This window comes from Cygnus olor, chromosome Z (genome assembly GCF_009769625.2).
Source record: "Cygnus olor isolate bCygOlo1 chromosome Z, bCygOlo1.pri.v2, whole genome shotgun sequence".
Taxonomy (NCBI): Eukaryota; Metazoa; Chordata; class Aves; order Anseriformes; family Anatidae; genus Cygnus; species Cygnus olor.
The window spans coordinates 30,501,029-30,573,117 of NC_049198.1; the positions used below are offsets into that span (position 1 = coordinate 30,501,029).

Here is a 72,089-nt window from a genome sequence, read left to right on the forward strand (position 1 = left end):
TGCTTAAACTTGAAGGAAGCAGAAAGTTCACCTAAGTCATTTGCTGGCAGCTGAAATTCTTTCTGTTTCTTAATGGTGGCAAGAATAGCTCCCAGGATCCAGCACTAGGTGTCTTGAGGCATTCTTGGTTAGTAAACAGAGATTGCAAGACTGGAATATATTATATCCGCTGCTGTCTCCTGGGCGTCATTTATAGATTCTCTGTCAACGCACAGGATCCTCTGTTACAATGAACAGTGTAATTAGTTTATAATTAGAAGTTAATCAGAGATCTATAAAAGAAGTTTCCAAATATTGACAATGATTAAGAAAGTGAAATTACCATATATAGCTTACTAATTTTTAATTTGAAATTTGTGGAAGTGCATTCTTAAACCATATTATAATACCTGTAGCAGAGATTACTCCTTCTTGCCTTCAGATTCAGCAGTTGTTTGTATATCTGTTATGTCCTAAAGGAGATAAATGGGTCAAAATATAAAACTAGTGTTTTCAGTCATGTGCAGATCTGTTCTGAAAAGTGGCTATGCTAAAATGGCAGCTTTTGATAAAAATTATCATTTCCCTCTAGGCATTCCAAGTTATCTTTCCACACTACCTTCAGCCTTCTGGGGTTGCAGGGAACACAACAGAAAGGAAGAGCAATGAAACATACACTATCCACCATAAAAACAGAAGAAAAAAAAATCAATTTTGACATTTCTCTCTCTCTCTCTCTGACACTCTTTCTTCTTGTGTTACCCATAGAACAGTAGAGCACGTACAACCACATGACAAAGTGATTTACACATCTCTTAAATCGTCATTATTTATTTGCTTCATTATGTTATCCTACTGTCACTGACTAAAGCCCAACTATTTCAGACACTGTACAAGCAAAACCAAAAGGATAGTTTCTGCCTCAAAAAAAAAAAAAAATATTCTGGATAAATATAAAAAGATAAGAGGAACACAAGGAACTAATAAAACAATGAAGATGAGTGGCAATGGTCACAGCAGATCTGCAGTGCAAAATGCTTTTTTTAATATTGTGTTGTTGCTGTTGTTCTGATGGGTGGGAAAAGACAATGAAGTTTCAAGGCCATGTGGCTGAGCATGGCTGAAATGTGATGAGGAAACAACGTTATGAATGTTTATGGAAAAAGTCCTCCTGAATGTGAGGAACAGCCTGAAAAAAAAAGCCTGCAAATGTTTATTTCAAAATGTAGTACCTGTAAAGTAAGGGTGAGATGTGGACAAGGCTGGATGAGATATGATCTACTGATACACATACCTCCTATCAGTAAGGTAGTACAAGACTGAGAATTACTGAGCAGGAAGTGGACAATGCATGTTTGATACTGTGAAAAGAAGAGCCTGTGGAGCTATTAAAAGAAAGAGAAGACGTCAGTCCATTCCTGGGCATATTGTTTCCCTCTGAGAAAAAAAAAATAAAAAAGAAAAAAAAAAGAAAAGCTGTTAAATAGCAAAGTCTGCCAAGGGATTGTGGTGTTTTTGTACTTGCCTGTACTTGCCTGCTTCCTTCCTTTGATTCATGAATGGATCATGAAGTGGGCAGCAGCTTGGAGTCCATTATTGGGTCTGAAGGCAAAAAATAACCATTTACAGGAGGTGAAAAATAAGCAATGCCACCTTTTTTTTTTTTTTTTTTTCCCTTCTCTGCATATGTATGTGAGTGTGTGCATGTCAATATTTTTTGTGTTTAGGTGTGTGTGTGTGGGGATGGGTGTGTATGTGTACATGTGGATTTTTAACAAAGAAGCTTCTATTTATATGCAGGACTATCTGGATACACGAAAAATGCATGGCACAAAGAATTTCAAAGATGCCAACCAGGAAGACAAATGAGTAACTCACGTGGAATTATACACAATGTTATATACACTAATACAAGTGAGCTTCTCATGATTAGTTCTACAATAGTGATAGACCACACGTACTCAAGTGCCAAACCGTGTTATGGCCTGGCATACAACTATTTAGAGACCTTTGCAGGAAGCTGGTCAAAATGAGGAAACAAATCACAGGATGATTTAGGTTGGCAGGGTGCCTCTGGAGGTCATCTTGTCCATCCCCCAACTCAAGCAGGAACACCCAGAGCAGGTTGCCCAGGATCATGTCCAGATGGCTTTTGACGGTCTCCAAGGAGGGAGACTCGAAATCTACCATGGCAACCTGTGCCAGTGCTCGGTCACCCTCACAGCAAACAAGTGCTGCCTGATGATCAGATGGAACCTGAACCTCTTCTAATTTGTTCCCATTGCCTCTTTTCCTGGCACTGGATAACACTGAAACTGTCTCCATCTTCTTTGTACCCTCCCTTCAGGTATTTATACACATTGATGAGATCGCCCTGTACTGCATGTGGCTGGGATGGAGTCACCTTTCCCCAAGCAGTCCTTATGGTGTTGTGCTCTGCACCTGTAGCTAGAACAGCCCTGATATCACACTGATGTTTTGTCTATTGCTGAGCAGTGCTGGCACAGCATCAAGACGCTCTTTAAACTCCCCCAGGGCCAGTAGGCTGGAGGTGGGCAAGAAGTGGGGAGGGGTCATTGCCAGGGCAGTGACCTGGCACATCCCATCCCATATGATGTCACACTGAGTAATAAAAGCTGGGAAAGGGGAAGGTGGGGGGGGGCTCCTGTTATGAAAACCTCTGTCCTCCTGAACAACTGCTATGCATACACTGAGGCCGTGCTTCATAAGAAATGGCAATGACAAGTAGAAAATAAATGTCTTTACTCTCTTTGCTTCCACACACCTTTTGATCGTTTGTCTCTATATTTTTCCTTTAATTAGGTTATCCTTATCTCAACATGTTAGCCTGTATTTATTTATTTTCCATCTTAGTTTCTCCCCTCTCTTTTCCTTTGAGGAAGGGAAGTGAGAGAGTGCTGTGGCAGAGCTTGGCTGGCCATCGGTGTGAAAACACCATGCCCCCTGAGCCCCCTCTTCTCCACAGTGAACAGTCCCCTCTCTATCAACGTTTTCTCATAGGAGAGTTGCTCTAGTCCCTTGGTCCTCTGAGTGGCCCCTTGTATGTCCGTGTCTCTCATGTCCTAGGGAGCCCAGACCTGGGCAGAGAACTCCAGGTGTGGCCTCATCCGTGCTGAACAGAGAGGAGAAGGTTCATCTCTCTTGTCCGATGGCAATACTTTTCCTAAATCAGGCAAGAATATCATTAGCTTTCTTAGTGGCAAGGGCACACTGCTGGTTTGTGTTCGACTGAGTGTCCACCAGAACCCTCAAGTCATTTTCTGCCAGGCTGCTCTCCAGCTGGGTGGCCCCCAGCCTGCACTGGTGCCTGGGGTTGTTCCCAACCTTGTGCAGAACTTGTACAATCACTGATGTACTTGTAGAGACTCTTCTTGTTTCCCTTGATGTTCCTGGCAAGATTCTATTTTTTTTTTTTTTTCCTGAGCTTTAGCTTTCCTATCTTGATCCCTGGCTGCTCAGACACTGTCTCTGAATTCTTCCCAGTTGTCTGTCCTTTCTACACCATCTGCAGGCTTCCTTTTTGTGTTTGACTTTGCCCAGGAGCACCTTGTTAATTCATGCAGGCCTCCTGTCATTTTTTCCTAACTTCCTCTTTTTGTGGTGCATTGCTCCTGAGCTTGGAAGATGTGGTCATTGAATGTTAAACAGCTTTCTTGGGTGCTTCTTCCCTCCAGAGTTTTATCTCATGGCACTCTACCAGGCAGATCCTTGAAAAGACCAAATCTGCTTTCCTGAAATCCAGGGTTGTGAGCTTGCCCGTGTGCCCTCCTAGCTGCCCCAAGGATCTTTAATCCCACAGTTGCATGGTCACTGCAGCCAAGGCTGCCTTTAATATTCCCATTCTTCACAAGCCCCTTCTGGCTGTAGAGAATGAGGTCCAGCGTAGTACCTCTCCTCATTGACTCCTCTATCTTTTGAATAAGGAATGTATCATCAACACATTCCAGAAATCTCGTGGATTGCCTGTGCTCTGCTGTGCTGTCCCTCAACAGGTATTAGGGTGGTTGAAGTTGTTCATGAGGACCAGGGCATGTGAAGTTGAGACTGCTACTATACGTAGCAGTATACTACTGCTATACTGCTACTATACATAGCAGACCCTTTGTAAAGGGTCTCATCTCCTTTTTCTACTTAGGCTTTCCTCCTCTAGCAGATACCCGCTACAATGTCACCTTTTCCTGTACTCCCTTTAATCCCTAACCCATAAACTCTCAGTTGGCTCCTGATGCATTCCCAGTTAGAGCTCCACGTATTCCAGATGCTCTCTTACACAATGGGAATATTCCCTTCCTCGTCTTCCCACCCTGTCCTTCCTATTGAGTCCGTTCCATTGTAACACATGAGTGAGGGCATACCAGATGACACCCGTACCTGAAAAATTGCTGAGAAACTAGGCAGAGGATAATATTCTAAGAAGGCTCCTACACTTTTCTGTGGGGATAGGTCTGCACTACCTGTTATCACTTCTGTTCTCAAAATGTCCTGCTGAATGGTTGTATTCTTCAAGGAAGGACATAATGTGGTGGCTCCATCTTCTGCAGTCCACTGAAGACCCATGAGACCTGCCTGAACATGACTACAATTTCTTCCACAAGCACTAGACTAGAACTGTTACCCTTCATTCATTCATTCATTCATTCATTCATTCATTCTCCCAGGCTTCCAAAAAAAAAAAAAAAAAAAATTGGGGCAAAAAAAAAGGTTGGGATTTGTCCTGTTTGCTCATCTAAAGAGAAGTAGGTATGCCATCAATTTTAATCTTTCTATCTTCACTGATGCGACTTTCATAAAGATGTTTGTAGCAACAAAAACAATAAAAATGGTCAATACCATTATTTGGAGTTCATTAATTTCTTCTCTAATGGTAATTCTCAGACTGCTGAGCTCCTCAGAAGTACTTTGAGTAATTTACTTGGTTGTTTGGCATAATAGGAAATATCTACTATCTTACAGCTGGGCCACCTTCCCAGCAGTGTCCTTTCAGCCAGTGGGTAGAAATATTCATAGAATCATAGATTGGTTTGGGTTGGATGAGACCTTAAAAATTCATCTGTCCATGTTATTATTCCAGGGTTCTTTGCCCGTTTTTCCTATAATAATAAATAAATAAATAAATAAATAAATAAATAAATGAAATAAGAAAAAAAATCTGGAGACAGTGTTGCATTTCTCCTTCTTTGATCCTGATGAATGCATACATATGCATAATGTCAAGTTATATGCACAGTACAGATACTATTTATCCATCCGTCTCTCCATCTATCTATTGCATATATCCATGTATAGCTTATATTTATATTTGCTACTACTGTATAAATGTTTATTTTGATGCATCACTGAAGTGCAAGATCACTCCAGTAAGGCTCTGTTGACCATTATAATATGTGAGTTGCCTCCTATCAAGACTTCTATTAACTTCACGTTTTGCAGAGTAATCTCTGAGCCCAAAGTAAAACAGGTTACTGAGTAGCTTTGCTCTAATGTATTAGGTGCCCAAGATTTAGGACATCAGTCTAAGCATGCTGTACAATGTATTTTTTCCTCACTGGTGCCCTTTTCTTCTTCCCATTTCAACTCTTTTCCTTTTCTTCTGGGACTTACTGTGGGGACTCAGTTGATCAACATACATGTGTTTACTCTTCATTTGCTCTTTAAAGTCTAAAATAAGTAACACATCTTCTTACTCTCCTTGCTTTTGGGAGGCTAAGAGGATGCCAGGGAGCTGAATATCTACGTGCCTATCATAATGGATCTAATGTACACGAGCAAGGAGGTGCCTTTTTGATAGATCAGACAAAATGTTTGAACTAAACTGGACTAATTTGTTCCTTCCTGCCTATCTTTACTCAGTGAAGTTGCCATCTCCTGACTCCTGAGAAAAATCTGTTCAACAATTATCCCTCACTACACATTCCCATTTCCTTCAAGTTATGATCAAAGAGTTTCTTTTCCCACATTGGCAGATGAAGGCCGGCTGCCTCTTCAATCACTCATGCAGCTATATAGCTAAGTTAAGAAGTGCCAACAATCACTTTTGTTTCCACCTCCCCAATCCCTTTACTCAAAGGTAATGGCATGGAACTAGGCTGATTTTGAAACTGACTTAGTTTAATATATTTTAAAACCAGATGAAAATGTTTTCCATCCCTTCACCAATACCACACAGGTTTAGCAATGGACACCCCAAAATCCAGATCTCTCTCTATGGTTAGCAGCAGAGGTGAAGTTGGGTGTTAACTATGAGTTGACCTCCATTCCTACTAGAAAGAAAGAACTGGCCAAAAATGGAGGTTTTAATAAACGACTTTGTGAGTGAAGTAGGTGGGAAGCTTGAGGAAAGGGAGGAGAATTTTCTCTCTACTTGTACTTCCCCAGAAGGTGTCCTGAATTTGCCCTTGCTTTGATTGATAATGTATTCCTCCAGCAGTACAACCCACCCTTCTGTTTCCCTTCATCTTACAGCTGCACATTGTGCTGATGACTTGGGGGCCTTTCCTCGTAGTACTGCAAAAGGGCTCTTGTTCAGTATGCTGAAGATCCTCTCCATTTGACAAATATTTCCTCTTTTTATTCTTTGCCCTAAGATATGCTGTGCTATTTGTTAACATTAAACTGCATGTGCTTTCTTGTTTCTGCTCTGCCTGACTGCACTGTTACTTTGTTTATGCTACTACTGATTAGCCAAACTGGAAGTCGAGACCTTTTTTTATTTTATTTTTATTTTTATTTTTATTTTTATTTTTATTTTTATTTTTATTTTTATTTTTATTTTTATTTTTATTTTTTAATCTTGCTAATAATGTTTTCTCAGTCTGAAAGGAATGTTTAGATAGTTGTTAAAGGCAGTGAAATCACCAACTTGTACTTTTTCTGCATACAGATATGCAGGGCTGCTGCCATTAGATCTCGTACACAGAGATACATATATGGCTACACCTCGTAATGACTTGGAAAGGAAATGGCATCATGCATATAAATTCAGGAAGTGAAGGTAGTGTTAGAAACAGATGACATGCTTGTTCACCTGAGCCTTTACTGAACAGGTGCTTCAGCATTGTCTCAGGGTCCTGAGGGAAGTGTTTAAATTTAATTCAGGAATAAAACCAAGCTCCCAACCGCTTGAGATGATTAAACATCCCAAGACTCTTTTTTGTAAGGATAAGAGCATGACCTGATATCTTGGCCAAATTCCAGAGTGAAATTACATTTTGCCATTGTGAAATATACCTGTCATTTGAATTGCAAAGCTATTCTGAATTCCCACTGAGAACTCCTGTTGAGTTTGCATGCTTTAAATGGTTGCCATGTCCACCACTTAGATACAGCATTTCTGGATTTGGATCTGTAAGTAAATCTATCTCCAGTGAGCAATGGAGGAGAAGGAATACTTTAAAGATGAAATACTCTCATTATTTCCTGAGGTAGCAATATTATTTTCTCAAAGTCTACCAATCCAACAATTACCTTTTTCTTATTCTTCTTAGTAATGTTGGTTTCAAACTCCTCACAGGAAAGAAGGTAATTGAAAGATAGATTACAAAAGCAAGAAAACAGTATAGAACTAAGCCAAAAAATAGTGTGCATGTTAGGTATGGCATATTGGCACTTTACACACTTGCTCTCAGGAGAAGAATGGCTATTGTGTAAGAATTTTCATTTCTTACACAATATGTACAATGTGTAATTTATACAATAATGGGAAAAGAAGCAACACTCGTGTTACTCTTTTTAGTAATCAACTGACCCCTTTCCAGAGATTCAGAGCTTAGGGCATTTCTATTGTATTGCTAGAAATAATAAAATAATTTGCCTTCACCGAATTGGACACAAGATAATATTCAATGGCTTTAACTAAGGAGGATTTCCATATACCAGAGTCAATATAATACTGAAAGTGTGTAGCTGGGTAGACATCATTAAAACCATAGCCAAAAGAACCTTGGTCAGAAGTTTATTAGGAGCACACACAGTAGCTGTTAAGCCTCAAAAAAAAAAAAAAGAAGAAAAAGAAAAAAAAGCATATGTTCTCTCCTTCCAGCAGTGTTTTTGGTCACTACCTTCTGTCACTAGCAGACCTTCTGCCTTTGGGCTCAGTTCTCGCAGCTGCTTTCTTTGCCCTCATCTTCTCCTTCAAACTCATTCAAACTTCTCATTTTCTGCTAAGGGCTGAAAAGGCTCCCTGTACTGTGAAGAACTGCTGTAGGGGCAATGTGCTTAATCTGCTGCCCCCCATCCTTCCCTAGAAATTGTGAACATGAGCAGATCCCCAGGGTTTTGGAAAACATCCCCATCTGACCTTACACCACTTCTTTCTGCTTGTAGCTTCAAAGCCAAAGACAGCATTAGGCTTAGGTATCTAACTGTTACTTTTCATGCCTTACAGACAGCCCAGCTAGTATGGGTACAGGAAGTAGCAGAGATGTGCTAGATATATTGCAGCTAACCTATCTTTCTCCTTTACATCCTGAATAATCTGGCTGCCTCTGAAACTGGAATTGATGTAAGGGGGACACAGCTCATTAATGAATGTACTACATTAAACTGTACATACGTTCCCTTAGACAAGAGCTGGTACCATTCTGAGAGTCTTTTCTGAGCTGTAGAATCTTAGAACAGCTCAGTTAGCTTTCTGAAATATCATCAGTTCCAACCTTCCATGGGTAAAGAATCTAGATGATATCTAGCACCTGTCCAATCACATCTTGAAAATTTCCAGTGATGGGTACTCCACTACATCCCTGATGAGGTTGATACAAGAATCAATTTTTCTCACTGTAAAAACTTTGTTTCTTATATCAAGACGAAACCTCTCCCAGTTCAACTTGTACCCATTGCCCATTGGCTTCTCCATGTGGCTTCTTTTAAGGAGACAGCCTGTGTCTTCTTTGTTGCCATCTTCTAAGTATTGGTATATAGGAATAAGGAGCCCTCTGAGCCAGGGTGAAAAGTTCCAGCTCCTCCATTCTTTCATCACAGAGGAGGTTCTCCAGCCCTCTGATCTCCTTGGTCCTCTTTTGAACCCTCTCCAGTCTGTCCGCATTTTTTTGTGGAGGACCAGCTGTGAGGACCAGAACTGGACACAGCACTCCAGATGTATCCTGACAAGCACTGAGCAGAGTGGGATGATCACATATCTATCTTTGTTAGTAATAACCCTGTGGATGCAGTCCAAGATCTGATTAACCTTCATTGCTGTAGTGGTGCGTTGCTGACTCAAGTTCAGATTGTTGTCCTTCACGACCCCCAGGTCCCTTTCAGCAAGGCAGTTCCCTTGCCACACAGATCCTAGCCCATACAGGGCTTTTTGCTTCTGTCATTCTAGGTGCATGACCTTCCATTTGTCTTGGTTAAACTTCATGCTGTTCTTGCTTGCTCACTCTTCCAGTTTGTCCAAGATTCTCTATAAGATAGCTCTAGCACCTGACATGTCCACCTCACCATCCAGTTGAGTGTCAACAGCAAACTTGGCAAGGGTGCTTTCGATCCCATTATCCAAATCACTTATGAAGGCATTGAACAGTGTAGGGCCCCATATCAATATGTGGAGGACACCACTTGTGACAGGCTGCCAACCTGAGTAAAATTAATTGATGCACCCTTTGAGGGTTAGCCAATTTCCTACCCATCTCACAGACCACCCACCCACTATGCCACATTAGATGTTCCCCTCTCTCCTGGATATGCTTTTTTAAGGTCCCTTATAACCATTCCTTAAAATGGCCTCTGTGAACTCTCAAGGTTCTTGCTGAGATTGGGAGAAAAGGAGTGTCTTCCTTGATGTGAGTACAATTTTGATGGGCCAACTGGAAGAGCTATTGTGGTGCAGAATAAATATTTCTGATTTGCAGTATTGCACTGCTGTGTGGAATCTCCAGATGTTACTTATTCTAGACCATGACATGCAAATAGGTGTATTTTTTCTGAGGTTTACAAATTATTAATTTTAAATGGAATCATAACATTTCTTTGCAAACAAGACTTTCTCAGTTGTTATATGTCTTCCTTTCTTGGTCTCTCCCTATTCTTTTTCAAATGTTAGGGTACCATATTAATTATAAAATGTAATATCAAATATACAAAGGATTAGATAGAATAAAATCATGTATGTTCATAATTTATTCTGGATGATGTATTGTGTGTAGTTAGAATCATACCTCAAAGGTATAATACAATTTTTGTCTTCTGACTTTATAGTTTGGGAAGGGCAATATAAGTGATAGCAAACATTTAGGCCTTATGAATTCTCCACTGCAAGTTCATTTCTGTATTTCTTTCTAGTGTGACATTTATACTCAGTGCAGTATGTGCTGTTTGTGAATGTATATTCCTTCTGCATTATGCAGCTATTTAAACTTGGAGGACTCTTGGTGTGTTTTAAATTGCCTTGAAATTAAACTCTTCTCTCAGTTAAGAAAACTGCTTCACTATTATATGGTAAAGAGATGGTATCAGTAGTTTTGCTATGTTGATTTTCCATTTCAGAAGATACATCTTTTTCCCACCCCAAAGATGAGAAACTAAAAGGAAGCAATGTAAAACACAATGCAAGATACAAGGAATATAAGAGCAGGACCAGAATTCATATGTAACTCAAACCCTCATGGACAATTAGTCATGGAAAAGTAGATGAGGGCTTCTTCACACAACTGGAAGAAAAATCATGTTCATGGGCCCTGCATTTCATGGGGAATTTGATCCACCCCAATACATGCTGGAAAGATATTATAAAAGTACATGAACAATCCAAGAGATATGGTAAATACCCTTTGAAAGAATTTCCCAACACAAGAAAAATAAAAAGGTGACTGGGAGTAGTCATCGGGGATTTGAGAAGTGGAAATCATACCTGATCAACCTTATAGCCTTCTACAATGAGGTGACTCTTGGTGGATAAGAGTAGAGCACTGGATACTGTTGATCTTGTCTTTAGCAAGGCTTTAAGTCTTTCTTTCATTTCATTCTCACCAATAAACTGATGAAACATGAGCTAGATACATGGACAACAAGTTTTATTCTCTAAGTATGAATTCCATTAAGATCAGAAAGGATGAAAAGTTTTTCAGTGTTTCTTATTGGTGGTAGGCAGACAGAAAGGAGACAGCAGGTGGATACCCACATCAGTTGGGGCTGGAAACAGATGGACTTTAAGGTCACTTCCAACCCAAATAATTCTGTGATCCTGTGATTCTAATATTGTCAATGAGGTGGACTGAAAACTGGCAGAACTGCCATTCTCAAATTGTGATCAGTGATAAAAATTTCATCTAGGGCCCAATTGCTAGTTATGCAACCCAGGAATCAATACGGGGATCAATACTGTTTAATATCTTCATTAATGACTTGAATGGGACGGTTTGTTCCTTCAGCAAGTTTGTGGGGGATTCAAAACTGACAAGAGTAATTGATAGGCCAGAAGGTTGTGCTACCACTCTAAGGCACCTGTATAAACTGCAGAAATGTGCTGACAGCAAGCTCATGAACTTTAACCAAGGCAAGTATAAAGCCCTATACCTTGGAAAGAATAATGCCACACTTCAGGAGACAATAGGGTCAACCAGCTGGAAAGCAGCTTGTCAGAAAAGCATGTAGTCTTGGTGGATACCTAGTTGACAATGACCCAGTAAAGAGCCTTTGTGGCTCAAAAGGCCAAGGGTATCACAGGCTGCATTAAGCACAGCAGTGTGAGCAGGTTGAAGAAGGTGATTCTTCCCCTGTACTCAGGGGAAAACTCTAAAACTCTATAATGCCCTCTCTATAAACAAACAAACAAACAAAACAAACAAAAACTGCAGGATTTTGTGTCAAAATATTTAACATATAAAAAAAAAAGGTTAGGCAGGGATGGTGTCTGTTTGAGGTCTGGCAGCTATGTTCTAAATGAAATGCAGAAAATACAGCTGACCTCATAAAGCCTTGGAAATCAAATTACTTTCAATAATTAGTCTGTGAAATAAACATAAGTGTCAGGATTTCCATATCTCATCTTCTCACCCTCTTCACTTTTACCTGCCTCCTACCCTTTGGGATGTTTAATCAACGGAAATTTTTAACATGCCAAGAATTTGTAAATGACAAAATGAAACTTTGTCAAAAATAATGTCAGGTGGCAGGCCTACTCTGACATTCAGAGTGCATTAAAATGGAATGAAAGTAACATCAAATGATAGTGTCTGCAGGGAAGAGAGTGGATACGTAACAATGTAACATAGAAAAGGACCTTTGATTTAATGAGGTTCAATTTCATAGAAGTGCAGGTCATGAAATTGGAATTTCATTGAAGCACTCAGACAGTTCTGCTCTTCCATCTTGCTGTTAAATCAGACATCTAATTAAGCATGGATACCATCACGAATAACAACTGAAAGCACAACCTAGCATTGTTGAGATCAAAACTGGGCCCAGAAGTGAGCCAAGAGTCTATTACTCTGCTTGCTGCTGATCACATGCAACACATGCTTGTGTGGCCATACTGAACAGAGGTTATCTTGAACTTTGCTTGATGTTAAAATTGTGCAGCAAAACTTTTTATTGATGGTTGTTTTGAAGTGTAGATGATTCTACTAACATAGATAAGGTCTTTTACTGGAGTAAGAATGAGGCAATTAATATACACCATCCATATAACGTCACATAGGAAATAAAAATTTCTGCCTTTCCTCGTGTTTTCAAAGGTTACAAAGATTTGTAGTTCTCCAAAGTTCATTTTAATTGCTTCAGCTGCATTATCAACAATAAACATACATAAAAAAAAAAGAAGCCCATTTTGTTCCTACATTACAAAAGGGAGAGTGAGATGAAGAAAATGAGTAAAGGGGTAAGAATCATTTGCAGAAGGCTTTTTTTTTTTTTTTTTTTTTTTTTTTTTTTTCCCCACAGTAACAGGAGGGAAACTGACTGCAAGGGAACTTGGAAGTCTTGTAAGTTTCATAATGGGGAATACAGTGTAGAAGATGAGGTGTTTCAGGCAAATTGAGAAAACTGAGAAGCTACTACTGTGCTGATTGAGTGGCTAGCACTAAGGGTTTTATCATATACTGAAACTTCTACCTGACATACAGTTGCCTGAAGCAACTTTGTTTGTTAGTATCCTCTTGGAGTAAAGAGTATTTCTGGAAAGTGCTGTTAGTGTGGCCTCTCCTCAATTTTCTGCCCTGCTTGTGGTTTCCAAAATTATGTTAGAGCTTTTAGAAGACAGTTCTTCCACAGTTTTTCCACAGCCTTTTCAGTCAAGAGCATGTTTATTAAATGTTTAGTTTCTTGGAACATTATCTAAATCAAACATCTAAGAAGTTTCCTGTTCCTCAGTAAACTTTTTCTCTACATAAATTAATTTCAGACCCAATTTCAGGCAAATCCCAGAAGACAGAACTTCCTAGAACTCCAGAGCAAGTAGTTATCAACAAATATATGAACATCTCCTTAAAATTTGGTTAAATAGAGCAAAATATTCCTTGGAAGAAAGTATGCTTGTCTTTCTTGACTTCTACAGCAGTTATGTAGATATTCTCACTCATGATAATGGAGTCTCCCTTAAGTGTTTTAGTTTAGGTTAAACAGCTTTTCAAAACAGGGGTGTCTGTTTCAGAGGAAGAATTTGTTTTAAAATTCACACAAATGACCTTACTATCTTTGCAGTGATCCCTGGGACCAATCAGGACAAAAAGACTGTGAGAACCACCTGTAGGAATCACCACTATGTTTTCTCTTGGCCAAATCTAAGCACAGGTAAAACAAACCACACAGGAAAAACAGTTAACCAAGTATTAGTTAAAAAGATCAGACTTTACTGAGAAATAAAAGTATATAAAATCATCCAGTCATGGCCTGTTCAATAAACTTCAATTTACTTATGTAGTGTAAATTCATAGAACCATAGAATGAATTGGATTTGAAGAGACCTTAAAGATCATCTCATGCCAACCCCGCTGTCATGGGCAGGGACACCTCGCACTAGACCAGATTGCTCACAGTCCCATCCAACCTGGCCTTAAACACTTTGAGGGATGGGGCACCCAGAGCTTCTCTGTGAAACCTGTTCCAGCGCCTCAACACCCTTTGTGTAAATAATTTCTTCTGAATATCTAATCCAAATCTCCCTTCTTTTAGGTTAAAGCCATTACTCCTTGTCCTATCACTACGCTCCCTGATAAAGAGTCCCTCTCCATCTTTCCTGTAGGTATCAGAAAGTTGTTACAAGGTCTCCTTGGAGTCTGCTCTTCTCCAGGCTGAAAAACCCTACCCAGCTCTCTCAGCCTGTCTTTGTATGAGGGGTGCTCCAGCCCCTTGCTCATCTTTGTGTCCCTCCTCTGGACTGTAGGCCTCAGAGCTGAATGTAGGACTCCAGGTGGGGTCTCACGAGAGAAGAGTAGAGGAGGAGAATCACCTCCCTCCACACGCTGGCCATGCTTCTTTTGATGCAACCCAGAATACGGTTGGCTTTCTGGACTGCAAGTGCACATGGCCGGCTCGTGTTGAGCTTCTCATCAACCAACACCCCCAGGTGTTTCTCATCATGGCTGATTTCAATCCATTCTCTGCCCAGCCTGTAGTTGTCCTTGGGACTGTCCCAGCCCAGATGCAGGACCTTGCACTTGGCCACATTGAACTTCATGAAGTCTGCACAGGCCCACCTCTCCAACCTGTCCATGTCCCTCTGGATGGCATCCCTTCCATCCAGCATGTCAACTGCACCACACAGCTTGGTGTCACTGGCAAACTTGCTGAGGGTGCATTCGATCTCATTCTCCACGTCACTGACGAAGATGTTAAATAGTACTGGTACTGATTCCTGAGGAACACCCCTCATTACTGAACTCCGTCTGTATATTGAGCCATTGACCACAACTCCTTGAGTGCAGCCATCCAGCCAATTCCTTACCCACTGAGTGGTCCATCTGTCAAATCCATATCTCTCCAATTTAGAGACAAGGATGTAATGGAGGACGGTGTCAAATGATTTGCACAAGTCCAGGTAGATGACGTCAGTTGCTCATCTCCTATCCATCAATGCTGTAACCCCATTGTAGAAGGCCATAAGATTTGTCAGGCACAATCTGCCTTTAGTGAAGCAATGTTGGCTATCACCAATCACCTCCTTATTTTCCACATGCCTTAGCATAATTTCTGGGAGGATCTGCTACAAGATCTTGCCATATCTGTTCATGACAAGACAGGCAAAAGATTTGGGTGAATTCATTGCATTGAACTAAGTCTTCGTGGGGTTCAGCTGGGCACACAGTGCAGTCACCTTATAATTTTACACCATGCCACAACACTGTGCCAGCACCCTATGCTGTGGTAACACACCTGCTTGCTTTAATTATATTGTCCTTATTGTCCTTATCTCAATTGGTGAATCTTTTTTTTTTCTTTTTTTTTTTTTTTTTTCTTTATTATACTTTCTTCTCCTCCTCTTCTTTGGAAGAAGGGGATTGAGAGAGCTGTTGTGGTGGAGTTTAGCTGCCTATCACGGTAAAGCCAACACACTCTTCAGCCTGGAGAACAGGAACAGTTTAAACGCCTGAAGTGAGAGTGCAAAGAAAATGGCCTATTTCAGTGCCAAGTGTCAGGACAAGCGGCAATAAGCACAAAATGAAACACAAGAGGCTCTGTCTAAACATCATAAAGCACTTTTTTACTGTGTGAGTGACAGAACACTGGAAAAGTTTGTGGAGTCTCCTTCCTTGGAGATCTTCAGAAGTCATCTGGTCATGGTTCTGGGCAATCTGCTTTAGGTGTCCCTGCATGAGCAGTGGATTTGGACCAAATGACCACCAAAGGTCTTTCCCAGCCTCAACCCTTCTACGATTCTGTGTAATTCCCTCTCAATTGATTGGTGCAACTGTTACAGATTATGATGGTTTAACACAAATTGGTAGCTAAGCAAGACCATACTGCTCTCAAACTCCTCCTCCTCAATGGGACAGGGGGACAAAATACAAAGAAAAAAATGTTTGCAGGTTGAGATAAGAGCAGGAAGATCACTAACTAATTACTGTCATAGGCAAAATATACTCTATGTAAGGGAGATTAAGGTAGTTTATTGCCTATTGATAGCAGACTAGATCAGTGCAAACTAAAAGCAAATTGAAAAAGCCTTCCCCTCATCTACCTTCTTCTAATTCTTCCCCCGAAGTGGTGGAAGGGAATGGGGAATGGCAGCTGCAGTCAGTCCTTAATGTTTTATCTCTGCTGCTCCTTCCTTGAAACTTTCTTCCTATGCTCCAGTGTGGGGTCCCTCCTACAGAATACAGTCCTACACAAACTGATCCTAGGTGGGCTTTCCATAGGGTGCAATTGTTCAAGAACTGCTCCAACTTTGGTCCATAGCATGGGTTGCAGTCATTCAGGAAAGAACTGCTTCAGCATGGGTCCCCCAGAGGTGGTAGCTCCCACCAGACCTCCTGCTCCAACAAGGGCTACTCTCCATGGGCTGCAGTTCCAGCCTGGTGTCAGCTCACCCCCACTTCAGGGGCTCTCCATGGGCTGCAGCCTCCTTCAGGCCATATCCACTTGCTCCACTGTAGCCTCCACATTGGAGGTCATCTCTAATCTTGTGGAGGATAAGTAGGTAATCGGGAGTAATCAGCATTGATTCACCAAGGGGAAATCATGCTTAACCAATCTGAAAGCCTTTTATGATAAGATGACTAGCTGGGTGGATGAAGGGAGAGCAGTGAATGTGGTCTACCTTGACTTCAGCAGGGCTTTTAACTCTGTCTCCCATAACATCCTCATAGACAAGCTCAGAAAGTATGGCCTAGGTGAGTGGACAGTGAGGTGGATTGGCAGTTGGCTGGACGGCAGAGCTCAGAGGGTTGTGCTCGGTGGTGCAGAATCTAGTTGGAAGCCTGTAGTGATGTCCCCCAGGGGTCTGTACTGGGTCCAGTGTTCAACTTATTCGTCAACGACAGAATGAAACAGAGTGCACCCTCAGCAAGTTTGCTGACGACACAAAACTTGGAGGAGTGGCTGATACCCCAGAGGGCTGTGCTGCCATTCAGAGGGACCTCAACAGGTTGGAGGGTTGTGCCGAGAGGAACCTCATCAAGTTCAACAAGGGAAAGTGCAGGGTCCTGCACGTAGGGAAGAGTAACCCCAAGCATTAGTACAGGCTGGGGGCTGACCTGCTGGAAAGCAGCTCTGCAGGGAGGGACCTGGGAGTCCTGGTGGACAGCAGGTTAAACATGATCCAGCAATGTGCCTTTGTGGCCAAGAAGGCCAATGCTATCCTGGGGTGCATTAGGAAGAGTGTTGCCAGCAGGTCAAGGAAGGTGATCTTCCCCTCTACTCAGCCCTGGTACAACCACACCTGGAGTATTGTGTCCAGTTCTGGGCTCCCCAGTACAAGAGGGACATGGAGCTACTGGAGCAAGTCCAGAGGAGGGCTATGAAGATGATTAGAGAACTGGAGCACTTGTTGTATGAGGACAGGCTGAGAGAGCTGGGCCTGATTAGCCTGGAAAAGAGAAGATGAGGGGAGACGTCAATGTATATAAGTATCTGAGGGGAGGGTGTCAAGAGGATGGAGCTAGTCTGTTTTCAGTTGTGCCCAGTGACAGGGTGACAGGCAACGGGCACAAACTGAAGCACAGGAAGTTCCGGCTGAATATGAGTGGGCACTTTACTGTGGGGGTGACAGAGCACTGTCACAGGTTGCCCAGAGAGCTTGTAGAGTCTCCTCTGGAGATACTCAAAACCCACCTGGCTGCCATCCTGTACAACGTGCTGTAAGTGATCCTGCCTAGCAGTGGGGTTAGACTAGGTGATCTTCAGAGGTCCCTTCCAACCTCAGCCATTCTGTGATTTTGTGGGATCCTCTTAGTGCTGCGGTGTGGAAATCTGTTCTGCTGTGGTACACCACAGGCTTCAGGTGAAGGACAGCCTGTTCCACCATGGTCCTCACTATGGGCTGTTGGTGAACTTCTGCTCTTGTGCCTGGAACATCTTGAAAAAATCTGAGGTTACTATTGCATTAAGAATTCAGTAAAAGTGTATGAGAAGAACTTGTGCACTACAGCTGATCATAGTGGGAGAGCATATTTTTTGACAAAACAAACGAACGAGATTTGGTAAGATGGAGTGGGTGCCCAAGCGATTGGAGGCAGTAGATACTGGTGTAGTGGGATAGTAGTAACAAGTCTTACAGCAAAGGTAGGAGGATTGAAAAAAATAAATCTAAAAAGGGACGGAGGAAACAGTGAAGCATGTTTCAGAACATCTCTTACTTAAATTAAAGGAGAGTATAGAAGAGGGTGAATAAAGCAAATTTAAACTAGTATGAAAGGAGGTACGGAAAAACAACATGTAAAAAATATTAATAAGAGTCTTTGTATTGAAATATAGCCCACCTTACTCCAATGATACCAAGACAGATTCTTCTTTCAGTTCAACTGATTTAAAGCCTGACTTATTCCATCCATCCCTGAGACTGCTGCAAGTCTAAAAGAACTTGTAGAAAACACTGGAATTAATTTGGACTTAGTTTGATCTATCTAAAAAACAAGATTTTACCCTGCCTTATATCTGGCAAGCTCTTTTCTTATATTGTCAGTTTTAGAACAGTAACTGGTTTGCTCCATTCTTTTTCATTTCTTTATACTGTTTTAAATCTATTGTTTTTTATTGTTTTTAATTGTTTTTATTGTTTTTAATTGTTTTTAATTGCTTTTATTTTTATTTAATTTAATTTAATTTTAATTTAATTTAATTTAATTTAATTTTTATTTTATTTTTCATTTATTTTATTTTATTTTATTTTATTTTATTTTATTTTATTTTATTTTATTTTATTTTATCTCATCTTTTATTTTATTTCTCTGTTTGGGAGTGGCAACCTACTGGAGTTCAAGCAAAGCAAAGCAGTCTCTTCCCCTATCTAGACTGCCTCTTTAGTGTGTCACATGAGATGTTCCTGCAACGCTTCCCTAAGGCCCTGATAGCTGCTGTTTATGGCAATATGATCCACTCTATAATAGGAGCTTAATATAAGTGTGGCCTTATGTTATACTTCTAATCACAGAGTCTCAATTCACACTCTCACAAAAAGAGAAAAAGAGAAAAAAATGTTTTAGGTTTCTTTTTACTCTGTATCTTGGTCATTTCCCAGAAAATAAGCTCTCGGTTGAAAGCACTGTCTGGCCTTGCACAGTTGTATTAAGAGATGAAAAAAGGGAGAAATTTAGCCTTATTTAATTAGTATTATTAATTTCAATGAGTATGTGACTTCATCTAGAAAGTCTCAGCTCAGTGTAAGTGAGGATGCAAGAGCTACCACTGCACCATCTTTCCCTTATTGGAAATGAAGGTAAAAAGCATTCCTTGGACAGTCACTGTTTCTGTGGTTCGTGGTAGTCCCCCCACCACACTTTTCAGAGCTTCAGAAATAGTTTGGGCATTCAGATGTACTTACTTTGGGCACACTACTGCTGTAGGGATCTGTCTGACACAGAGGTGATGAGCAGCTTAAATAAAGGTAAACTCTCTTCAGATGCTGTGGTTTAACCTGGCGAGTAACTATGCACCATGCAGCCGTTCGCTCACTCCCCCTCAGTAGCATGGTGGGGGGAGTTGGAAAAAGGTAATACTCATGGGTTGATATAAAGACTGCTTAATAGGATAGAACAAGAAGGGATAATAATAATAGTAGTAATGATAATAATGACAAACAGAATATACAAAACAAATGTTGCACAATGCAATTGGTCACCACCTGCCAACCAAAGCCCAGACAGTTCCTGGGCAGTGGCAGCCATCCTCTCCCCTGGCCGACTTCTTGCCCAGTTTTACTGTTCAGTATGACATCATATGGTATGGAATACCCCTTGGTTCAGTTTGCATCAGCTGTCCTGGTTCTGTCCCCTTCCAGATTCCTGTGCACCCTCAGCCTCCTTGCTTGCAGGGCAGTATGAGAAACTGAAAAATCCTTGACTTAATGTAAGCACTGCTCAGCAAGAACTAAAACGTAGGTGTGTTATTAACACTATTTTTCTCCTAAATCCCAAACATGGCACCATACTAGCCACTATGAAGAAAATTAACTCTGTCCCAGCTGGAACCAGGACACTAGATATTGTTTTATGTCTTTAGTTTTCCACCAGTTTCCATGTGTATTCCTAAAACAGTGTTCAGTGTGAAGCGGAAGGAAAAAACATAAAAAATTAACCGTTTACTCCCCTCACACCCCATGTGTTTCCAGCCTGCTTTTCACATGCTTACTGTTGATAAGAAGTTAAGAGATCTGAGTGACACATTCCCCTTCCTTTCTTTTTACTTTCAGTGTACAGAACAGACATGAGGTTTGCCACAGACTTGCAGTGGCAGTACATTTTCCCCTAAGGAGCTCCTCAAATGGTCCTCACAACCTGCAAAACTGGGGAGTCTGTTACAATACATGGGAGAAACTCATAAAATGAAACAACAAAAAATGACCCCAAAATGAATGAAAATAAAAAGTGATGAAAGGAAATGAATTTGGGATGAGGAATTGTAATGGAATCATCACTTTATATATATATATATATATATATATATATATATATACATATGTAATTTTGAGCACAGGCACTGAATGGTGGAAATCTGAGCATTGCATAGTAATTCATTCTGACACTAATGGAACTATTTAAAATGTACTCCAATATCTTTCTGAGGAATAGTGCATGGTACTTGAAAGCAAACTTGGCATGATGAGGAGGAAGAGAGGACATACTTTGCTGTGGTCTCCCCCTCACATATTTCTAAATGAGATCAGACTGGGCACTTCAAAGACAATTGCTTGTTTCACTCATGACAAATAGCTGTTGTGTCACTGGAAGGGCAAGAGGTATTTGTGTGACATTGACCTTCATAACAACACAGCAAAATACAAGCAGAATGTTCAGGAAAAGAGTGTGTAAATGTCTTTTGCTTCTATTGATGCAAAAAAGCAAGTAACCCAACCCTCTAAACTCTTGAAAGACGTCATTTCAGCCACCTGCGCTACCTTGCCCAATCATCATCCAGACAAATTCACAGAAATTTCCACTATGTATCACTTTAACAGAAATTAGTAAAATAAAGCAATAAGGAATTGCCCCAAGGAATATATAAAACTGCTGTTATCAGGTTTAGTTACTGTTATCAGTTTAAACCATCAGACTGACCAAAACAATCTGGGGAGTCTGATCACACCGTCCTTAGTTAAAACATCAAGATAAACTTTTATAGAAATGTTACAATGAGGCTGAAGTTTGAGTTCCCATGGGCTGCAACTGGATAAGGAGCAAACGCTATTTCTATTCTAGTAACAATAGATGAGATTTCCATAATGATGTGCATTTATAAGACTTAAATGTACCATGGCTGTACATGGTGCTGTTACTCTGCCACTGGAAATGGTGGTTGTAACCTGCTCACAAGGAGTTCCAGTCACAGTATCCACCTGGCAGAAAGCTGGACCCTCTGTGTCTGCTGTGGCCTCTCCAGCCATGAGAACCAGCACAGCCAGCCAAACAGAACTCCCAAGTGAACACGTGGTCATCCATGTCTCAGGCTGCAGGATGTGCCTTAGTTTTCTGCCAGTGTCTGATGGCAGCAGTGAATACATGTGTGGGAGGTGTGCCCAAGTAGAACGTCTCAGGCTGGTGAAAGAGCTTTAGTAGGAGGGGGGCAGGCTGAGGAACTGGAGAAGCAGATTGACTGGTGGAATCATACTCTTCCATCTATGAGACAAATGCATCAGCCAGCCACAACCCAAGAAATGAAGAGTCCCTACGCTCTTGCCACCAGGCAGAAGGAGGGGACCTAAGAGACAGGGGGAATGGAAGCAGGTTTCTGCTGGTGGCAGCAGGTGAATTCCCTCTCTGTCTACCTCATCTTCCCAGGTACCCCTACACAACAGGTATGAGGCTCTGAAACTTGATAGAAAGGCAAACAATGATGTGGATGAAGATCCATCGAGGTTGGAGGGGTCATACGGGGCAAGTCAGCCTGCCCTCTGTAGTGCCACTACCTCTGTCACAAAAAACAGAAGGGTTCTCATCATAGGTGGCTCACTTCTGAGGGGAACAGAGGGCCCAATATGCCATCCAGACTGAAACTATAGGGCAATCTGCTACCTTGGTGGGTTCTGGGTAAGAGATGTTACTAGAAAACTTACTAGCCTGGTACAGCCCTGTAATTATTATCTCTTACTTTTTTTTTTTTTTTTTTTTTTTTGATGTTGGAAGAAATGAAACGGCAAAGAGAAGTCCACAGGCAATCAAAAGGGACTTCAGGGCCTTGGGGCAATTGGTTAAAGGATCAGGGGCATGGGCAGTTCTTTCCTCTATCCCCCCAGTAGCAGGAAACAATATTGAAAGGAACAAGCAGAACTAGCTGATCAATACATGGCTCCAAGGCTGGTGTCAAAGGTAGAATTTTGGGTTTCTTGATCATGGGATGGTATACGCAACACGGGGCCTGCTGGTGCCAGTGGAGTGTACCTTTCACAGAGAGGAGAAAGGATTTTGGCATGGGAGTTAGCAGGAATGGTTGATAGAGTTTTAAACTAGATTTGAAGGGGGGAGGGGATAAAAACAGGCTAATCAGTGATAATCTATGAGATAGCACAACAGAATTTGAGGGACTGTGTGCTAAAGAGATCCTTCATTCTGGTCCTCAGGGTGCTGGGTATAATGAAGCACGTTTGAAATGTTTCTACACCAATGAACGCAGCATGAGGAATAAGCATGAGGATGGTCCTTTGCCATCCAAAGGGACCTGGACAAACTTGAGAAGTGGGCCCATGTGAAGCTGATAAGGTTCAACAAGTCCAAGTGCAAGGTGCTGCACTTGGGTTGAGGCAATCCCAGAGAGGACTACAGACTGGGAGAAGAACTCACTGAGAGCAGCCTTGCAGAGAAGGACTTGGGGGTTCTGGTGGACAAACAGCTTGCATTTTAGGAAGCTGATTGCATCCTGGGCTGCAGTAACAAAGGCATGGCCAGCAGGTCAAGGGATGGGATTGTTCCTCTCTGATCTGCCTTTGTGAAGTCTGACTTAGAGTACTGCAACCACATCTGGGGCCCCAAGCACAAGAAGGATGTGCAACTGTTAAAGTCGGTCCAAAGGAGGGTCAAAAAGATGATCAGAGCATCACTCCTATGAAGAAAGACTGAGAAAATAGGGGATGTTCAGCCTGGAGAAGAGAGGGCTTCAGGAAGACCTCATTGCAGCCTTTCAATACTTAAAGGGGGTTTATAAAATAGAAAGAGAATGACTTTTTACTTGGTCAGGTAATGATAGGACGAGGAAGAATGGTTTTAAACTAAAAGAGGGGAGATTTAGATTAGATATTAAGAGGAGATTGTTTGCTCAGAGGGTGGTGAGGCACTGGAACAGATTGCCCAGATGCCCCATCCCCTGGGGCATTCAAGACCAAGTTAGATGAGGCCCTGGGCAAGCTCATCTAGCGGATGCCATCTAGGGGGGACAGAACTAGATGACCTTTAAGGTCCCTTACAACCCAAGCTGTTCTATGATTCTGTGTTAAGAGGCAATAGAAGCCTTGGCTCAGTCCCAGAGCTATGACATCATTGACATAAGTGAGAATTGGTGAGAAGAGTCCTGTGGATTGTGTGTTATATTGGGCTGTTATAGGCTGTTCAGAAGGGATAGGCAAGGCAGGCAAGGCAGGAAGGTGGTGATGTATATAATAGAGGGGTTGAAATGTACGGAATTTGCAGTTGATGATGACATAGTTGATATGATAAACTATGATGACATAGTTTAATCCTTATCTGCTGGGAAGAATTAAAGGACAAACACATGAAGTGGATTTTGTTGTGGGAGTCTACTATAGGCGGCCCAGCCAGGATGATAATGCTGATGAATTATTCTTTAAGGAATTTAGATCAGCCACTTTTGTCCTTATGGATGATTTCAACTTGCCAGATGTCAGCTGTGAGTACTACACAGCTGATAGAAACAGGTGCAGGAGATTCCTAAAACACCTTGATAATAGCTTCTTGGTACAGTTTCTAAGGCAGCCAACTAGGAAAGGTGCCCCCCTTGGAGTAGAAGGCCAATTTAGCTGAGCAGAAATCTTCTCCCAGATCTTAGGTAGACAAATTATATAGCCACTGGAAGTGAGGTAAGGCAACATATGAGGACTACAGAGATGACTGTTCATCATAGTAGAGGTAATTCACATGGCCAAAGCTCAACTGGATTTGAAGCTGGCCAGTACTGTGGGGGACGAAAAAAAGAGCTTTTAAAAATATGTCAACAGCTAAAGGAGGACCAGAGAAAGCATTGATCTGGTACTTGATGAGGATAGTCACCTCACAAATAGGGATGTAGACAAAGTAGATATGTTTAAGGCTTTCTTTGCCCCTGCCTTTCAACAGAAATGATGGGCTCTGAGTTGTAGGACTGTGACTGAAGGAATGGCAAGATCTCAGCCAACTCTGAACTTGTGCAGGATTAGCTGCTCCAGCTGGATATCCATAAGTCTATGGGGACTAATGGGATTCATCCCACGGTACTGAAAGAGGTGTCTGATATTATTGCAAGACCTCTCTCAATTATTTTTCAGTACTCTTGGGAATCTTGAGAAGTCCCAGTTGATTGGAAGCTAGCAAACATTGTTCCAGTTTTCAGGAAATGCAAGAAAGAAGACACTAGAAATTACAGATCTGTCAGTCTCACTTCAGTGCCTGGTAAAATTATGGAGAAGATAATTCTGGGAGTTATTGAAAAAAACAAAACATCTGAAAGACAAAACAGTCATTGGTCACAGCCGACACGGGTTCATGAGGGGAAAGTCTTGTTTAATGAACTTAATTTCCTTTTATGACAAGGTTATCCACCTAGTTGACCAAGGGAAGCCAATAGACATGATCTTTTTGGATTTCAGCAAAGCTTTAGATACTATTTCTCACAGTATCCTTCTGCAAAAAATGTCCAGCGTACAGCTACAAAAGCAAATAACATGATGGGTGAAAAATTGTCTGACAGGTGGGACTCAAACGGTTAATGGGGTTACATCAGGCTGGCAGCCAGTCACTAGTGGGGCTCCACAGGACTCCATTTTAGGGCCAGTTCTCTTCAATGTTTTTATAAATGATCTGGATGCAGGACTTGAATGTACACTAAGTAAGTTTGCAGATGACACTGAATTGGGAAGAACTGTTAACTCCCTCAGGGGTAAAGAGGCCTTGAGAGAAATTTTGACAAATTAGAGAGCTGGGCAATCACCAACTGCATGAACTTTAATAAGATCAAGAGTCAGATTCAGAACCTGGGACAGAAAAACCCTCGTTACACATTCAAACTGCAGGATGAGAGGCTGGAGAGCAGCCCCATGGAAAGGCATCTGGGGGTTTTGATCGACAGCAAGCTGAACATGAGCTGGCAGTGTGTCCTGGCAGCCAAAAGGGTCAGATGTACCCTGGGGTGGGTGCAGCAAGCAGGGCATTGCTAGCTGGTTAGGGGAAGTGATTATACTTCTCTACTAAGTTCTGGTGCAACCTCACATTGAGTACAGTGTGAAATTTTGGGTGCCAAAATATAAAGACACAAAATTATTAGAGTGAATCCAAAGGAAGGCTACAGAGAAGGTGAAGGATCTAGAGGGCAAGACATATGAGGAACAGTTGAGGTCATTTGGTTTATTTAGCCCAGAGAAGAAGAGACTGAAGGGAGGCCACGTGGCAGCCTACAGCTTCCTCAGGAGGGAGGCGGAGGGGCAGGCACTGAGCTCTGCTCTCTGGTGACAGTGACAGGACCTGAGGGAATGGCATGGAGCTGCTACAGGGGAGGGTCAGGCTGGGTGTTAGAAAAAGGTTCTTCACCGACAGGGTGGTTAGGCCCTGGAACAGGTTCCCCAGGGAAGTGGTCAATGCACCAGGTCTACGGAGTTCAAGAAGCATTTGGACAACGCTCTCAGACATATGGTCTGAATTTTAGGTAGTCCTGTGTGGAGCCAGGAGTTGGACTCAGTGATCCTTGTGGGTTCCATTCAACTTAAGATATTCTATGATTTTATGATTCTGTGAAATCACAGCAATTGTATTTGCAGAAATTAGAAATAGGCATTTATACTACCTTATTAAAAGCTATGGTCAGCAATAAAATAAATCAAAATGTGTATCAAAGATCCAAGGAGTTGTGTGCTGTTGGTTGGTCAGTAAAGACAATGATAGTGTTTGAGACTGTATTACAGCCAGCTATACAGCCAGACTTTCAGAGAAGATTTGTGGGACTAACTGATCTGCAAATTTGGGCTTCTGACTAAGAATTACTATGCTAGTCAGAACACCACCTTGAAAAAAGTGAAAATTCAGTTAGAAATGCCTCTCCTTAGAGTTGTGTTAGGTACTTTCATTGTTATGATCCAGATGATACTTTCTGATGATGTCCTTATGCTTCCTAATTGTCTCTACAAAAACTAGCATATGCATGTTCATGCATACACTCAAGTTTTCCAGCCTAAGTGTAATATAGTCATTCTTGAGCTGTTCTTAAGCTTATCAGGTGTCATATACTAAAATGTTTTGTTATTTTATCTACTTGCACTTTCTTAGCTTGTGTTTTGCTTGAAGCACTTATAATAATTTATGTTTAACATAGTGTAAGGAAGAAAAAGAAAATGGATTTCTCACAGATCTTTAGGCCTGCATATTGAATAAAAAACATGCCCTTTACTCAAGGCAAAGTCAGTATGTCAAATATATGAACTTTTTATTTCTTTACTTTATGAAGAAATAAAACTTCACTCTAACATCATATACTTTTTTTCACTAAAAGAGTAGGAAAAAGGTAATTATAAAATTATTAAGTCAAGGCATAATGTAGGTTGTGAAACAGCACTACAGGTCGTTCAGTCCCCTGCCTAAAGCAGATCTAAGTCAGATCAGATTGCTCCAGTAAGGACATGAACACTTGCAAGGATAGATATCCCACAGATTCTCTGGTACCTGTTCCAGTTTTTGGCCACCCTCATAGAAAAATGAAATAAAACAAAAAGCCCTGATATTCTGTCAGAATTTCCTGGGATGAAAAGAGTGTTCTTTGCCTCTCAGTCAGTCATGCACAGCCTGACTCCATCTGCTCTATGATCTCCTATCAGTTATCTGTGAACACCAATAAGCTTTCCTCCTTGAATTTGTCCCTTCTCAGGTGTTGTGGCTTAGTCTTGGCAGGCAGCTAAGTACTACACAGCTGCTTACTTAACCTCCCCAGGTTGGACGGGAGAGAGAAATGTAAAGTGAAAAGTGTGAGAACTCATGGGTTGAGACAAAGACAGGTCACTAGGTAAAGCAGAAGCCACGTACACAAGCAAAGCAAAACAAGGAATTCATTTTCTTCCCATCAGCAGGCCACCATCAGTTCAGCCACTTCCAGGAAAGCATGGCTCATCACATGTAACAGTTTCTCAGGAAGACAAACACCATCACTCCAAATGTACAACTCTTCATCCTTCTACTCCACCTTTTATTACTGAACATGATATTGCATGGTATGGATTTTTGGACAGTTTGGGTCAGCTGTCCTGGCTGTGTCCCCTCCCAGCTTTTTGTGAACCCCTAGCCTCCTCACAAACAGGGTAACATGAGAAGTAGTTAAGTCCATGATTCTGTGTAGGCACTGCTCTGCAACAACTGAAAACGTTGGTTTGTTATCACCACTATTTTCATCAAAATCCAAGTCATGGCATTATGTGATCCTCTATGAAGAAAATTAACTTTATCCCAACCCAAAACATGACTGCAGGAATGACAAACTCACAGTAAACCCCGAACTTGTGTGGAATTTGCTGGTCCACCTGGATGCATACAAGTCCATTGAGCCTGATGGGATTCATCCCAGAGTACTCAGAGGGTTGTCTGATGTTATTGTAAGACCTCTCTCAATTACTTTTCAATGGTCTTGGGAATCTGGAGAGGTTCCAATTGACTAGAAGCTGGCAAATGTTGTCCCAGTTTTCAAAAAAGGCAAGAAAGAAGAACCTGGCAATTTCAGGCCTGTCAGTCTCACTTCAGTGCCTGGCAAAATTATGGAAAATTTTATTCTGGAAATTATTGAAAAACATCTAAAGGACAATGTAGTCATTGGTCATAGCAAATATGGCTTCACTAGGGGAAGGTCATGTCTAACAAACTTAATTTCCTTTTAAAACAAGATCACCCAGCTAGTTGATCAAAGGAAGACAGTTGATGTAATCTTTTTGGATTTCAGTAAAGCTTTCGATACTGTCTCTCACAGTATCCTTCTGTACAAAATGACCAAAATACAGTTAGATAAAAGCATAATAAGATGGGTGAACAACTGGCTGATGGGTCAAACCAAGAAGGTTCTTGTAAACGAGGTTACCTCAGGCTAGCGAACTGTCACTAGTGGGTTTCCACGGGGTTCCATTTTAGGACCGGTCCTCTTCGATGTTTTCAGACAAGATTTAGATGAAGGACTTGAAGGTTTTCTGAGCAAATTCACAGATGATAGCAAATTGCGTGGAGCTGTTGACTCCGTCGAGGGTGGTGAGGCCTTGCAGAGAGATCTTAACAAATTAGAGAGCTAGGCAATCGTCAACAAGATGAAGTTTAACAAGAGCAAGTGTTAGATTCTGCACCTGTGAAGGGGCAACCCTGGCTATATTTACAGAGGGGGGACGAGATACCGGAGAACAGCCCCGCGGAAAGGGGTCAGGGGGTTTTGATTGACAGCAAGCTGAACTTAAGCTAGCAGTGTGCCTTGGCATCCAAGAAGACCAACAGTATCCTTGGGTGCATTAAGAACAGCTAGCCAGTCAAGGGAAGTGGCTGTCCTATGCTGGTGCAGCCTCACCTTGAGTACTGTGTGCAATTTTGGGTGCCACAGTATAAGAAAGATATAAAACTGTTAGAAAGTGCCCAAAGGAGGGCAACAAAGATGGTAAAAGATCCAGAGGGGAAGATGTATGAGGAGTGGCTGAAGTCACTTGGATTGTTCAGCCTGGAGAAGAAGAGACTGAAGGGAGACCTCATCACAGCCTACAAATTCCTCACAAAGGGGACTGCAGGGGGAGGCACTGACCTCTTCTCTCTGGTGACTAACAATAGAACCTGAGAGAACAGCTTTAAGCATTGACAGGGAAGGGTCAGGCTGGATATCAGGAAAAGGTTTTTCACCAAGAGGAAGGTTGGGCCCTGCAACAGGCTCCCCAGGGAAGTGGGCATGGCACTAAGCCTTCTGGATGTGAAGAAGCATTTGGACAATGCTCTCAGACACATGATCTTTCTCTTTTTTTTTTTTTTTTTTTTTTTTTTTTTGGATGGTCCTTTGGGGACCCAGGAGTTGGACTTGATGATCCTTGTGGGTTCCTTCCAACTCAGAAGTGCATTAATACCTGTTCCATACATGGGAACCTCATGGCTGGGCACAACACTCCAGGTGCATCGCACAAGTCCTGGACAGCAGGTTGGATACCTCCACCAATGTACTGGCTGCACTGTGGCTTGTGCAGCCCAGGATGTGGAGGGGTCCTTTTTGCTGCCCAGGGATATTGCTGCCTTATGGCAAACCTGGTGTCCCCAAACCCTTGAGACCTTTTCTGCTGAGATACTCCTGATCCAGTCAGCCCCCGACTGTCCCACAGAAGAGCTTTATTTTGTGCAGGCACCAGGCTTTGCATTTGCTTTTGATGGACTTCATGAGGTTGCTGCCTGCCTGTTTCTCCAGGTTGTCCAAGTCCCTCTGAATCTGAAGCAATTTCCAATGTTCTGGATATATACAGATCTGTTTGAACATCCCATTTATCAAACTTTTAACTCGGACATAATCTTAAGCTCATGTTTTCCTATTATGATACAGGGAGTCTATACCCTTGTTAAAGCAAGATAACAAGGTGAAAACAGATGAACTACTAAAAAAGATCCTCAAATATCCCTAGGGTTTATTTTAGTGATATCTCTAAACACCATTTTTCTTCATTTTCTTAAAAGCACTAACTATTTCTTTTGCTCTCTTTTGCCTATGATAAGTTCCCTATATTAACTCTGTCATAAAGATAGATATGTGCATTAAGACTCACTGGTAATTTCAGAGAATTTGCCACAAAGAGCCACAGAACACTCGTCGAAATAAACACTCACGTGGACAACACAATCTGACAAATGTCTGCATACATCAGAAAGAAACAGAATACGTGTTATTTAGTCTGAAAAGTGATATCAGTTCAGAGGTTTAAGTGGTCTGCTGCCTTCAGCAAACTTCTCTAGAAGACAATATCTAACATGGAAGAACTATGAAAGAGAAAAGACATTTGTAACAGGAAGCTTATGTAAGACACAAGAATTGGACAAAATTATCTGAACAGCTTATTTATGGAGGTAATAACCTCTCCACCTCTTGTAATGTGAATCATCTTACTAAATGGAGATATCCAGTCTGAGTTAGTCATTGTGGATTTCCTATCTAATCTATGACAACCTAATCAAAATAGCTGGTGGTGTCCAGGACATGACTAATCTCACACAAAAGTAGAAGCCTGAAATAGGCCAAATAAATCAACATTGAAAACTGCCTATGAAGGTACTTCTAAGTGAACTTCACTTTCACAGAAAAGGAAGCTCAGCAGAGCAGCTCAGACAAGTTTGTCTACATTGAGGATGTATACAGCTAGATGAGATGAATTGTATCCTTGGACTTTTTAACTCATATTCAGCAGCAATTTGTTTTTTTGATTTGTAGATCTCTGGGTCAGATTCTGCAAATGGAAAAGAGGAAAGAACCAGAAGGGAGGATCAAATGCCTCCTTCTCAAATGTGAGAAACAGGGAAAAATCTCCGGTGTACTGTTGTTCCCTTACCTAGCAGTTTTGTAATTACTTCATTAATTTTATAACTCATATCATACCAATATGGTATGTTTAGAAAGTTTTTGTGTCAATATTCCTAGAATAGAAGTAGTCACTTTCAGCTACTTATTGTGCAATGCTTAAGGGGTAAAGTAACTAAGATGGCTCTTCAGATTTCCCAGTACTGTAAATGTGTCTGTGAAGCCCAGGCTCCTGATGCATAGAAAGACCATCCAGTGGGGTGAGCAGAAGAGGGGAAAACCTGGAAAATTATGAGACAGTCCATTAGCTTCAATCAACATTTGCATCTGGGCAGTTCGAATTCTAAAAATGTTTAGTTCGCAGCTCACAAGACTCAAGGTTTGAAAGGACGTTTTAAAGTCTGGGTGAATTTTACACAGGTGGTGTAATGAAGAAGAAGAGGAGAAATAAAGGCAGTGAACTAAGGAGGACTGATGGGTAAACTAGATGCTGTTACCCACATCCTAATGAAGGAGGATGAACAAAATCATCCATTGATAATGATTTCAAAGATTCTCGGAAGACACACATATGCTTTGGATGTTATAGTAAAATTCATAGTAGACTAGTACACATAGGCTATGTCAGTACAGACTCTTTAAAGCTAGGCCAGATAGCAGAGGTATGGGAACAAACTGGAACACAGGAATTACCATCTGAGCACCAGGAAACACTACTGAGAGGGTAACTGAGCAATGGAACAAATTGCCTAGATATGTTGTGGAGCCTCTGCTTTTGGAGACATTCAAAAATTGTCTTGACAGGGTCCTATGCAGCCTGCTCTAGGTGGCCATGCTTGAACAGGGGGCTGGACCAGATGACCTCCAGAGGTTACCTTCAACCTCAACCATTCTGTGATTTCAGAGGAGTACAAGGGTCTGTAAGGCAAAATAAAGCAAAACAAAGCAAAGCAACACCAAACCAAACCAAACCAAACCAAACCAAACCAAACCAAACCAAACCAAACCAAACCAAACCAATCCAATCCAATCCAATCCAATCCAAACCAAACCAAACCAAACCAAACCAAACCAAACCAAACCAAACCAAACCAAACCAAGTAAAACAAAACAAAAACAAACAACCAAAGAACCGTGCCATCATTTGGAACCATCCTAGGATCACACTGACAGCTCATATATCCTTGTGTTGTACCAATACAAGATAACTCCCAGTGATGCCAAACACTTAGAAAGCAACAGTGTAACTGTTTTCATTTTGATTTCTTTGTCTGGAGACAGAGGGAGTTGGTAAATTGTTAATCTTCTCTGGAAGGTTATCTCCAGATAATCTCAGAACTGAAATGTCAGCACCACCCTAAGAGTTCCTCTTGTCATATTCACATCAGCTCATACAATGCAGTACTTTTACTTTTTACAGCTTTGTACACTCCCTGTAAAATCTCCAGAGGAAAAAATTAAGTGGCAAAACTGAGCAGATTATCTCACTGACATTTGGGACATAGAAACAATTCAATTCTGAGTCTTCTGTGAATGTACAAGGGTATAGTAACTCCCTGTCAGCTTCCCAGATGTAGTGGTGGCATAGGGAGAGCTCTGGAGGCCTCTGGGGGAATGAGAGGAACTGAGCAACTCAAGAAAACCAGGCAACATGAAGAGAAAAAGAAAAGGTTAGGATGTTTATTTCAATGTTGAGCTTTAGCCAGGTAATCTGTACCTCAAAGGTCTATCAGCCTGTCTGAGCATAAGATCTGTGGAACTTTCTGTTAAGCCATTAAGTGAATTACACAAACTGTTCATAAAATTTATATTCTTCCAGCTCTTGAATTCCCATTTATTTGTCTTCATTCAGCTTTGTGTACTGTGCCTAAAAAGAAATGTAAATGAGAACATACAAATATATATATATATATATATGTATACACTATTTATGGATACATGTATGTATACATTTGTGTGGAAGTATCCCTCCATATCTATGGAAACAAACTATAACTTATTTTTACATATTTCAAGCTTTTTTTTTTAAAAAAAAAAGAAAAAAGAAAAGGGTATTATACTGATCTGGTCACTTTTTCCTGGTCTCTGGGAGGGTAAGGTTGGGGGCTGCAACGGTGGAGGCAGGGAGGCAAAAAGTGAAGCTAACATGTCCAAAGTACCTGGGAATGAAAGATTCTTTAGAAAGGAGACCTTGTACCCTTTAAGTAAGGACTTCAGGCACTGTCAAACACTTACTGAACAGAGTTGCCAATAAACACTCAGGGTAGGAAAGCTTTACAAGCTCTTCATTTTTCATTTTTTAAATATCATGATGATAAAGAGTTTTACTGAACTTAGATGATCAGTTTCATGTCCCATGAGAACTGTTCAGAAAGGACAAATATAAACTTTGGACCCTTTTGAACTCAGTGGAAGGTTTACCATTGACTTTGTAGCATCAGAACTTCCTTGCAGCTGTTGGAGTCTGAACCTGGGGCCACAATATCACCCGTGTGTGTTTCACCCAGAATAAAAAGTATTTGAGCTGAGGGAAGCAGATCTCTACTTTCAATGATTTACAACCCCAAATAAATTTGTGTTCAATTGCTGACATTTACAATTGTTTTTCTTGTTATTTTCTCTATGTATAGGATTCCGTTTCTACCCTTTTCCACTCCTGGCTCTGCTGTAATGCCCTTTTGCCTGGAGGAAGGAATACGAACAGATGGCATCAAGCTAAGCAATTAGACAACATAGTAAAAGCAGTAAAGTTCCACATTTAACTTCTCAGGCTATCTCCTCAAGCCGTTCCCCTTGTATTTCCCATGCAAAGTTAATGATTATAAAATTATTTCCATCTATCTACTGTCTTAACCGATATTAAAGTGACCAAAGCCATTTTGATTGACATTTGCTGAGGCTTATGAACCAGTTAATTTTGATCAATTCTAATTGTCTGTACCGCTAAAAGCATTATGTACCTCAGCCAGCAAAATGGAGCATTCACAGTTCCCAAATGTGAACTACTAAATGCTCAGGCCTCAGAAGCCTGGAAAGCTTGTTACAAAGCAGTATGGGCAGTACCCAAAAGAGAAAAATGAAAAGGAAGGGAATTAACAGGAACAAATAGTGTTCAAAATAAAAAGAGTCAAGCTGCTTGCATTGCAAATGAAACATCCTCTGAAACCTCACTGCAGCTATTTTGATGCCTGATAATATTTTCTACAGAAAAAAGAAATAAAGGAAATACACTGATATTCTGGAGTAAATGGTTATCCATTGTGTTAGTGTTAGAGAACAGATTGAAGAAATTAGTGTAAAAGTAGCGTAAATAATTTTAAGTGTGCAACAGCATACAACATTGATTTAAATGACCTGGTAATTTGGCACGAACTCAGGGAATCATTCCCTGAGCTGAGTTTATGTTGTGTGTTGTCAAAAAGAAGTCAAAGTACAGGATATAGCTGGAGGTTTGGAAGCCATTTCCCATTCAATTGGAAAAGGCCACCAGATTGTTCTGCTTTTAAAGGGCAGAATCACCAATTCCAGTAAGGTATTTGTTAATCCTGAAGGGTTTCAGGCTTAATCTTAGTTTTTCAGCTGTTTCTGAAGAATGTAATACATTGTAAAGGTGTGTAAAAAAGATACCCAGCTGTAGTACTAAAAACCACTATTTGAACAGAACTCCAATTTTACTTTGTACTTCTTGCCTTTTAAAAATGCAATGAAAGAAGAATGTCTGGAATTCAAAGGGATATCAGAACAAAGTTTTTGCAGAGGCACATGCTAATGTCATACCCTGAAATGACCAAGAATATCCTTTCAAATACCCTAAAATGAGCTAATTAAATGCCAAATACTGTACCTGAGTTAGTAAAGTGACTTCTGTTAACAAATCTGCCAGCTTTTGAGAGAACCACACCTGCACATTTTCAGACTGCATTCTATAAGACTTTTTATGACTGAAACTTGGGTAGGGGAGCAGCACAAAATGCTAAGTAGTACGTTGCCTTCTCAAGAATTCAGAAGCTGCAGGGAACTTCTGAGACTCTTCTCAGTGTGGCTGTACAATGGAGGTATTGAGTCTAGTCTAGGAGAATAAGAGTGTAATGAGATTTGGGCCCACCACCCACATCTCGTGCTCACACTCATGGCCATAGAACCATTTTTAGCTCTTAAAGCTTTTCTCAGGGGCTTAAAGGGCAGAAAGGACACAATGACAGTGTCATCTGATCTCCCATAACGTGAGGTTTTTCCCTAAGGTATATGTTTTTCAGAAAGAGAACCTACATAGAATCATAGAATCATAGAATCATAGAATCATAGAATCATGGAATCATGGAATCATAGAATGGTTTGGGTTGGAAGGGACCTTGAAGATCATCCAGTTCCAACTCCCCTGCCATGGGCAGGGACACCTCACACTAGATCAGGTTGCTCAAAGTCCCATCCAATCTGGCCTTTAGTACTTCCAGGGATAGGGCATCCACAACTTCTCAGGCAACCTGTTCCACTACCTCACCACACTCTGCATAAAGAATTTCTTCTGAATATATAATCCAAATTTGCCCTATTTTAGTTTAAATCCCTTACTCCTCATTCTATCATTATACACCCTGAAAAAGGGTCCCTCCCCAGCTTTCTTGTAGGCTCCCTTCAAGTATTGGAAAGTTATTACAAGGTCTCCCCAGGGCCTTCTCTTCTCCAGGCAGAACAGCTGCACCTTTCTCAGCCTGTCTTTGTAGGAGAGGTGTTCCAGAGCTTTGATCATCTTTATGGCCCAGAATAGAATTTACATAGCATCATAGACTCATAGAATATCCTGAGTTGGAAGGGACCCACAAGCATCATCGAGTACAACTTCTGGCTCCAAACAGGTCTACCCAAAACTTCAGACCATATGACTGAGAGCACAGTCCAAACGCTTCTTAAACTCTGACAGGTTTAGTGCTGTGACTGTATCTCTGGGGAGCATGTTCCAGTGAATGACCACCCTCTCGGTGAAGAACGTTTTCCTGATATCCATCCTGAACCTCCCCTGTTGCAACTTGACTCCATTCCCTTGGGTCCTATCACTGGTCAGCAGAGAGAATAGATCAGTGCCTCCACTCCACTTCGTGAGGAAGCTGTAGACCGTGATGAGGTCTCCCCTCAGCTTCCTCTTTTCCAGGCTGAACAAACCAAATGACCTCAGCTGCTCCTCATATGTCTTCCCCTCTAGCCCCTTCACGATCTTGTAGCCCTTCTTTAGACACTCTCCAATAGTTTCATGTCCTTTTTGCACTGTGGTGCCCAAAACTGCACACAGTACTTGAGGTGAGGCCGCACCAGGACAGAGTAGTGCAGGACAATCACTTCCCTCGACTGACTAACAATGCCGCGCTTGATGCACCCCAGGATACAGCTGGCCCTCCTGGCTGCCAGGGCACACTGGAGGCTCATATTCAGCTTGCTATCAAACAAAACCCACAGATCCCTCTCTGTGGGGCTGCTCTCCAGTGTCTCATTGCTCAGTTTCTACGTATAGGGTTGCCCCTTCCCAGGTTCAGGACCCAGCACTTGCTCTTGTTAAACTTCATGCAGCTGGTGATTGTCCAGCTCTCCAATTTATCCAGACCTCTCTGCAAGGCCTTTCCACCCTCAACGGAGTCAACAACTCCTTCCAGTTTAGTATCATCAACAAATTTACTCAGAACACCTTCTGTCCTACATCCAACTCATTTATGAAAGCATGGAAAAGAACTAGCCCTAAAATGGAGTCCTGGGAGATCCCACTGGTGACTGGCTGCCAGCCTGATGTAACCCCATTTAGCATAACCCTTTTCCTACTGTCACCAAAAATTTTAAACTCAACCACTTCATGGTCACTATGACCAAGATGGCCGCCAATCGCCATGTTTCTCACAAGACCCTCTCTTGTTCTCCAGCAACAGATATAGGAGGGCATCTTTCCTAGTTGACTCCCTTAGCACCTGCACCAAGAAGTTTTCATCGAGGCACTTTAGAAACCTCCTGGACCTGCTCATGTCGGCTGTATGGTAATACCAGGTGATGTCTGGCAAGCTGAAGTCCCCCATAAGGACAAGGACAGTTGATCTTGAGGTATATCTTATTTCCTCAAAGAATAAATCATTCATCGTTATTGTCCTCCTGGCCGCGAGGTCTGTAATAGACTCCCATGACAACATCCTCTTTATTTATTTGTCCCTTAATCCTTACCCAGAGGCTCTCATCTTTGCCATCACCAACTGCAAGCTCCATAAAATCCAAAATCTCCTTTATATGCAGTGCCGTCCCCCTGCCTTGCTTGCCCTGCCTGTGCCTCCTGAAGAGCCTGTAACTGTCTATTGCAATATACCAGTCACAGGACTCATCCTACCAGGTTTTCGCTTAAGTCGATCATATCATAGCTCTGGGACTGGGCCAAGACTTCTAGCTCCTCTGGCTTGTATCTTATGCTATGTACATTGGTGTAGAAGCACTTCAAATGTACCTTATTTTATGCAGCACCTTGCGTAGCAGACCGAAGGACATCACTACATAGTGGTAAATTCAAAACCTCCACTCCCAGCTGTTTCAGCTAGTTATCCTCACTACTGGAAGCTGGAATTACTTTCTAAACCATTCCTTTCTAATAATCTGATGATCCATTCTACCTATTCTTTTTCCTGTATACCTCTCTAGATATATTTCTTGGTGGTCAGCTGTATGAGAAGGATTCAGTTACAGCATGCACATTCTATCAGGCGGTTCTTTAGTAAACTCTCGTCGTTCTTTATAACTTTATTATTATTATTATTTTTAATCTATAAACCTAAGTGGTGAATGTTTCGTGTTGCTAGAACATGAATATAATGTTAAAACACATCTAACACTTGAAAAAAGTAGAATGATTTGACTCAAAACCTGTGGAGAATGTCCTCTGCTACTAAATAGGCACTACTGAACACATCTAATATTAAGCACATTGAATGTAGCACTGGCTGCTGTTCATTAAGGAAGCTTGTAGTTCATAATAAGCCAAAATATGTGGTATGTTGCAATACATGAAGGAGAAACTGCATGGATTTACAATGAATGAGGATATTTGCAAACATCCTGCACAAAGAATTAATCATGTCGGTCTAAATTCCAAGTTATGTGAGTCTCAGGGCAAGAGAAGTATATAAATGGTCTGAGAGTAGAAAATGGAGTGAGACCAGGAGGCTGGTGTACAAAGAGTCAGAAAACAAGCAGAATTGTACTTGGGCTTGTTGTGTGAAGCATATGTTTTTATCTTAAATAATATTACAGTTTTCCTGGATAAGTCCTAAAAGGTATTGGTCTGGCTTTGGATTCATTCTGGCCTTGGACTCAAAAATAAATAAGCATAACAGAAGAACCTGCAATTGAAAAGGTATAGCCTGGGGAGCATGACTAGGACAATGAGGTTAAAAATGTGTGGTTTTGGCAGTTCTTGGGGGAAGATGTTGAAATCTGAATGTTCTACTTTGTTAAGCTTATCACAAAACATGGCTAAGCAGTAACAGAAATAAGATTTTTTCTATGAGATACTGATCTCACCACTATAGGAAATATTTTATAGCTACCAGATAAGGAATAGAAATAGACACAGAGCAGCCTCCTCCTTTTTGTGATGTGGGGAACAATGATTCTTTACTTTTCCAGTAGCAACTGTACTTGGACAAAACTCAAGGTTATAAAATAATGAGCATAACAGAAGCAAATATTATAAGTTGTCTTTCCTCCCACCCACCCATGTATAAATTTAAACCAAATAATAATAAAACAAACTGGCAGCTGGTGTTTTAAGCTGCCAGCTCCATAGCCCTCATAAAATAAAACTTTTCTCCTTTTCTTTTCCCTCCTGAATAATTATTAATTTTTGTTTTGTGTATTTTTTCAGTTACATGTTCCTGTTAGAGGACCAATGAAAAACAAAAACAGCAGTGAATGGAGCTGAACTGCAACCAACAACACACCTGGAGTTACAAAGGCTTTCATTTTCCAAGCTCTTTCCATTTTCCTTCCTCTTTTCATCATTGTCTGCATGTAATGGAAGTCGTGGCAAGTAAAACAAAACAAAATAAAGCAAAACAAAGGAGAAACCTCAAAGAAACAGTAAAAGAAAAAAAATATCTTAATGTTAAACGCTGAACATAAAAGAACATAGTCTTCATATCATAAGGGCCATGATCAAGACCAGTCTGCAGCATGGTGTGGTCCTTCCAATCTAGAAGACAGAGATGTTTCAGAATCTTGCAAAAACATTAAAACATGTGTTGTCCAATCTAATGGCCAGTAAGTCCAAATACACGTTACAAAAAAGTGGGTAAAAAAAATGAATTGGCATACTTGCCGATATATAAACAGGGAAAAGGGTGATTAGAGAACAGTTTTCAGAATGGCTAAATGGTAATTTGATGCCTAATTGCTGTTTGCAAAATGGAAAAGTCTCCCATAAGGGTATGTCTGGTTTGTTCTTTTACATGTTTGATTATATGACACATCAGACTTGGCAGGAAAACTAGTTCAGATATACCTGCCAAAAAGGGAGTTATTGTTAACTAGAATCATTTTATTGTTCTGGTTAATATCATAGTTTAATAAGCAAATGCAATGGCATGGCTGATAGACTAACAACTTTCCTCCATGGTAAAAAATGGGAAAAAAATTTTGGCTGGTTTTGCTGGCAAAAGAAATGCATTATGTAGTTTCATGGCAAGTCTTAACTCCAAATTGTCCATCCCTAAAAAAAAAAAAAAAAAAAAAAAAAGAGGAATGAATAGTGTCTAAATCAATAAATAAATAAATTGGGAGCAGTTTCACAGTGTATGACAGTGCTAACAAGCAAGGGCTACGCAAACTGGAATTTGCAAAATCCCAAACAAGCAACCCAGGATGTGTGATTATGTTCTGGTGTGTACATGAAATAATAATAACAATAGTAGAAGAGCATAGATTATAGAAGTGACAAGAGGCTGTATTTGAAATGTAGCTTACACCCTGTTGCAACATGAGCCTGTTTTGTATGAAAAATCTTTCATGATATCTTGCTGGCAACAGAGAGTAAAGCACTGATGTGTCTGCTGTATACAACATCATTTCGTAAAATTCCCGTCCTTGATTTTTCATAATTTTGACTGTCATTTTACATTGCTCTTTCACACTTATTCAGCAGAAAAAAATGCCAATTTTGAGCCTCAAGAAAATAAGCAATTTCCTTTACACAAGAAGTGAAGATATATTTACTTCCCTAGCAAACACATGCACATCACACCACTTGTACGAAGCTATAAAAGACTGTTTCATTTCTCTCCTTATCCTAATATCACTTATGAATAGAGCTGAGATCAATCAAAATTACTTTGTTTCCTCTTGAAAGATAACTCTGCTTTAGTCAACTGACTTCTCTAAGGGTCATTTACAAAGAGTCCCAAGTGGAGATAGTATCTATTTCTTGAGAATTAACATGAAACCATGTATTTTTCTGCTAATATAGCAAAAACCACATGCTAGTATATGTTATACAAATGATTTGGACTTAAAAATTGTAAAAATTTTAAGTATCATTATACAGAAGTGAGGATGTCTGTAAATTCAAATTCCCTTTGGACCAAAGGACTACATTTTGCTATATACAACGTTTAACATGCACATATGTAGATACCATATGCTGTGAAGAGGATGGAATTATCATATTTCCCCACTCACATAATGTGTTTGTCATGGCTGTTTTATTTTCATTGTGCTGTGTCATAAAGTATTTCTTTTCAATATTTTTTTGTTTTGTTATTCCAGACACTGTCTGTTTAACTTTAAATGTTGCTGTATCTTGTAATAATAAGACAACTATTTATTGAATAAGCTGTAATAGAAACTGGAAAAAAAGAGACACTTTAGATATATAGGTTGAAAAATAAGCTTCTAGATTATTATCAAGAAAGTTAGAGAGACATGTAATCATGTGTTACATGCTATAAGTATCATTCTTCACCCTTCATGGCACACATTTCCACTCCAGTTTTCCTGTTACTAATACAATAGCATCAACTTTCCTTGCTATCACATTCTTCTCCTGCATTTAAATACATTGTGTTTCTTCCTGTACATCTCTTCTTTACTGTGGCATTGTTCACCAGAAAAACCTTGGGAAAGGTTTCAGAAAGTATCACAATATTTTGGTGCGCTAGTTAATAAGAAACACAATATTTCACACACACATGCATTTGTTCATGTACATGTAAATCCACATATGCACATAAACACAACTGTATTTATGTTATGTATGTTGGTGTATATGAATAAGTATGCATACATATATGTCTCTAAAATCGAGAAACATAGATTTGATGATATATCCACTCATATCCAGACACAGATCTGATCATATCCACAGACCATTCAGTGGATAAGGAATTGGCTGTTCGATCACATTCAGAGTTGTGGTCAACAGTTTGATGTTAAAGTGATGAGTGGTGTCCAGCAGGGTTCTGTTTTGGGATGGATACTCTTTAACATTTTTGTGAGTGACATGGACAGAAGTGCACCCTCAGAAAGTTTTCAGGTGGGACTCTTATGGTTTAGGTTGGGATAAGTTGATTTTCTTCATAGAGGCTCACATGCCATGTTTTAGATTTTTGATGGCTGCCATGGTTTGGATTGTTGATGAAAAGAGTGGTGATAACAAACCAATGTTTTCAGTTGTTGCAGAGCAGTGCCTACACAGAATCATGGACTTAACTACTTCTCATGTTACCCTGTTTGTGAGGAGGCTAGGGGTTCACAAAAAGCTGGGAGGGGACACAGCCAGGACAGCTGACCCAAACTGTCCAAAGAGATAATCCATACCATGCAATATCATGTTCAGTAATAAAAGGTGGAGTAGAAGGATGAAGAGTTGTACATTTGGAGTGATGGTGTTTGTCTTCCTGAGAAACTGTTACATGTGATGAGCCATGCTTTCCTGGAAGTGGCTGAACTGATGGTGGCCTGCTGATGGGAAGAAAATGAATTCCTTGTTTTACTTTGCTTGTTTGTGTGGCTTTTGCTTTACCTAGTGACCTGTCTTTGCTTTACCTAGTGACATGTCTTTGTCCTAACCCAGAGAGACCTTCACGAGCTTGAGATGTGAGCCCATGTGAACCTCATGAAGTCCAACATGGCCATGTGCAAGGTCCTGCACCTGGGTTAGGGCAATCCCAAGCACAGATACAGGCTGCGTGACAAGTGGATTGAGAGCAACTTGCAGAGAAAGACTCAGGGATGTTGGTGGACAAAATCTTGTCATGAACTGTCCCCATGTGCTTGCAGCCCAGAAAGCTGATCATATCCTGGGATGCATCAAAATAAGCATGACCAACAGAGCATCAGATGCATCAAAATAAGCATGGTCAACAGAGGTGATTCTCCCCCTCTGCTCCACTCTTGTAAGAACCCACCTGGAATACTGCATTCAGCTCTGGGGACCCCATCACAAGGAAGACATAGACCTGTTAGAGAGGGTTCAGAGGGGGACCGCAGGGATGGTGAGGGGGCTAGTGCACCTCTCCTTTGAACACAGGATGAAAGAGTCGGGGTTGTTCAGCTTGGAGAAGAGAAGGCTCCAGGAAGTCTTAATAGAGGCCTTCCAGCACTTAAAGGGGGTCTACATAAAAGCTGGGGAGGGGCTCTTCATCAAAGAATCTAATGATAGGACAAGGGGTAATGACTTTAAGCTAAAAGAAGGTAGATTTAGATTAGATATTTGGAAGAAATTCTCTACTATGAGTGTGGCGAGATACTGGAACAGGTTGTCCAGAGAAGCTGTGGATATTCCAGGCAGTTCTCCTTGGAGATCGAACGGAAGGTGTTCCTGTCCATGGCAGGGAGCTGGAACTAGATGGTCTTAAAAGTCCCTTCTAACTCTAACCATTCTATGACTTTATGATTTTATGATACAGGTATGCATACAAACAGAATACATCTGTCTTTTGATAAGCACATAGATGAGTAGATAAATCAGTATTTTCTATCTGTAGTGAAGTAAAAATAGTGCACTGCACTCAGAATGCCTACATTTCACTTCATAATTGATATAAAAATTAGTGAAAAATTCTTTCCTACCCCTGCATTTTCACTGTGAGTCAGAGATGAACAGGTAAACAAAAGCTTGTTGATTGGTCTTAGAAGGCAGATATGGGATATTCTTAGAAGGTACAATTTATCTTTACTCTTTTTAGAAATAAAGTGAATGCTCTTCAAATATATGTTAACCAACATAGCAAAATTCAGATTCTAAAGAAGTTATGCCTTGTTTCATTTCCTGGATTTCATTCTCAGTTTTACAGTATAATTATCTGATTTTGGGTGTGGGGTTGTGTGCACATCTCCCTCCCCCATCTACCACTAGTAGGTAGGAACATTAAACCTATCATGACTCTAACTTCAGTGTACAAAATATCAATTAAAAGACATCTTCTTAGTCTAAAAAGTGAGGTACAGAGCATCTAAAAGAAAACACTGGCATTTATTTTACATCACTGCTTCATATCAGTAATTTGTGGATAATTCAGAGAGTTTTCATTGGGTTTGGTCACAGTCACATGACCCCAGCTGTGGTTTATAATGAAGCTGATGTGCTTAGCTTTGATCCTGCTCCTCTCCTCCCCCTCGGATTGCTCCCAGCTGTCCCTAGGAGAGGATTTAAACACTTCACATCAGAAATCCGTACACTAAAATACCTGAGTATTTCTTAACAGCTTCAGATTTATTGGAGCGTTCATTGTTCACATGGTCCTCAGTCCAAATTCCATTGCCATACATAGAATCATAGAATCATAAAGGTTGGAAAAGACCTCCACAATCATCTGGTAAGAAAGAGGAAGGGAAATTGTGTTCCTGAAGTCTTGTCTTTTTAGTCAAGTGTTTACCTTCACTAATGTACAGTTCTGGTTATCTGTCAAGAGGAAGATAGAAATGCATCCACCACCCATTTTCATTTCATCACTTTTCATTTTTTCTATTTTCTTCATCTGCATGGGTATTAGGATGGCTAATGTACTGGATGTGGCTGGGATGGGGGTAACTTTCCGCACAGCAGCCCATATAGTGCTATGCTTTGCACTTGCCACTAGAAGGGTGTTGGTATCACACCAGTACTTTGGCTCTTTCTGAGCTGTGCTGGAAGAGCACCAAGGTTGGATCTACAACCTCTCCCATGCCAAAGCCAGTAGCCTGGGGTGGGCAAGGGGTGGGCAGGGAACTCAGCCAGCACAAGTGAGCCCAACAGGCCAAAGGGGTATAGCATGACATATAACGTCTTGCCCAGCAATAAAACCTTGGGGGGAAGAGAGGTGGAGGGAGGAATGGAGAGGAGAAGGGAGAGATTCTTCTTATGAAAGCATTTGTCTTCCTGAACAACCAGTATGTGTCTGAGGCCCTGCCTCCCAGAAAATGTCTGAACATCACTTGTTGACAGGAAGTAGAGAATAATACTTTCTCCTTTTTCTTCCATGAAGCTTTAGCTTTTTCTTTAATTAAACTGCTCCTGTCTCAAACCCATAAGTTTTTTCCCCTCAATCTCATTATTTCTTCTCATGCTGTTGAGGAGGTAAAGTGAGAGAGTAGCTGTACATTACTTAGATGCCTACAAGCATTAAACCACAACAGCTAAATAATGAATTTCCCAAATAGCTGGGTAATATATTCAAAGACATATCAGGTTGATTAACAGAATTACAAAAGGACTCTCCACAGAATCAGGGCTTTCTTAAGGCCTGCCTAGCATATGTTGTTATACAGGTAACACATAAAAAAATCCCATCTTCCCCTGTACTTCTACAAGTTATTTGACCGTCAAAATTTTATAAGCAAGAATGGTTTATGCATTGTGAATTCTGATTGAGATGTACAGACAAAGTTCTCTGTGGAAGTTTCTGAAACACCTCACCACGAGCTGTTAACCTGAGAGAAATGTCATTATTCCTAAAATTTTGAAATGCTAATTACTAACACATATATGAAAGGGAGAAAGAAAGTTCTAAACTTCAATAATTGAATGTACAGTCAGGTATTGTTGAAAGGCTGAATGCCCTTCTGTTGCCTGTTGATCCATTGACTTACTGGTATTAACTTACTGTTGCCAAGTTGACTTGCAGAATGCTAATGTTGCCTCTCCTGCTGCTCTCTCCATCTGTTGACTGCTCAGTGTTGCCCTTTTGTTTCATAATCTCTGCTTTATTAAATGTTATCGTACTGGGTTATATATGACTGAACCATGCTGTAAAGGTTCACTTGTTTTCCACAGCTTGTTTTGTTCAATACAATATTGCTTTTGTGGTTATTCTAAGGGATTATAAAACCACTTAGAATACGAAACATGAAGGACACTGGAAGTACATACTGATGTATATATGCATATATGTATGTATATATGCAATTGGACAGGACAAGGTAAGTGTGGTATTGGGAGATGATGGGTCTCTTGGTAATCCCAGGCAAGAAATGAAACAAATCCATGGGCCAACCAGCAACAACCAAAGGCAATGGAGCCAGAGACAGGGCTGCAGACAAGGCTACAGTGTGGCATGAAAGGCTATCCAGGAGACAGGGCTGCAGACAGATTATCTACAGCATACTTCAGGCAATGTTTGGATGCTCTGATCTGAGCTTAATCGACATCTGGAGTCACAGGTTGTGTGTGCACTTGGGTCAACTGAGCTCATCCACGAGGCTGATCAGGGCAAATAAAGCCAATAAATGTACTCAAGGCCCATACAATAGTAGTCAAACAATATCACAGACTAACAGAATCACAGAATGGTCGAGGTTGGAAAGTATCTCTGGAGGTCATATGGTCCAACCCCCATGCTCAAGCAGGGACACCTAGAGAAGGTAGCCCAGGAGCATACTCCGAAGATGTGGACTCCAAAATCTCCCTAGGTAACTTTTGCTTGGTCACCCTTACTGTGGAGAAGTATTTCCTGATATTCAGACAGAACCTTCTCTGTTTCAGGTTGTGCCCATTGCCTCTTGTCCTGGCACTGGGTACCACTGAAAGAGCTTGGCTCTGTCCTCTTTGCACCCTCCCTTCAGGTATTTATATTGATAAGATCCCCCTAAGCCTCCTCTTCTCCAGGCTAAACAGTTCCAGCTCTCTCAGTCTTTCTTCATAGGAGAGATACTCCAGCCCTTTCATAATCTTAGTGGGCCTTTGTTAGACTCTTTCCAATATGCCCATGTCTCTCTTTGTCCTGGGGAGTCCAGGACTCCCCAAAGAACTCTAGGACAAAGAACTCCAGGTGTGGCCTCACCAATTCTGAGTAGAGAGAGGAAGGATTATCTCCTTTGACCTACCAGCAATATTTTGCCTAAGGCATTCTTGGATATCATTAACCCTTAGAGGCAAGGGCACGCTACTGGTTCATGTTCAACTGGGTGTCCACCAGAACCCCAGATTCTTGTCTGCCAGACATCCTTCCAGTAGGGATGCCCCCAGCATGTACTAGTGAAGACTTATGATCACCACCCTCTTTGCCTGACCTTCCAGAAAGTTCTCAGTCCACCTCACTGTCTGCCCATTCATCCTATGCACCAACCACTTATCTGTGAGGATTTTATGGGTGACACTGTCAAAGACCTTGCTGAAGTCCAGGCAGACCATATCCACTGCTCTCCACTGATCTACTAGGACAGTCATTTCATCATAGAGGACTTCCCTTTGGTGAAATACATTCAGACTATAATTTTCTCGTCTCTATATTACTCTATATTACTCTGAATTGTTTCTACATTTCTTTTTATTAACCTACTTTGAAGCACATTTAGCAATTTCATATCTGATTCTCAGAGAATGCCTCCACAGATGATATCAGTAACTGTCCTTCCATTCAGTTAGATTGCCAGAGGCATGTGATTTTCCATGAACCACAGGAAACGGACTTAAGTTCTGTGAGGACCATAACGTTCCTAAAAAATGGGTTGTGCAGAATTCTAGTTTGAGCTGTATGTACTCAGAATACTGTAGAATGTATGGAAAAGCAGTAAGATCTAGATTTAGCTTGTCTGATCTTTTCGGTTGGACTCAGTATAAAAATTATTATTGTCTTTCATGTAGTCTTTCATACTTTGCATTAAAATAATGTAGTCCTTGAGGTAAAAAAAAAAAAAAAGTCACTCTTCTTTGTCTTGACATTTTCTAAGCAATAGCATTGGCAAACAATAAAATCACAGAATCAGTTTTTGTAAGTTCCTAATTTTCTGGAATGTATTGTGTATATTACTTGTAAATAACCTTTGGAAAACCACATGATAAGTTGATTTTTTTTTTGCTGTTATTTAATTTGAAAAGAGCTTTCTCTGTTTGCCATATTTTAGAAAGGTAAGTCATTTTTGCCTCCCCCTAGAGATGCATTTTTTTCTGCCATTTTTGAATGGATATTACATGAATTGTCCCGAGAATAAAGTGACCGTTTCAATCCCTCACTGGCTGGTGACTCTGAGAACTTTTTGAGCATACTCTCATACACAAAAAAATTAATACATATATGTTAATTCAGATCAATGTATCTGCTGATAGAGTTACCATCCTTTTATTTATATTTACAGATTAATTTTAAAACTTTATATAGGTTTGTTATGCCCATATAGGGATGTCCAAGATGTCCAAGATGTTTCAAGTAAGAATGCGTCTCTTTGTGGTTGGATACAAAGGATCCTGCCCTTGTGGGCAGCCACTATTCCTACGTAGAGATCTTTCTTATGCAGTTAGACATATAACATGTTGCTTGAGATGCACATCATCCCAAAGAATGTATGATGAAGATGATATCTGGCAAAAGACATAGTATATGACTGACTGACTTAAGGTTTCCTGGGCTACTAATTTCCTTATCTGCAGGGACATAACGTTTGTGCAACATTTCTGGGCTGTGTATTATTGCCATCACTGGGACAAAAATCCATTTAGGAAAAAAAAAAAAAAAAACCCTAATAATTTTATATTAATATGAAGAAAAGTAAAATAATTTTAAAAGTTCTGTAGCTGGAAGACCAACTGAAAATGGCTTTTCTGTGTACTCTTTTCTTTGGAACTCTAATAGGATACTAATAACCTTCTGCAATGTCCAAAGACCAGTGATGCCCCGACCATTTGCTATCCCATGTGAATACATCAGTACCAACAATTTCAGCATTCTCTTTGTGTTTCACAGTCTGAACTGACAGAAGACTTTGGAAATAAACAATTGAAGAAGACATTCCCTAAAGGTAACTATCAAGTCCAATAACGCTCAAACAAAATACCCCAGCTGTCAGAGCAAAATACAGCATATCCACTTAGCTCTTGAAAGGAAAAGGTAATGCTAACCAGTTACTGGAGACAGCCCAGAGAGCTAGTGTCACAGTGACAGCTGCACAAAAGGATGTACTGCATAGCAGAGTTCAAATGAATGAATGCCAAGCAATGTATAATAGCTATATAAGTAATTCTCTTCAAAGGACAAAATAAAGAGCAGAAACACACTTTGTTTAAAAGTTATCATTACTGATAGTAAAACACACAGAAATAGAAAAAGCATAATTTGGAAGCCAAATGAAACACATTTGAAACACAAGCTTTGAAAATGGTCTTAATTTGAAATGAAGACTACCTCTCCAAAAACATTTTAATAAAAACAAGGTCAGAACATTTGAAAGAATTAGTGTCTAGCCCTGGGCAAATGTCAAAAAAAAAAAAAAAAAAAAGTACAAGCTGGAATAGGAAATGTTTGAAACTCAAAGGCAAGTCTAGGTCATTTGAACCACGAAAGCTTCTCTTCAGAATGGCAAGAAAAGGGCCATTCTTCCACTATTAGAACGTGAGAGTGGGGTAGGTCATGATGTGTGATGAAATGTTTTTCAGTTCATTTTTGATGGGCTAGATAGTCCACAATCTGTTTCATAGTTTGTCTATGTTGTCCTTGGTCCTTTTCTGTAAATGGAGGATGTTAGCCCTTTATGTTGATCTAGTTCATTGGATTGCTTCATTTGAAATGGCACACAGATATAGTGCTCTTGTTGCTAAGGAAAAGGATTGCAGTGAGAACAATTACTTGATCTTAATGGAAACTCCGTGCATGTAGTTCTGATCATACCTTACTGGATCTTGGAAGTTACACCGAAGTTATGACTAGAGTCAATGGATTTTGGCTATATAATCTACTGGAGGACAAAGTTCAGTGCTTGACATGAACTCTTTCTCCCTGGTCCTTCCTGTTCTCATTTGTTAAGATGTCACAGCTATCCACTGTGCATGGGTAGTTTGTTCTGTACATATAAAATATTCTGTTCAGTAGGAACTGGATCCCAGAGATCCAGCATTTACCTTGGACAAAAGGAAACTCTTCCTGCAACAGTGTCCTAAATACTGGCTAAGTATACCTATTCCTATTCTCATTTCACACAGGGAAGTTAATTCCAAGAAAAGAAACTGAAAGGAGAGAGAAAGAAAACAGGGGAAAAGATGGGCTTTAAGTATGTTTTAGAAATTAGAAAAAACAATGCTTTGAAACTTAGCCACCGTGCTGTTGTAAGACAGTGTGCTTTTCTAACTTTCCTTGTTGAGAGAGTTCCTACTCTGTGTGAACTAACAGTTATCTGCTCACCCACCAAGCTCGACTCATCCACCCACACCAAGACACCATCGTCTGCTGTGAAGGACTCAACATGACAACAACTTTATGTGACTAATAATTTGTGGAGGAGGAGAAGGAGGGCACACCAGGGAGATAAGACACTCGCAATTCAGTGGCTTTGGCAGGATGAGCACTGCAGGTCTGGCAGTACTCTGTATGCAGACCAAAAAAATAAACCAAAAACCAAAAACAAAACAAAAAAAAAACAAAGAAACAAAACCAAACCCACAACCATCCAAACCAACCATCCAATGAACAACAACAACAAAACACCAATCCCACCCACACAAATCAAAACAAATTACAACAAGAAAGCTGAAACAGGATATAACCATGACTCCAGTTCAGCTGATAACCTCGAGAGTTATGGGTTCAGTTACTTGTCTTGGAAGTGGGTTGCTAATCATAGTTTGATTCATTATCCCATTTTTTTTTTCTGTAGCATATATTTAAATCACTTGTTGGCTTTGGGTGCTTTTATTTATTCTGCATTGAAAAGTTCATTGCCAAGTTGGTGGTGCAAATGTCTGGTGCTCACTGGAACAACTATAATTTTTACCTGCACTTTGCCTGATTCAGATATTTTACAAAGGATAACCAAACCAACAGGCATGTGAGACATAACTGGGATGTAGAGCCTTCCTCTGGGATCAATCATTTTTGAAGCAGAGTATTATTCAGGAGAATTCAGACCTTGGCCACCTAGGCTCTAGCTAAGCAAGAGACTAATCAAGTTACTAAGAATATCATAGTCAAGTACACCATCTGACCAGCCAAGAGAGAGCTGAAAGAAAACAGCTGTTTTCAGAAGAGAGGATATGCTGCCAAATAGCTTCTTTCCATGTCATTAGAATGCTTGGCTCAGATCTGTGTCCTCACTTAAGCCTGATTCAGAGCAGTCCTCTATATCCCTGCCAAACACCTATCAGATGGACAATGTTACCAGGATCATGGCATCTCTCCTGCTTCAGCTGTTCCACTTTGTAATTAAAACAATTCCTTAACTTTGGAACGGGAAATCCTTGACTCTTCTCTCCAATTAATTAATTATGCACAGAATATGGAAACCCTGTGAAGAGATGAACAAGTATTCAGCATGTCTTCTTAGTCACAGAAGTGCTGCATCCTTTAATTTTTGACTTCAAGAGCCAGTGACACAAGCAATTATAACACCACATCTGTATTTAGACAATCTGCTTATTTTCCCTGTCCTCTGATTCATTTGGCTATCATCAATTTTCAATGCGCAGTTCTGTGATATCTGCCAGTCTATAACAGAAAAATTTTATCATTCAGACTTCAGTTTGAATATATTTATTGCTTGCTATGACCAGAATACTGTACTGCCAGTATTACTGAAAAGGTGGTTTGGATTTTATTAACAATTCAAAGTAAAAACTGCTGTAATACACACAGAGAAATGTTGTCAGCTATGTGTTAAATATATGCAATGTCACGTTTTCATATCTCTACATATTAGCATCAGAGAACAAAACTTCTGCTATAATTTGGAAGCTCCCAAAACACCATTTTCCTTAAAAATTATGTTGTCCTTTTCCTTTGTGCCCATTATGGTGGCAGGAAAAAAACATCTGTCACCAATTTCTCCTGTATTCCTCTCAAGCCAGTTGAGTCTATCAAGTGTGAACATCTGGGAATCATCATCTTTTCTGCTGACCATTGAATCAGCATAAAAGGAGGACATGATGAGCTCCAGCTGTTAAGCCTCCTGCTGCTTAAATGGATTAGAGAAATTAACCCACAGGATGTTTTACTGCAGCACCAGGAGTTATATTAAAGATATATGTGTCAGCTTCTCCACAAGGAACACAGAAATGGACTAAGAGAGGGTAAGCAGGGGTGGGCTGTGGGAATGTTATCAGCTCACTAGACTGATTATAACAGCAGAATGACTTTTACCTTCAGATTGGTCTTTCTCTAAGAATATAAACCTATAAACCTTCTACCTCTAGTTCTCTTTTGATGTATACAGTCTAGGACAGCATGGACTGAATGACCAGCAACAGGAAACACTAACAAACAGAAATCCATGAGAAAGGTCTTCTGGTTTGAGTCCCTACCTCTGCTGAGGTATTTACAGTTTTTCTTGTTCCACTTATACATTTAGACTATGATGCATGAGAGCAGAAAAATGTCTCTGTGTAAAAGTAACATCTGAGAGACATCCACACTCATATATTTCAGAGTCTCTGTCCTCCAAAATACACAACTCTATGTATTAATTAAGTAAAAAGAAGTTCAGAAAAAGAGGAAACATGAATGGCTTTCATGATCATGCTTATTACCGCTCTTACTAATAAGTGCTTTAAAAAGCCTAGAGAGAAAGGTTTAAAATGGTTCAGAAGTATGCAAAAACAGTTTATCTACTTAGCTGCAATGCGGTACTTTAAAAGCACCCTGACTTCAGAACAAGACAAAATTAGAAGTGGAAGTATAGCTATCTTGAGGCAACAATCATGGGCTTCTGTGGTCCTCAATCAAGTAGAAGAATAATAAAAAAGGATCTATTTGCTGATAGTGTTGCAATGGGATATTCCCCATGATTCTTCTGCCTTAAAGCATTTGGTGGAGTGGGGAGGTTTAGCTGAACAAACCCTTGACCCCATTTCTGGATGTACACTCATCACCACTGAGTGACCACTCTGTGGAGGGAAGGAAGAAATTGCTCAGCAGACAAGAAGTGTCTCAACAGTTCTGGGAAAGCCAGACTCTTTCCTATGAGAACACTGTTTTTAACAATCTATGGAGTGCACAGACTCTTTTGACTGCTCATGTCTGATTCTGAGTGATGGGGAGAGGTACACTGCACACATTAGGAACCCTATGAGGGAGCTGCAGGATGTGCAACTTCTGAGAGAGCTCTCCCAGAGATACCTGGGGCTGGAAAAGGTGGCAACTTACCTACTACCACCCTGTACTTTTGGTCTTTACTTTTCTGAAAAATTGTTTGCATGTTTCTGCGTATATAAAAAGAAACATACAGCCCTCATTTATACAAAGGCCTCTTTATAACTGTTTGGTAACTTAAATGATCTTATTAGAGAAAACAGATTGCAAGAACCATGCTGGTCCAGACAGTGTAATTTGTAACAATCATTGGTGTAAAGGGCTTCTGCATTTATTGGAATCAGGACCCCTATTTGAGCGAAGAATCTTTGTCAACAAATCCTGTATGGTAGTGTCTTATGCACTTAAGATCTTAATAGCCAAAATATTTTACATGATTTTTACATGAGATGCAGATGTATCCTATTTGAACCTGAGTTTGGGATGCACTCAGGTTTGCATGGATCATTTCCAGTTTCACTTGCTTTTCACTGTGACTCTCCCGCTAACGTTACTTTCAGATCTGTGGATTTTACCCCAGCAATGAATTTTTAAAAAGCAGTTTATAATAACCACTAGGTTATTTTCCAGCTTGTTGAGCAATTGTTCACAACATCCTTTCTGAATCTAGAGTAAAATAATTGTGCTGTTGGCTGCTCTGAGGGCATACTTGATGGTTCTTAAATCATAACCTGATCTTTGGCTCACTTAAGATAGAAATTATTATAATTTCCCCATTGCAGAGGCAGAAGTTTATATTTTCCACCACATATCTCATGAATATTGGAGGAGCCATTGGGATCTGTTTTTTTTGAAATACCACTAAACAGTTGGTGAGAACCTGTGTTAATCAGAATGTGCACAATCCCATTTTGCATTTCCCCCACTTCTCTTTTTTCAGGGTTTCATTTTTCTCTTTCAGACATTTGGTAACTTTGTGTTCAGCTGATATCAAATCTGAAAGGAAGATGGTGGATGCAGGTATATTAGGCAAAGATATATATTTCTTGGCTGGCAGGTGCTGCAGTTTGCTGACTACCTGAATTAGGCTTGGGTACCTTAGAACAGTTCAAAAGAGACAGCTTTGCTGAAAGTGACGCACAGCTTATGGACCCAGATCTGTAAGTGTAATTGCCTTTGCCATGTACTTGCATGTGTAAATTGTTAGGCATCTGAGGCACAAAGCTGAGCAGGACTTTGCAATGTCTTCAATATGAGCTAAGTAAAGGTAGATGTTAAATATAGTATGTGGATAATGAATCATGTCTTCTTGACTGCTACTAGATATATAACAATATTCACAGTCATGACTAATGCAGAGTTTGAAACCTGTGCACCATTCTTGAAAGTCTTACACCTAAACTTCAAAGTATTCAGCCTATAAAATAAAAGGTCTTAATATTACTTTCTTAATCCGTGACTAAGCTTTCCATTCTTAGACGGTTCTATTCAAATAAATATAGTCCAGAAGACACGGATTATTTATTTACCCTCAGCCTCACTTGGCTCACCTTCTTTCTTTTCCCAGGAAGGAATAAAATGCAAGTGGAAAAGTAAAATTCAAGAGTCAAACTGTTTTATTTTTGAAGCACAAGAAAAAGTGTTTGTGTAGTTTGCATGTAGTTTGCATTGTAAAAATGTAGTTTGCATTTTAAAAATATAGTTTGCATTGTAAATATATTCACATTTACAAGTAACTAAACCAAAAACTTGAAAGCGCATGTAAGTAATACACTTATATCAAATAGAAAATACATATAAATTAACAATATTCTCCATTAATATTGTGCATGCAGATTATGTTTATATTGTTTTATATAGAAAGAGAACTGTTTCAAGCCATTCAGTAAATGTGATATAGACAGAAATAAGTTTATCTGCAGGATTGCATAGCTGAGAAATTTTGAGTTTTATTCATTTTCAACTTAATTGTTTTCTTTTGACTAGAACAATTGCAGCAGAATTGAAATGCCATTAGGACTGTATCTATCTACATCCCAATAAAATATTTTTTGCATGTTTCATTTCGGAAACAAATATGTTTCATTACTCATGGACAACAAATATTTACCTTCTGGCAATAGTAGACAAGTGTTCTAATACTACCATACATCCAAGTTAAAAAATGTTTTGGAAAAGGGAAGTGCTGGACATATACAAAGATGATAAAACCATGGAATGACGGAATGGTTGAGGTTGGAAAGGATCTCTGGAGATCATATAGTCCAATACCTCTGCTCAACCAGGGTTACCTAGAACATGTTACACAGGATCACATCCAGGAGGGTTTTGATTATCTCTAGAGCAGGAGACTCCAACACCTCTCTGGGCAACCTAGTTCTGTGCTCTGTCACACTCTTAGTAAAGAAGTTTTTCCTTGTCTTCAGACAGTGTTTTACTTTGTGCCCATTGCCTCTTGTCCTGTTGCTGGGCACCACCAAAAAGAGCTTGGTCCTACAGTCCTGATACCTTCCCTTAAGACACTTATACACATTGATAAGATATCGTCTCAGTCTTCTCTTCTCCAAACTAAACAGGCCCAGCTCCCTTCAGCTTTTCCTCATGTGAGAGATGCTTAATTATTTTAGTATCCCTTTTCTAGACTCCCTCCGATAGCTCCATGCCCCTCTTGTACTGGAAAGCACAGAATTGGACACAACGCTCCAAGTGTGGCATCGTGAGGGCTGAGTAGAGGGGGAGGATCACCTTCCTTGACCTGCTCTCAACACTCTTCTTAACGCACCCCAGAATACTGTTGGCCTTCAACATGCTGAGGGCATGTTGCTAGCTGATGGCTAACCTGATGTCCACCAGGACTTCCAGGTCCTTCTCCAGAGATGCTTTCCAGCAGATCAACGTCCAACCTTACTGGTGCAGGACCCTGCATTTGCCTTTGTTGAACTTCACAAAGATCCTCTCTGCCCTACTCTGCAGCCTGTTGAGGTCTCTCTGAATGGCAGCACAGCATTCAGGAATATCATCAATAAACTTGCTGAGGGGGCACTCTATCCCGTCATCCAAGTCCTTGGTGAATAAGTAGAACAAGACTGGATCTAGTACTAACCCCTGGGGAACACTGCTAGCTACAGGTTTCCGACTAGATGGTACAGCAGAGCACAACCCTCTGAGCTCTGCCATCCAGCCTGTTCTCAATCCTCCTCTCTGTCCACCACCTAACCCACAATTCCTGAGCTTACTTATGAGGATGTTCTGGGAGATAGCGCCAAAAGCCTTGCTGAAGTCAAGGTAGACAATATCCACTGCTCTCCCCTCATCTAGCCAGCCAGTCATCCCATCACAGAAGGCTATCAGATTGGTTAAGCATGATCTCCCTTTGGTGAATCCATGCTGACTACTCCTGATCACCTTCTTTTCCTGCAAATGCTGAGAGATGACATCCAGGTGGGCTGTTCCATCACCTTTCCAGGGGTGTAAGTGAAGCTGACTGGCCTGTAGTTTCCTGGGCCCTCCTTCTTGCCCTTTTTGAAGACTGGAGTGACATTGCCTTTATTCCAGTCCTCAGGCACCTCTCCTGTTTTCCATGACCTTTCAAAGGTGATGGAGAGTCACTTAGCAATAACGTCCACCTGCTCCCTCAGCATTTGTGTATGCATGCCATCCAGGCCCATGGACCTGTTTTTATCAAGTTTGCCTAAATGATCTCTAACCTGATCCTCCTCAACCAAGAGAAAGTCTACCTTTCACCAGACTTTCTCTCTTGTCCCTGGGGTATGGAAATCCTGAGGGCTGGCCTTACTAGGAAAGACTGAAGAGAAGAAGCCAATTATTATGCCTTCTGTATATCCTTTGTCACAAGAACACCCACCCCATTCAGCAGTGGGCCCACATTTTCACTAGTCTTCCTATTGCTTCTGTTGTATTTAAATAAGCTCTCATGTTGTCCTTGACATCCTTTGCCAGATTTCATTCTAAAATGGTCTTAACCTTCATCATTGCATCCCTGCACACTCTGGCAGTGTTCCTTTATTCCTCCCAAACAGCCTGTCCTTCTGTCCACTTACCGTATACTTCCTTCTTCTGTTAGAGTTTTACCAGGAGCTCCTTGCTTATCCATGTAGGTCTTCTGTCCCCTTTGCTTGACTTCTTCAAACCAAATTAAAGTTTATTTTGCTTTAAATCAAACTAAAACTGAATGAGGTAAAAAATAAAAGTGTTAAATAAATAACATTATGAGTAACATAAGGATAAAGACTTAGGTCTTCTGCACAATGTTAATAGTGTATATCTACTTTTAGATTTTATACCTTTTCCCTTTGTCGGTTATGTTATTAGCTAACATCTTTTGGGAAAATACATTTATCAAATTTTATAGTATTTATATATTATTTTTCCCTATTCACAATCACATCCCTTTTCTCTGTCCTCTTCCTCCATCAAATATAACCTAACATATTCTAGAGAATCATTCAATTACTAGAAGTAGAGATGTGAAATGAAATAGCAGAAGACAAATAGCAGCTTCTAAAGGATAGCAGATTCTACAAAGGATGTAGAGCCTTTAGATTGAAAGCCTGGATTTGGCCCTTTTTCCACTACGATGCTGATATAAATATTTTTGTTGTAGTTATAATTGTTTTTGCTGTTTTGCAGGGCAGCAGAAAGAATGGCCTTCCATTATGTGACTACCAGGTGCATATGAAACTGTTATGGCAGTTTTATGACCTTTTCCCTTTTAAAATAACTGTATTGTTGCCACCTTGATATATCATCTGAAAAGAAAGTTGTGCACAGAGGTTTTGTCAGTCTGCCAACATGCCCACCCAGTGAAACAGAGAACCAGGCAAATCTTATTCCAGCCAGTACTTATGGGAGCCTTGGCCAAAGTAAAGATACTGTGGGTAGCTTGTGTAAAAAATGATGTAATGCTTATTACCAAGGATCATCCCCAAGCCTATAGAGGCAACAGAAAAAAGTATGTAAAAGATTAATAAACTCACCTTTTAGATGTGTCCCTAGATAGTATATTTATTGCAGTTTGAATAAAAGGGATCTGTGGGATCTCTCCCCAACCATTGCAAGCAGCAATACATGAGCACATATGAATTGTGTATTTTTATTTCACTAATGCTGTCTTAAAACTCCATATTTGCAGTCTTGCTCTTTGGACTTTTCACTCAAAGCATTTAAGCAAAAAGTAAAGCTTTATGTCACTTATCTGCCAACACCAGCCTTCCCTCCTCAATGAAATGATGTGGTTATTACTGCCACTTTTGCACTGATACATGCTGTTGTCAGCCATGGACTGCCTGCGTAATAGTGTTGCTTAATCACTACTACTAGAGCTGAATCTTTGCTGCAGAATGCAAAGTCGTTCCTCAGAAGGGAGGAAAAGCAGCTGGTTATTTACCTTTTATCCACAATGCAGTTATTTTGTGTAAGTTTTGGGCACAGAAGCCAGAGCGAAAACAGTTTAATTTAATAAAATAACAGTTTCATGCAAGTTAGGAAGCATTTGTCTAGGGAATTGTCATCTCTGCTCCTGTCTTCTTCCACTGCTTCCTACCTCGGAATATTTTCCACTCCAAATAAGTGGAATGTTCTGTGTAAATTGTATTTATTATGCGTAGTGCTTTGGAAATTTTCACATACCACAAGCTGAGATTTCCGTTGCAAGGAGAACATATCTGTTTGAAGAGATGCACAATATTAAGCATCTGAAATATGGAGGCTAAAAATACTGCAGAAATTATGTTGTGCTTGTGAAATGAAGGACAAGCACAATAAGCAAACCTTCTTTCATATCTTTCAAGCATCAAGCAGTCTGGTTCCAATTTTCTGCATTAAAGAGACAAAGTTTGCAAAGCATTCATGGAAAGATGTGTGCACACATTTGCATGTGTCCAATTTGTTTAGGTGTATTAAGACCTGCAGCTCCACGCACATGCAAAGTATACATATTTTTGTTCAGTCTGAAAACTTGAGAACCTGATAATTCATATTTATGCATGGAAAACTTGTAGAAAATGAGCTATTATTGCACCAAATCTTGTTATGTAAACTCCATTCCTTAAAGTATTTTTTGTCTGAAAAAGATAAAAACTTGCAACACTTCAGTAAAGATTTCTAGAATTGACTGTGAATTGGCAAGTACATGAAAATGACGTTAAAAAAATGAAGGCTAGATTCTTCCTTAGTTTTTTTTAACACTTTCTCAGGTATTTGATCAAAGCAAAATTAAGTGTTTGCCAGTGAGTTTCCAAATTTAAGTAGAGTTGTTTATGACTTAACAAAAGATATCATAATAGAATTCTGAAATCATTTTTCCTAAAATGATTTAGGACCAAGAATAATTACAGTTTTTGTAGTCATTATTACAATGATTATGTCAGTAAATTATCTAAGCCATGGTTAAATGGCTCTGCAGGTCTCGTTGTTTAGATCCGAGTGCTTCCACAACAGATTAGTTTTCCCAGCACATTTAAATCCAGTCAATTGTTTATGCTGTATGAACATAAAACTTTTCCTATCTGGTGGGATGGGTTTTGGGAAATATTTGTTACCAGGAAGGCCCCGCGAAGTTCTCAGTCTTTTTAATTTTATTTGTTTTCTGAAATGTTATTACAAAATATTTACACTGAGATAAACCCAAAAGTTATGAATGGTTATTCACCATCACACTTGGTGATGTTTGAATCTCCGTAAGCAGGTCGAGGCAGTGTTTGTCCAAGAGACTGTATATCATCAAGCCACTGCATATTTGACACCACCACCTTGAAAAATTGCCCTGCAGGGAAGGACAGGCATAAAGCTGTCTGATTACTGTGTTGCCACTCCTAGTCTCACAAGCCTTTTGCCCATCCATGTCCTAAAGGATGGGTCATTATACATTCATCAGACAAAGATCTGGCTGCAGCTTTTGTGGCAGGATCATACAAAGCTTTACACAGCTGCTTAGCATTAAGGATGAAACTAATCTAGCAGTGATGTATCAAATCAAGCAATGTCTGCCTCAAGTAACTGAAAAGAGATTTAATATTTCCTAATACTCCCTGTCTAGATATTTATAGCCCTATGAATGTCTTCTTTCCTCTTCCTGAAAGACTCAAAGACCCTTGGAACTCAGTTACGGTCACTACTTCATTACAGTTAATCTCATCCTGAGCAGGGAATAAATAAAACTGCATTTGATTAAGGAAACTGGTAATACAATATTAATAACAGTGAATTCCCACCACAAGTACAGTGTCCAGGGAAAGGATAAAATGTAATCTGAATACAAAAAGTTGTTGCTTAAGGTGGGACAAAAAAAAAAAATGTTAAGAGCTAAAATAATGATACAGAACAGTTGTTTAATAGAAATGTCACTGCCAAATGTTTTTAAAATTTTTCTAAATAAATATTTAGAGACATGAATATATTTCTGAATAGTTTTTCAAGAGTATTGAGCTCCTGGCCGCTTTTAAGGCCAAGTATAGGTCTTTTGATAGAAGATTTTCTCTCCTCTCCTTTCTTAAACCATGTCTCTTTACAGGTAAAAGTGTTCTGCCTAATCATAGGGTCTAGTTTTACCTTAGGTGAACAAAAAGAGACCAACTCATGGTGCTCACATTTGCAGAAAAGAATATTATTAACAACAGCATACATAGGAAAATGTTTCATTTTTGAAGTCTATTGTTTCTTTGGGATAGAATCATAGAAATGTAGAATGGTTTGGCTTGGAAGGGACTTTAAAGATCATCTAATTCCAACCACCCTTCCATGGGCAGGAACACCTACCACTAGACCAGGTTGTTCAAAGTTCTTTCCAACATAATCTTAAACACTTTCAGAGATGGGGCGCCCAGTGTCTTACCACCCATATAGTAAAATATTTCTTCCTAATATTTAATTTAAATCTCCTCAATTTTTATTTTAAAGCCATTCCCTCGTGTCTTATCCCTACACTCCCTGACAAAGAGTCTCTTTCCAACTTTCCTATAGGCTCACTTTAGGTATTGGAAAGTTGCTACAAGGTCTCCCTGGAGCCTTTTCTTCTCCAGGCTGAACAACCCCAACTCCCTCAGTCTGTCTTCATAAGAGAGATTCTCCAGCCCTTTGATCATTTTCATGGCCCTCCTCTGGACTTGTTTTAATACATCTATATCCTTCTTGAGTTGTGGGCCCCAGATTTGAACACAGTACTCCAGGTGGGGTCTTATGAGAGGAGAGTAGAGGGGTAGAATCACCTCCCTCGACCTGTTGGTCACACTTCTATTGTTGCAACCTAGAATATGGTAGGCTTTCTGGGACGCAAACGCATATGGCTGGCTCATCAACCAACACCCCCAGGTCCTTCTCATCATGGCTGCTTTCAATTCATTCTCCACCCATCCTGTATTTGTGCTTGGGATTGTCCCAGCCCTGATGCAGGCCCTTGCAGTTCTCCTTGTTAAACCTCATCAGGTTCACCTGGACCCACCTCTCCAACCTGTCCATGTGCCTCTGGATGGCAACTCTTCCCTCCAGCACATTGACAACACCATACAGCTTGGTGTCATCAACAGACTTGCTGAGGGTACACTCAGTCTCATTGTCCACATCACCAACAAAGATGTTAAACAGTGCTGGTCCCAATACTGACCCCTGAGGAACACCACTCGTCATTGATCTTCACTTGGAAATTAAAGTTTTGGACTGCAACGCCTTGAGTGCAACCATCCAGCTAATTCCTTACCCGCTGGCTGGTGCACATAAAATCTTTAATGTTTCTTTAGGAAACATTTAGGAAGTAATGAAATTAAATGCTAAAAATGCACAGGCGCTCAGATACTTCATAAGGTGAACTTAACAAGAGAGTTACCTCACATATTAGCATTTTCCCCACAGAAATTCAGAATCAGGAGACAAAATTTCTTTGTGCTCGTTCTCCTAAACATTGTGAGTTCATACCAAAGGACAGAAGGTGAGTTTCAGTGCACAAGTACCCCTCAGTAATACTGCTGGGCATTACCTACTCTCAAGGTGTTAGATACCGTTGCGGAGCAGAGGGGCTGCAAGCATCATTTTATCTTTTTGTTATGCAGCCTCTCACCTATTCTGCCACCCTCGTGTTTCTGGATGAGTGATATGGGACTGGCAATCAGATCCTGGAGAGTACTGTAGGGAAGTTCCTTGTCCATATTCTTCTCTGGCACATGAGACAAGATGTGTAACCATGTAAGGCTGTCAAGCAATGTCTTGAACTTTCCAGACAGAGCGCCCAGGCAAAGCTATTGTTATAAGTGCTTTCATGCAAACAAAAAAAAAAACTAGCCTCATAAGGGTCACACTGACTCAGATAGGAAGGTCTTGCACCATCTGCCCCTACCAGCATGAGTGAGTAAATGTGTGCCTGGCATAGCCAAGGCTGCCCTTTCTATACTTTATAGCAAGAGCAGGATATTGTGTTCCTGTGAAGCAGTCTCTTAGCCAGGCAATCAGGAGGCTTTGGGCAGAAATATATTGAATAAACAAGATGAAGCTACACTATTCAGTGCTGATATTGCCACCAAGTCCACGAAAGACCAATATATATATACATATATTTCTTAAAGAAAAACTTCTGCAGTTAGTGATGCTATACTTGTTAATTATTTAGTCTGCCAACATTCTCATTTTTAATAAAAAATAAAACTCAGATCTCACTTTATTGAATATACTAGATGAAAGGGAAATCTTTGCCAAATAGTTCATATATGCTGGTCATTTGTGTTATATAAGCTCTACTAGCTATTGTGACTCTATTTACAGTAATGCTTTTCTCAGCAAAATTGGTCCCTTTCAACATTCATCACATTCTTGAATTTTTCTTGGCTTCAGTTTGAAAGTTGTTTGTAGGTTCTTAATTGCAAACTCCACCAGAGGGAGAGACCAGAGGAACACAGGATTAGCCAAATGTGATGAATGTCCTGCCTCAGGGAATGTCCAATACCTGATTTGTCAGAGAGGCCAAAAAGCCTCAAAACATATTTAGTCAGTCATGTAGGAGATCCCAACAGACTGATGCCTTGAAGCCTAGCTTACTTGAGCACAATTCTACACCCCTGCACTCTCCTGTCATCCTTCTCCCACCAGTAAAACGTATTCTTTTCTGTGTAGATGAGTGGGAAGTGTGAAGCTCAGACATCATCCTACCTTAGGACCTGATCCAAATGTCAGAGCAGAAGATCAAGATTTCTCATTCAGCAAATGAAGACAGATATGCTCTGCTTTCGTTACTGAGCCAAGCATGCCACCAAGGCATGGAGATCGGTCTGTCATTTTGACTGTGCCCTCAGTCAAGGTGAGACAACACTCTTCCCTTTAGCTCCTCACATAAATCATTATTTATTTTTGCAGAATAGTACACAATTATACAAACCAATTATATCTCATAAAAACACCCCCAAATCTCTTGGCTGCTCATTGTTGAATACCTCTACCTTTGCTATCACTACAGACTGATGTCTTGCTAATGTATGAAAGGTCTGTCTGTTCTGTGACATGACTCAGTTCCTGACATTTTGCTTCCATCTGTAAAATGGAGCTAATAATACCTCCATCAACAGCTTGTTGTGCATTTTAATTGCTTAATGTCTGAGAAATGCATTAAGTTCTGGAGTGCAAAACACATGACAAACTTCATTTTATTTTTATGCTTTTGATGTTGATGTTTGCTTCAATGACATCCCCAGAACTGGTTCAGTCATCTTACTTTGGAAGCCAAAGAGGAAGAGTGTAAACCTTTGGAAAACCCTTTTTCCTAATTGGTGCACCATTTAAATCATGAGTAATAACTTCTGTGGCTTGGCTGGAAGAAATTAAGAAGGCAATAAAAATGTCAAACAAAGTTGTAATGAATTTAGAAATAATCACTCATAATTTAGAGTTCATCATCCCAAAGCGTTATTTCCTTTAATAGGTTTAGGTCATTATAAAGAATGTGCTTCTTCTTGCATCTGAAACTACATAAAAATGGACGGTACTTTATGGCTGCTGTATACTTGATGAGATATTAAAATTTGCAGTGTAGCAGAAGATGAACGGGGGAGAGGGGAGGGGAAAAATCCATTTGAAGGTTGTATTTCCCCAGGGCTTTGTGGTCTCTGTTTCGAGTAGGCATGATAAGCACGAGGCTGAGGCTTTCGTTTTTTTTTTTTTTTTTTAATTATTATTATTTTTCCTTTTCCTTTTCCTTTTCCTTTTCCTTTTCCTTTTCCTTTTCCTTTTCCTTTTCCTTTTCCTTTTCCTTTTCCTTTTCCTTTTCCTTTTCCTTTTCCTTTTCCTTTTCCTTTTCCTTTTTTTTCACCAGCCTCCTCCCCCCCCTCCCCTCCCCCTTGCTTTATGTGCCTCTGTATGCTTTTTACATAATAAACTTGGACAGTCTTATGGAAGGTGCAGTTAAGTGATTTTTAAACTTTTCACATAAACCTCTGTGTAACTCACAACCAAGGAGAGGGGTGGACTATGTCTTTTCACACATATCTGTCACCTACATTATATGTTTCCAAACAGCTAGTATGCCAGTCTCCTGTATTAAAACAACTAACTATACCTCTCTGGAAAGGCCTTCACATTTTGTTAAGATAGAACTGCCTACAAGAATAAAACCTCCAGAAGCCATCCCTTCTCTTCGTTCCCTTTCCCCTTTTTCTCTTTCCTCTCTTTGCCCCATCTCTTTCTCCTTATTCCCCTTCTCCTTCCTCTCCCAAATTCTTTGTTTGCTAATTCTGAACAGGCTGTAGCTATGTTTCAGTAGTCACAGGTTTTAAACATTGCAGTCAAACAGAACAAAACAAACTCTCCTGACCCAGGAGGAAGCATGTTTTTCAGCTAATCATGTATTGTGAATGTCATTCAGGTGCTTCCATTAATGTGTAACTGCCAAGTGTGATGATTCTGTCACTGTTGCACAGGATAACAGTGTCAAGACAGATTATTAGGTTTCTTTTAGTTTTAAATCCTCAGGGTTCTGTTTTCTAAGTATTTTGTAACTTTAGAGTGAAAGTATACATTTGAAATTAATTGGATTTTCCCTGCTGGAAAATAATGACTTACTTTTTATTCTTCAGTAACTTTGTGTCTTTTTTTTTTTTTCTTTCTTTCTCCTTGATTAGTCTTCCCCATTAGCTCTCTATCACTACCTCTTTAGAAATTCTGTGAACAGATGCATACTGTTCTGTTATGAAGACTTCATATACATTACGTAGATTTTGAATGAAGGTCTCCAAAAACCCTCATATTTAAACTACGTGCATGTTTATCATGCTTTTACATTCTATAGGGTGAACCTTGGAGACTCTTGGAAATGTTCTTGGAATAACATTTGTTATTAAGCTTTTTAAGATGGTACTCATATAGGTAGCTCTATTGTCCCATTGTGCTCACTTCAAGGGCTAGTTATGATCTAAGGAAAGATTTGTTTAGGTTCTGCTTTTGGAGACAATGTTATGGTTGTCCAGCACGATAAAACATAGGTGGACCTCTGAAGAAGGATTCTTTTGCATTGTATTAGGTGCTGAAAAGGCATCTGGCTCTTTCTTCATTAAAAATAAACAAATAATGATAATCCCCAAACCACAATTGATTACAACTGCAGCCACAAACGGGCCTGGGGAAGCCCAGAGTTTGACTCTACCAGTCAAAAAATCAGAGAGGATTTCACCATAGGGATTCTAGGAAATCTTTTCTAATGATTAGGTGCCTGATTGAAACATCAGTGCTCTAATCTGTAATTTATTTAATTTGCCCTCAACCCCATTATGAAGTAGAATTTCTTTCAGAAACTGGTCCAATATTTTCCTGCAGTTTACTGAAGCTTAACTGCTGGCACTATTAAAAAGCATAATAATTTTTCTCCTTTCAATGACAGCAGTTCTATTTTTATGATCTTCCTAAATCCTGCCTCTAAACTATAAGTAAGTCCAGGGTGGTATTCTGCAATACTGGGAAACAAAACATGTCATTCTCACCTGTGTTTTTACGTTGGCCCTGTCTTATCCTTATCTCATGTAAACCATTAATACTACTTATTTTACTCTTTGAAGGTCAGTTCAATTATTCTTCCTACCATGCATTGACTCCATTCTACGAGGGACATTTTTTGTTTAAGTCTACTGGGCTAAGAAAGCTCATTGCAATACAGGCCAGGCTTAAATTACCTGGTTTCAGATTCAATCACAAATGTCTTCATTCAGAATCTTCTCTAACATTTTGAAAATAAGTTTTGCTCTGACATACCATCATCTTTGACTCCATCTGCATAGATGTTCCTGCTAAATATAGGCCTGTGTGCTCATCTGTCAGTTTTCAACTTCTGTTTGATGTCATCAAACATTTTGAGGCCATTTGGCCTCTTCCTCTTCCTTCTTACTTTCTTCATACACCTATGCCTGCAATATCTGCTCAGCTTCATTGTAGATATTTTTGTGCTTCAAGTTTCGTGGAAAAGACAAAAATGTTCCCCTTTTCTATTGCCCAGATGGGCTCAAGCCATGATGACGCCCAAATTTGATAAGATACTGCAAATACGTGCTAGTGAACACTAAGCTGAAAAGCAAAAGCAAAAACAACATCATCACCAACAAAGAAAATAAATTTATTGTGTAGTCTTTCATTGGAGTTTCTGTTGTGTTGTTATGTTATTGCTTGAGGAGCAAATCTCGGGGAGCAAGAACTTCAACGACTGTCCTGGTTGTAGCTGGGATAGAGTTAATTTTCCTCCTAGTAGCTGGCAGGGTGCTATGTTTTGGATTAGGATGAGAAGAGTGCTGATAACATGCTGATGTTTTAATTGTTGCACAGCAGTGCTTCCACTAAGCCAAGGACTTTTCAGCTTCGCGCTCTGTCCTGCCAGCGGGCAGGCTGGGGGATGCAGCAGGATCTGGGAGGGGACAGACCCAGGACAGCTGACCCAAACTGGCCAAACGGATATTCCATACCATCTGACGTCATGCTAAACAATATATAGGGGTGACTAGCTGGGGTGGGGGGGCTGGCTGCTCGGGGATAGGCTGGGCATCGGTCAGCGGGTGGTGAGCAATTGTATTGTGCATCACTTGTTTGGTACATATTATTATTATTATTATTATTATTATTATTATTATTATTATTATTATTATTATTATATTTTATGTCCTAATGAACTGTCTCTATCTCAACCCACAGGCTTCAGTTTTCTCATTTCTCTCCCCCATCCCAGAGAGGGAGGGGGGAGAGTGAGCAAACGGCTGTGTGGTGTTTAGCTGCCGGCCGGGTTAAAACCGCAACAATGACGTCGACTATTGCTGATATGTAGAAATGTAAGACAGCCTTCTACTAGAATTTTGCTTTGGGTAGGAAGAAGGTGAAAGATTAAGGAAACAAGAACATGCTGACAACTCTTAGTTTTGTTATAAAAAGGTCATAGAAACTGGAGTTCAAGACTCCCGCTTTACGCAAAGCTAAAGACTTAAACTTAATCTGAAAGCTATAAGCTTCTGCAAATCTAATTTGTTGGTTAGGTTACAACTCCCACAAGAGTTGAGGCAAATAACCTTCACAGGGCATAGTTAGGCTATTTAGAATCTCTTCTAAACTATTCCTCTGGCTACCATGCCGATAACATATCTTTTAAATTTACTTTCTTCTTCAGTTTATGACTGAAAAACTCATGTCTGTTATTTGACAGGGACATTATCTATCAATGTGAGATTATTTATTATGAAACTGAAAAATCAACCCCAGAGATTTGCACTTAGGTAAGTACTAACCGAACTCAGTAAAAAATGCAAAAAGTGAGAGCCTCGATTTATATTTTCTATTATTTAAAGAATATATATATATAATTTCAGTTAACACATAGAATTTCAGACAATGATATAATGTATATATGGATGCAAGTTAAAAAGAACTTTCATCATGGTGTAGTATAAGTTAGCGTCCACATAGCAAAATAATGAAAAATGTGAAAAAACAACAACAACAACAAAAATGTTTGACAAAAATTATTAATTTTGAATAGTATCAGGCGTTTCTAATACTTTACAAAAATGAATCTTTTCTTGGGCCCCAGTTGCCTTCAGCATTATTAAGGATAAATTTTGGTACTAAATATTAGTAAAGTTGACCTAACCATAGACTCGAGTAATGCTTAAAATGTGCCAAAGAGGTTTTTAGCTCACATGGAAGAGGCAGTTATTGTGAGTAATTATAACTTAATTAAATATTGATTATTACAAGAGTCTCTCTTTGATTTAATAGTAAAAGCTCTAAGACAAACCTTGTTACTTTATTATTTATAATTATAGTGGTAATAAGTGTGCAATTATACTTTATTGTTATTAACTATGACTTGTCTCTTCATTCACATCTAGTTGGTATTAAACATTAAACAAGTTAGATATTGTTTAATCATTGAAATAACTGTTTTAAATATCCAAAAATAGCTATAACAGTGATCCTGAATATGTAAAAAAAGCTTTCAAGTTTGACGGTGGTGGGATATTTATTATCAATTAATTAATTTCATCATATTAATAACACTAGACTATTTTAATTTTACAGGAATGACAATTTATCTTCAATATTTCCATTGGATCTTTGAAGTCAAAGCTGCTTTGTGTGTGTGTGTATGTATGTTTTCTTAAAGTCTGATCAATAGTAAGTTATTTTGTAGCGAGTAGAAACATTTAATTTTTAGTCTTATGTGCTAGGTTTTAGAGACAATGAGTGAATAGGTGCATTTCCTATCATTCTGTCACCTGCTGAACAGGAGAGACATTTTGTAAGCTATACTTTTTTTTGTTTTGTTTTGTTTTAGTACAGTGTCTATTATATATTTGCAATGAAATATGATGGAAAACATCTGGTTTCCTTAAGCAACTCTTGAAGCAGTGTTCTGCATCTTTAATTGTACTGTAGACTTATACCACTTTTTTCATTGTCTAAAACCATTTGTTATCATTAAATTCCCAAGATATTAAAAAGTAGTAAAATACATTTTTTCCACTGATAAAATGGGAAAATCAAGGAGAGAAATATGGAATGTTAACAGGTTCATAATTTCATCAAGGAAAAGGTAAGAAGAACTTGTATCTACAGACTCTGGATGAATTAGATTATATTTCCTCATTATTAAAGTCAAATATAGAAGAAACCAAAAGAAGACAGAATTAACTAAATGTAATTTTCCTAAGCAAGAAACTGCTGCATAATAATAAAACTGTATTTGCTTATTAATCACTTAACTGAATGTTGTGTGAGAGCAGAGTTGACTAGTTTGTTATGAAATCTGAAGAAAATTAGTCTCACATGTTACTAGTCATTCCTACTTTCATAGGGATGGGAAGCACAGGCAGGACATTGATGGGGGCTTGTAAAGAAAGACAAATGTTTCCTTCAGTCTGAAAAAAAAAAAAGGCTGAATATTACTCAGGAATAGAATTGTTATTTTTTTAGAAGTCTCAGGTAAAGAAATGGCAAATGTCAGACTCGCTGTAATACCTGTTTCAGGCCCATCAGAATAAAACCACAAATAATAATAATAATAATAATAATAATAATAATAATAATAATAATAATAATAGTAACAGCCAAAACAAACAAATGAACAATAAATAGTAGAAGAGGTCTGATGGAAAGTGTGATTTTTAGAATCTGGAAAATGGGGAATGTGAGATTAAAGTTTATTTTAGCCAGAATTTCTTTGACTTATTTGGAGGTGAGAGACAAAGGGACACTAGCCTGATTTTGAAACCTCAGCGTTTCTTGTGAAGAACCTGCATGGAATATTTACCAGTAGGTGGATAGGTAATATGATACAAAAGATGAAGAAAACAGTGCAAAGTACTCCTCTTCTTCAGAAACGGTATTGGAAGTCTTGAGGAAAAGCCCCACAAGACCCCAGGTCAGAACAGGAGTTGAAACACTGTTTTAGCTTGATGATGTAAGGATGCTAACTGGAATGCCTCTGTATGCACATGAGCAGGCACCCTGTTGGCTCCTCCAGGCTGGGTTAGTGGGTTTAATGAATTTTGCTCACTTTCATAAAAGGAACACAAAGCCAAACAAAATGCTAGACAAGCCTTCTTCAAGACACAAGATTGTCCAGTAAGACAGCCCATGCTGAGGCCACAAGCTGTACACCTGGCTGCTGTGCACCTCCAGGAGCAGGAGTGGGGTGCCTATGTGGATGTACTCCTTGCCTCCCTCTGCTGCTCCAGGAAAACATGTCCTGGCTGTTGGGAGCATGGCTGAGTTTCCTTGCCATGTCACTTTTTTTTTGCTGCCAACGTTTGTGAGGCCTGGAAGCCTGGTAAACAAAAATGGCGGCAGGTTGCTCTCCCACTGCTGTTTTCACATCCCAGGGTTGGCTGTCAGCCTGCAGGGAACTGCTTTTCACTCGGCAGAGTTTGACTATGGAAAAAAAGAGTGGGTTCAAGAAGAAGAACTGTCATTGTCCAGTCATGCTGATGCTGAAGGCATATATGCTGACAGGCATATATGTGTTATCCCTTTGTGTAGGAGCGTGTCAGAGACAGTGGTTCTGCTAGAGCACATAGTACATAAATGTAAGTGCATATGTATATTTATATGCAGAAAAAGCAGGCACATAGCCCTGAAGGCTGTGATCAGCCACTGGATTTATCGAGAACAGTTTGTACTTTAATTTGTACACCAACAAAGCACCTTTCAAGCATGGACTTTTCATGTTGGCACTTTAGATGCTCTTTTTCAAAGCACATTAATCTCTATAAGCTTTTCCTTTATTAATGTGCTGTAAGCTTCAAAGCATAGTTTTTACCTGACAGAGTCTCAAGTACTAAGAAGACTCTTGCCTTTGCCTAATCACACCTTCAAGTGAGCAAATATTGGCAAAAAAATCATAACCCTGATTGTTCTCCACAGCAAAATGATGCTGAATTTGAGGTGGCCACTTTTGCCATTTATAAATATGAATCACAAATTTATGTTGCCTCAGGGCATCATAAATAAGCTTTCTCCTAGGGAAGATAAAATTAAAAAAAAAAAAAAAAGGCAAAGGCTCTACTTCTGTTCTCAGATGAAGAGCTGTTAGCATTAACAACAGAGCAAAGATGAGCTTTGGAAGGCTTTTTAACACGATCAGAGCTGCCTAGAAAAGCTTATCTCAGAAAAGAGGACAAAGATTTCCTTTATCATTTCATATATACAGACACAAAAGGAAGTACCTACATACATCCAGTGTTTACTGGTGTTTATCAGTAAAAGTATGAGTAATCTTCCAGGCTATGAGCCATGCACATTCTCATGTGTATGTATGGAAATAGCACTGCACAAAGGAAGCAAACAGCACTAGTTGGTGCAGATGGAATTTTAATAATTGGGGAAGTTAATAGATGCTATCTGGTGTCATTCCAGGCAGCATTTTGGTAGATTTGTCCCAGGTCGAATTCTCTGCAGCTTGCATCACCATGCAAAAATTGCACAGCTCATTGTTCCCAGTTCTCCCATTTTCCAACTTCAGAAATTCAGAAGTTCTCTGTCTGAATTCACAAAAGCAACTGGGAAACAGCATTGCCAAATAAGACACCAGCTAACGAGCTTGGAATGTGTTGATTTCAAGAATCTACTGATTCTGCATGGCTGTAAATCAATGGGTTTCATGCTATTAATTCTTATGTACTCCAAGGTTACTAAGACATGCTAAGACCTTACTAAGACTGCACCACGAATAACAATGAATAACATACATTCTGTACAGTAGACATTTACAGAATTAAAACACATTTACTATTTTCCTTACTAGTGATGATAATCACTAGCTGGCACTGGTGTTTACATGGCAGCCTTTTGTACTGTCTTGCACGAATAATTCTGAATCCAGCTCTCATTGTAGCTGGGGATCTACCATTCATCCTTCATCCAGCAAGGCCATGTATGACTATAACAATTATATTTGATTCATATTGTATGCATCTTCAAGCATATCTTTGAAAGTTGTTGTGCTTGTTTGAGATTTGATTTATGGGTGGGATTTTTTGTTTGTTTCTAATATGTACTTTTTATTGTGCAACCTATCGTCATGTTTCTTTTCTTATCCAGATAAAATTCTGAAAAGAAGGATGAGTTCAGCAAGAAAAAGCAATCATGTTAATGGTAAGATGAAGACAAACATGCAAAGACTAAGAAAAGAAATGCTTTCTGTCTGGAAGTATTGCCTAGAAATATAATAATTCAGTGGGAACAGACTGTCAAATATCATCTTGTTCAGCTGTCTGACCACATCAGGGCTAACCAAAAGTTATATTATTGAGGGCACTATCCAAATGCCTTTTGAACACTGACAGGTATGGGACATTAACCACCTTGCTAGGAAGCTTGTTCCAGTGTTTTACCACCCACAGAGCACATGATTTTTTCCAAATGTCCAGACTGAATCTCCCCTGGTGCAGCTTTGTCCTGTTCCCTCATGTCCTTACCAAAGAGAAGAGACCAGCATACGCCTCTCCATTTCCCCTTCCATCTCCAACTTCCCTCTGGAAGTTGTAGAGAACATTGAGATCACCTCTTAGCGTACTTTTCTCCAGAGTAGAGAATCCTAATTTCCTCAGCCTCTCCTCATAAGACATGCCCTCTGCCCTTTTTATCAGCTTTGTTGCCCTCCTCTGGATGTGTTCAAATATCTTAATATCCTTTTTCTATCGTAGAACCCAGAACTGAACACAATATTCAAGGTGAGGCTTCACTAATGTTAAATATGGTAGAAGAATCATATCTTTTGACCAGCTGCCTATGCTGTTCTTAATTATATGAGGTTTACGTGGCTAAGGGTTTGATAGCAGGGGGACTGCTAACCTACCTCATATAAGAGCCAGTTCCAGCTGGATCCAGAAAGGATCCACGGCTGGCTAAAGC

At 40.0% G+C, this 72,089-nt stretch overlaps 1 long non-coding RNA gene across 1 annotated transcript; it reads left to right on the forward strand.

The window, feature by feature from the left end:
* Positions 1 to 35,547: 35,547 nt before the first annotated feature.
* Positions 35,548 to 60,433, forward strand: LOC121062158. The gene is made up of 3 exons (XR_005815433.1): positions 35,548 to 35,698; positions 53,305 to 53,310; positions 60,421 to 60,433. It is a non-coding gene; the product is annotated as an uncharacterized LOC121062158 (long non-coding RNA).
* Positions 60,434 to 72,089: the final 11,656 nt, after the last annotated feature.